The sequence below is a fragment of the Phocoena phocoena genome, chromosome 12 (genome assembly GCF_963924675.1).
Source record: "Phocoena phocoena chromosome 12, mPhoPho1.1, whole genome shotgun sequence".
In the NCBI taxonomy this organism is placed as follows: domain Eukaryota; kingdom Metazoa; phylum Chordata; class Mammalia; order Artiodactyla; family Phocoenidae; genus Phocoena; species Phocoena phocoena.
This window is the reverse complement of record NC_089230.1, coordinates 64033850-64105938: the sequence shown is the minus strand read 5'-3', so window position 1 is coordinate 64105938 and position 72089 is coordinate 64033850. Positions and strand designations below refer to the sequence as shown.

The following is a 72089-nucleotide window of genomic DNA, read 5'->3' as shown; positions in this document are numbered from 1 at the left end:
ACGTGAAATGACCTTACTCTTTTGTTTAAGGTATAACACTGACTCTTAGAAACAACCCCAAACAATCAAAAGCAGTACATTCTTGATGACTGGGCCTACAGCTAAGGTAGAAACAATTTCTGTTTCCTAAATATGTGTGATATAACAGATGAGGAGAGTAGGGCTGGGCTACTAGCATCTTCATTAGCAATAAGTAGTAATGATCCAAGAGGTAGATGACCAAGTGAAAAGACCTGAAGTCACAGGACATGAGGTCACACTATGTCTTTGCTACTTACAAGTTGTTTGATATGAGATAGGCTTCTTAAATTTTCTGAAATATAGTTTCCTCATTCATCACTTAGGGCTTAAAATTATCTATGTCATCTTGGAAAATAACTCTCCATGGGTCTCTCATATTTCTGTACATCTTTTGAGCAAAGGCAGTGGCAACATGTGTTCTGGATTACCTTTTCAGTAATGCTTGTATAGCAAATAGCATTGGAAGTTAAAAAAAATCCTGTCTTTCTCTGGGGAAGAGGGAAGATTTGTTTGCTGTCCAGGATAATAAAGATAATGTCTCTCACTGGGGCCAGTGTTGGACAGTTTTGCCCCCAGCTTTCTTACCAAAGTTTGGTTTTTTTCTGAAACTTGCGGTTCTCCTGTAATGCAACTCACTGTGTGTGAAGATGTCACCTGGCCCTCGTTGCATTGTCCTGTAGGAACTGGGGCTCAAGAAACTGGCACAAGTCATATTACTCTGGCAACTGCTATTGTTTGACAATTACACTGACTTTTGTCTCTGAGCCAGAAACTATGGCCAGTATCCATGAAACTATGGAAGATTAACTTGTTAGCGTGTAAGTGGAGTGAAATCTCAGAACCTTCATAGTTCTTGACATTCATAAAGTTTCTGTGAACAATTAAAAATGAAAATGTTTGGAAAGATTTAAAGAAGTGTCTTGCAAAATAGAAAGTATTCAATTAATCTTGGTTATCATTATTGCTATCAATATGATGATAACAGTGATTTTTATTTTGAATACATTGTTATTACAAGAAACAAATGAAATAACACACATGCACATTTAATCTCTTTAGAAACTTTCTAGAAAAATAGATTGAGTTGTATGTTTATATCAAGAAACATTGAACATCTTTGATACAAGTTACCATATAAAGGCAATGTAAGCAATTTGCAGCCTACAGAATGAAAAAAAATTGCAATCTATCTATCTAATAAGGAGTTAATATTCAAAATATATGTCATACAACCCAATAGCAAAAAAAAATCTGATTTATAAATGAGCAGAGGACTTGAATAGACATATTTCCCAAGAAGACATACAAATAGCCAATAGGTTATATGAAAAGGTCTTCAACATCTAAAAACGTAATAATCAAAAAAAAATGCCAATCAAAACCAAAATGAGCTGTGACTTCATATCTGTTAGTATGACTATTATCAATAAGACAGTAACTAACATGTGTTGGCAAAGTTGCAGAGAAAAGGGAACACTTTTGCACTGTTGGTGAAAATGTAAACTCTGCAGCCACTATGGAAAACAATATTTTTCAAAATATTTTTTAAAAGAATTACCATATGATCCAGTAATCCCACTTCTGGATATATATCTGAAAGAAATGAAATCAGTATCTAGAAGAGATGTCTGCACCTTCATGTTCATTCTAACATTATTCGCAATAAACAAGATATGGAAACAATCTAAGTGTCCACTAATGGATGAATTAATAAAGAAAATGTGTTTGTGTGCATGTGCGTGTGTGTGAAATGGAATATTATTCATCCATACAAAAGAAGGAAATCCTGCCATCTGTGACAACATGGATGAACTCTGAAGCCATTATGATAAGTAAAATGTCAGACAGAAAAACACTGTATGATCCCATTTATATGTGGAATCTAAAAAAACCAAACTTGTAGAAATAGAGGGTAGAATGGTGATTGTCATGGAGTTAGCAGGTGAGGGAAATGGGGAGATGTTGGTCAAAGGATACAAACTTCCAGCCATAAGATGGATAAGTTCTGAGGATCTAATGTATAGCATAGTGACTAATGTATAGCATGGTGACTATATATGTGTATTTATATACATATATATCAAAAAAAGCATTTAAAAATTCTCTGCCCTCAAAGATCCAAGAGGCTAGTTTGAGAAACAAGACCTAAACCTATGAAAAATGATGTAATAATATAAAATTTGACATACAATAAAGAAGAGAGTGGATATCATAAAGTAATTTGCCATTAATTTGCCAAATAAGTGATATACATAGTGTTTTGGAATTTAGACAAAAGACAAATCTGAATGCTTGCTATTCCCAAAGTCTCTCTTCATGGTAAATATTTCCTTATGTCAGGCAATTTATTGATGACCATAGTCTCAGTATCTTGAACATGGATGTTTAAAAACCTATGGTACTTGAGTCAAAGTCTTACAGGTCCTAGACAGTACCCCAAATTACTGTCTTCTTGATTGTGATATATGAACTCAACCAAATCTTCTCTCTCGAGGAGTTTTATTGTGATATTACAGAGAGAGTCAGTATATCAAAGTGTAATTCAAAATAGAAAAGATACATAAATAGAGAAATAAGTAGAAATAATGATTCAGAAAATCCAGAAATCAGAGGCAAGTCAAAAAGAGGGGGGACCTTCAAGATGGGAGAGGAGTAAGACGTGGAGATCACCTTCCTCCCCACAAATACATCAAAAATACATCTACACGTGGAACAACTCCTACAGAACACCTACTGAATGCTGGCAGAAGACCTCAGACTTCCCAAAAGGCAAGGAACTCCCCATGTACCTGGGTAGGGCAAAAGAAAAAAGAAAAAACAGAGACAAAAGAATAGGGATGGGACCTGCATCTCTGGGAAGGAGCTGTGAAGGAGGAAAAGTTTCCACACACTAGGAAGCCCCTTCACTGGTGGAAATGGGGGGTGGGGTGGGAGGGGGTGAAGCTTCGGAGCCATGGAGGAGAGCACAGCAACAGGGATACAGAGGCAGAGCAGAGAGATTCCCGCACAGAGGATCGGTGCCGACCAGCACTCACCAGCCCGAGAGGCTTGTCTGCTCACCCGCCGGGACAGGTGGGGGCTGGGAGCTGAGGCTCGGGCTTCGGAGGTCAGACCCCAGAGAGAGGACTGGGGTTGGCGGCGTGAACACAGCCTGAAGGGGGCTAGTGCACCACAGCTACCCGGGAGGGAGTCCGGTCAGTCTGGAACTGCCTAAGACGCAAGAGACCACTGTTTCGGGGTGTGCAAGGAGACGGGATTCAGAGCACCACCTAAACGAGCTCCAGAGACGGGTGCAATCCACAGCTATCAGCTCAGACACCAGAGACAGGCATGAGACACTAAGGCTGCTGCTGCAGCCACCAAGAAGCCTGTGTGCAAGTACAGGTCACTATCCACACCTCCCCTCCTGGGATCCTGTGCAGCCCCCCACTGCCAGGGTCCCATGATCCAGGGACAGCTTCCCTGGGAGAACACACAGCATGCCTCAGGCTGTTGCAACGTCACATTGGCTGCTGCCACCGCAGGCTCACACCGCATTCGTACCCCTCCCTCCCCCCGGCATGAGTGAGCCAGAGCCCATGAATCAGCCGTTCCTTTAACCCCTACAGACGCCCTCAGGTGACCTACACACAGAGGCCAAAATTTAACTTTGGGGCCACCTCCAAAACTGAACCCCAGGAGCTGTGCGAACAAAGAAGAGAAAGGGAAATTTCTCCCAGCAGCAGCCTCAGGAGCAGCAGATTAAATCTCCACAGTCAACTTGATGTACCCTACATCTCTGGAATACCTAAATACACAACGAATCACCCCAAAATTGAGGCAGCAGACTTTGCAAGAAACTGTAGAGTTGCGGTTTGCTTTCTGCATCTAATTTGTTTCTGGTTTTATGTTTATCTTAGTGTAGTATTTAGAGCTTATGAACATTGGTAGATATGTATATTGATTTGGTTTCGTTCTTCCTTTTTAAAAAAAAATTTTTTTTTTCCTTTTTCTCTTTCTGTGAGTGTGTATGTGTATGCTTCTTTGTGTGATTTTGCCTCTATAGCTTTGCTTTTACCAGTTGTCCTATGGTTCTGTCTGTCTGTTTTCTTTTTTATAGTTTTTAGTGCTTGTCCTTGGTGGATTGCTTTTTTGGTTTGGTTGCGCTCTTCTTTCTTACTTTTCTGTTTTTTTATTACTTTTTTATTTTTAATAATTTTTTTTTTGTTTTAATAACTTTATTTTTTTTCTTTCTTTCTTTCTTCCATTTTTCTCCCTTTTCTTCTGAGGCATGTGGCTGACAGGGTCTTGCTACTCTGGCTGGGTGTCAGGCCTGAGCCTCTGAGGCGGGAGAGCTGAGTTCAGGACATTGGTCCACCAGAGGCCTCCCAGCCCCATATAATATCAAACAGCAAAAGTTCTCCCAGAGATCTCCATCTCAATACTAAGACTCAGCTACAGTCAAAAACTAGCAAGCTACAGTGCTGGACAACCTATGCCAAACTAGCAAGACAGGAACACAACCCCACCCATTAGCAGACAGACTGCCTAAAATCATAATAAGTTCACAGACACCCCAAAACACACCACTGGACTCGGTCCTGCCAACCAGAAAGACAAGATCCAGCCTCATCCACCAGGTACCAGTCTCCTCCACCAGGAAGCCTACACAACCCATGGAAAAACCTTACCCACTGTGGGCACACACCAAAAATAACAGGAACTATGAACCTGCAGCCTGCAAAATGGAGACCCCCAAACACAGTAAGTTAAGCAAAATGAGAAGACAGGGAAATAGACAGCAGTTGAAGGAGCAAGGTAAAAACCCACCAGACTAAACAATTGAAGACAAATAGGCAGTCTACCTGAAAAAGAATTCAGAGTGATGATAGTAAAGATGATCCAAAATCTTGGAAACAGAATGGAGAAAATACAAAAAATGTTTAACAACGAGCTAGAGGTACTAAAGAACAAACAAACAATGATGAGCAACACAATAAATGAAATAAAAAATTCTCTAGAAGGAATCAATAGCAGAATAACTGAGGCAGAAGAACGGATAAGAGACCTGGAAGATAAAATAGGGGTAATAACTAACGAAGAGCAAAATAAAGAAAAAAGAATGAAAAGAATTGAGGACAGTCTCAGAGACCTCTGGGACAACATTAAATGCACCAACGTTTGAATTGTAGGGGTCCCAAAACAAGAAGATGAAAAAAAATGGACTGAGAAGATATTTGAAGAGATTGTAGTTGAGAACTTTCTTAATATGGGAAAGGAAATAGTAACATTCAGGAAGCGCAGAGAGTCCCATACAGGATAAATCCAAGGAGAAACACACCAAGACACATATCAATCAAACTATCAAAAATTAAATACAAAGAAAAAATATTAAAAGCAGCAAGGGAAAAGAAACAAATAACATACAAGGGAATCCCCATAAGGTTAACAGCTGATCTGTCAGCAAAAACTCTACAAGGCAGAAGGGAGTGGCAGGACATATTTAAAGTGAAGAATGGGAAAAACCTACAACCAAGATTAATCTACCCAGCAAGGATCTCATTCAGATACGACTGAGAAATTAAAACATTTACAGACAAGCAAAAGCTAAGAGAATTCAGCACCACCAAACGAGATTTACAAAAAGTGCTAAAGGAACTTCTCTAGGCAGGAAACACAAGAGAAGGGAAAGACCTACAAAAACAAACCAAAAACAATTAGGAAAATGGTAATAGAAACATACATATTGATAACTACCTTAAATGTAAATGGATTAAATGCGTCAACCAAAAGACATAGACTGGCTGAATGGATACAAAAACAAGATCCATATACATGCTGTCTACAAGAGATCCACTTCAGACCTAGGGATACATACAGACTGAAAGTGAGGGGATAGAAAAAGATATTCCATGCAAATGGAAATCAAAAGAAAGCTGGAGTAGCAATTCGCATATCAGACAAAATAGACTTTAAAATAAAGACTATTACAAGAGACAAAGAAGGACACTACATAATGATCAAGAGATCAATCCAAGAAGAAGATATAACAATTGTAAATATTTATGGACCCAACATACGAGCACTTCAATACATAAGGCAAATGCTCACAGCCATAAAGGGGGATATCAACAGTAACACAATAATAGAAGGGGAATTTAAGACCCCACTTCCACCAATGGACAGATCATCCAAAATGAAAATAAATAAGGAAACACAAGCTTTAAATGATACATTAAACAAGATGCGCTTAATTGATATTTATAGGAATTCCATCCAAAAACAACAGAATACACTTTCTTCTCAAGTGCTCATGGAACATTCTCTAGGATAGATGATATTCTGGGTCACAAATCAAGCCTTGGAAATTTAAGGAAATTGAAATCGTATCAAGTATCTTTTCCAACCACAACACTATGAGACTAGATATCAATTACAGGAAAAAAACTTTAAAAATACAAACACATGGAGGCTAAACATTACACTACTTAATAACCAAGAGATAACTGAAGAAATCAAAGAAGAAATCAAAAAATACCTAGAAACAAATGACAATGAAAACACGATGGCCCAAAACCAATGGGATGCAGCAAAAGCAGTTCTAAAAGGGAAGTTTATAGCAAAAGCATCCTACCTCTAGAAACAAGAGACAGCTCAAATAAACAACCTAAACTTACACCTGAAGCAATTAAAGAAAGAAGAACAAAAAAACCCCAAAGATGGCAGAAGGAAAGAAATCATAAAGATCAGATCAGAAATAAATGAAAAAGAAAGGAAGAAAATGATAGCAAAGATCAATAAAACTAAAAGGTGGTTCTTTGAGAAGATAAACAAAACTGATAAACCATTAACCAAATTCATCAAGTAAAAAAAGGGACAATACTCAAATTAACAGAATTAGAAATGAAAAGGAGAAGTAACAACTGACACTGCAGAAATACAAAGGATCATGAGAGATTACTACAAGCAACTCTATGCAAATAAAGTGGACAACCTGGAAGAAATGGACAAATTCTTAGAAAAGCATGACCTTTCAAGACTGAACCAGGGAGAAAAGAAAACATAAACAGAACAATCACAAGCACTGAAATTGAAACTGTGATTAAAAATCTTCCAACAAACGAAAGCCCAGGACTAGATGGCTTCACAGGTGAATTCTATCAAACATTTAGAGAAGACCTAACACCTATCCTTCTCAAACTCTTCCAAAACTCAAACTACCAAACTAATTCTACAAGGACACCATCACCCTGATACCAAAACTAGACAAAGATGTCACAAAAAAAGAAACTACAGGCCAATATCACTGATGAACATAGATGCAAAAATCCTCAACAAAATACTAGCAAACAGAATCCAACAGTATATTAAAAGGATCATACACCATGATCTAGTGGGTTTTATCCTAGGAGTGCAAGGATTCTTCAATATAGGCAAATCAGTCAATGTGATAATCCATATTAACAAACTGAAGGATAAAAACCATATGATCATCTCAATAGATGGACAAAAAACTTTTGACAAAATTCAACACCCATTTATGAAGAAAACCCTTCAGAAAGTGGGCATACAGGGAACTTACCTCAACATAATAAAGGTCATAAATGACAAACCCACAGCCAACATCATCCCCAATGGTGAAAAACTGAAACCATTTCCACTAAGGTCAGGAATAAGACAAGGTTGCCCACTCTCACCACTGTTATTCAACATAGCTTTGGAAGTTACAGCCACAGCAATCAGAGACAAAAAAATAAACAAAAGGAATAAAAATCGGAAAAGAAGAAGTAAAGCTGTCACTGTTTGGAGATGACATGATACTATACATAGAGGAACCTAAAGATGCTACCAGAAAGCTCCTAGAGCTAATCAATGAATTTGATAAAGTAGCAGGTTACCAACTTCATGCACAGAAATCTCCTGCATTCCTATACACTAATGATGAAAAATCTGAAAGAGAAATTAAGGAAACACCCCATTTACCATTGCAACAAAAAGAATAAAATACCTAGGAATAAACCTACTAAAGGAGACAAAAGACATGTATGCAGAAAACTATAAGACACTGATGAAAGAAATTAAAGATGATACAGACAGATGGAGAGATATACCATGTTCTTGGATTGGAAGAATCAACATTGTGAAAATGACTATACTACCCAAAGCAATTTACAGATTCAGTGCAATCCTTATCAAACTACCAATGGCATTTTCCCCAGAACTAGAACAAAAAATTTCACAATTTGTATGGAAACACAAAAGACCCTGAATAGCCAAAGCAATCTTGAGAAAGAAAAACGGAGCTGGAGGAATCAGGCTCCCTGACTTCAGACTATACTAGAAAGTTATAGTCATCAAGAGAGTATGGTACTGGCACAAAAACAGAAATATAGATCAATGAACAGGATAGAAAGCCCAGAGATAAACCCATGCACATACAGTCACCTTATCTTTGATAAAGGAGGCAAGAATATACAATGGAGAAAAGACAGCCTCTTCAATAAGTGCTGCTGAGAAAACTGGACAGCTACATGTTAAAGGATGAAATTAGAACACTCCATAACACCATACACAAAAATAAACTCAAAATGGATTAAAGACCTAAACGTATGGCCAGACACTATAAAACTCTTAGAGGAAAACATTGGCAGAACACTCTATGACATAAATCACAGCAAGATCCTTTTTGACCCACCTCCTAGAGAAATGGAAGTAAAAACAAAAACAAACAATGGGACTTAATGAAACTTAAAAGCTTTTGTACAGCAAAGGAAAACATAAAGAAGATGAAAAGACAGCCCTCACAATGGGAGAAAATATTTGCCAATGAAGCAACTGACAAAGGATTAATCTCCAAAATTTACAAGCAGCTCACACAGCTCAATATCAAAACAACAAACGACCCAATCCAAAAATGGGCAGAAGAGCTAAGTAGACACTTCTCCAAAGAAGATATACAGACTGCCAACAAACACATGAAAGGATGCTCAACATCACTAATCATTAGAGAAATGCAAATCAAAACTACAATGAGGTATCACCTCCCACTGGTCAGAATGGCCATCATCAATATATCTACAAGCAATAAATGCTGAACAGGGTGTGTAGAAAAGGGAACCCTCTTGCACTCTTGGTGGGGATGTAAATTGATACAGCCACTATGGAGAACAGTATGGAGGTTCCTTAAAAAACTAAAAAATAGAACTACCATATGACCCAGCAATCCCACTACTGGGCATATACCCTGAGAAAACCATAATTCAAAAAGAGTCATGTACCACAATGTTCACTGCAGCTCTATTTACAATTGTCAGGACATGGAAGCAACCTAAGTGTCCATTGACAGATGAATGGATAAAGAAGATGTGGCACATATATACAATGGAATATTACTCAGCCATATAAAGAAATGAAATTGAGTTATTTTTAGCAAGGTGGATGGACCTAGAGACTGTCATACAGAGTGAAGAAAGTCAGAAAGAAAAAAACAAACACCGTATGCTATCATATATATATATGGAATCTAAAAAAAAAAATGGTTCTGAAGAACCTAGGTACAGGACAGGAATAAAGATGCAGACGTAGAAAATGGACTTGAGGACACAGGGAGGGGGAAGGGTAAGCTGGGTGAAGTGAGAGAGTGGCATGGACATATATACACTGCCCAATGTACAATAGATAGGTAGTGGGAAGCAGCTGCATGCCACAGGGAGATCACCTCGGTGCTTTGTGTCTACCTAGAGGGATGAGATAGGGAGGGTGGGAGGGAGATGCAAGAGGGGGGAGATATGTGGATATATGTATATGTGTAGCTGATTCACTTTGTTATACAGCAGTAACTAACACACCAATTGTAAAGCAATTATATTCCAATAAACATGTTAAAAAAAAAAAAGAGTCAAGAAGAAATGGAGGCAAGACAATGGTAGGACATTAAATCAGGACACCCCTTTCTCAGGACACAAATCAATAACATTGCTGCTTTGTTATCTGAGATCTTTCCAGGCTGAGTTGCTGCCATTATATCCGGAAATTATCAGTTATCAATGAGCTTTTGTTCTGAATCTGTTGGGATTTCTTTGTGCCTCCAATACCTGTCCATTCGCTCTATAAAGTCATCATTAATGAAAGTAGTCTGAATTACCAGCCTGTAGCAATCTGAAAAACTCTAACACATGGGTTCTGGGAAGAGCAAAGCCCTTAAAAAGACTTCCCTTGCAGGACATAAGCCCCAAATAAGCAAAAACATGCCCAGAGGACAGTGCGGAGACTCATTTGTCTGGAGCAGAGCTTCAGAAGAGATACAACTCTGTACCAAGGTAATGAAGGGCCTTAAGAGCAAGGTTAATGATTCCGAATATTATTCAATTTACAATGAAGAATATGAGATATGTTCTACTTTTTATGCAGAAAAGAAGAAAAGATCAAAGTCTGTTTTTCAGTAGGAGTCATGAGGGCACTAACTTCGTGCAGGTCCATGAGTGAAAGCGATGATGCTGACAAGCTACTCCAAACCCTGAAAAGCAGGGGCGTAGCCCAGGTTCACTCTGCACTAAAAGCAGTGTCTTCTTTCCCTTCTCCTAAGTTTTATATCTATTTGTGTCTTCCTGCCTCTGCATATTCTCACTCGTACATGCTCCCCATTCCCTCCCACCCTCAAATGTAGGAATGAAGGCACTTTCAATTTAAGTTCCCTAGTGTTCATTTATATAACGCTAACAATTTTATATTTCTTTCTTTTAAACTCATTTATATTGAGTTGCTTTTTAATTTTATGTGTCCTAGATCAAAGCTTCTGCTATAAAAGTTTCCATGGCTCCCGCAGGCTTACCTGAGCACTCTAATTATTAAAAGGAACCTCCATACTTCTGTCATTGCTTTGCTTTAATATAATTTTCCCATCTGTCTTGGCTGTTAATCTATAAACTGTTTTAGGTTAAAATTGTTTTTTAATCATCTCTATTTTCTCAGAGACTGGCACAGTGCCTTCCATGTTAAAGGTACTAAATAATTGTTGAATAAATGAAGCAAATCCTTCACCTCTAGTTTAGCGTAAAATTTAAGATATTCACATGTAGAAATCTATAAGAGGCTATGTCATTTGCCAGAATCAATAATCATCATCATTTTTGTTTCTGTCACATTAAATGAGATTGCACTGGCTAGTATTGTTCCTTCTTGATTAATATCTTCCCACACGTCATTGTCTCATAGCAGCTGGAGCAGTACAAGAGATTTATGTCTTTTCCAAAGGCATAAAAATTAATCTGATTTTTAATTATTTTTCCCAATAGTATATAAGCTTCAATTTAGTTTCAATATTAGGATTGAATCCTTCAATATTAGGATTAATATTGATTTAAGTTACTTTTAAGTTACTTTAGTAGTTTAAGTTACTTTATTAAGTTACTATATTTAAGTTACTTTAGTAGTTTCACCTTTTTTAAAAAGAAGCCATGTCACAGCCAACCTCATAAAATTATGGCTTAGTGTTCATTAATATTAATCACAGGCATTAAATTTGATTTTCTCTTTGGGGTTTAGGAAGGTATAGGTTTAAGCAGAGGAAACAAGTCCTTCTTCCCTGAATTAAACTGAGATCACTACCTTGTGGTCAGAATGGCCCACATTCAATCGCGATGTACTTTCTATTCTATTCCTAACAAAAAATTCTATGGGTGCTCAATCTTACTGTTTACCATGGAGTGTAGTTGGATGCCTTATGCAAATCTTTGGAAGGGCTAGAATGGTTTTAGTACAAGAATAAGGACACCTTGCTATCTTTTTATATGGAAAACCAGCCTGACGCTCATTGTTCAACTGGGCAGTAGAAGATGCAGAAGACTTCAATCTTCCATAAGGTGAACAAGGCAATTCCTGGGGATACAAACGGCAAACGTGTAGCATTCATGCCACCAATCCTCTGTTCTGCATCTATGACCAACAAGCTCTTCTTTCCTGCATCTGGACTTAGTTCAAAACCCTCCACAAACAATAACTCCAGGCACTATGACTAGTCACCAGAATTAGAACAAGTACATAAACCTCTTTACATACCTGCCCAACAGCATAATACGTGCAAAATCTCACTCAACAAAGATTAAAACTCTTCCACTTTAACTCTAGGCTATAGGACATTATCACTGGATGTGACCATGTCTCTGATTTGCTCATGCAGTGGTGTACCATCGTAATCACTTACCTTATTTCCTTGATCTCAATATATATGTGTTCAGACTTTAATGTTTCTGAAATTGAGGTTTGTACGTATAACATGATAGTGTTTGTTGTGTATGATTATATTGTATTCTGCTTTTGTTTTGTTTGATGTGATGTGATTTCACTTGAAAATGTGTTATTATGTTGATGATCATTTATATAATAGAATAATATCAAATTTGTGAGTTTTCAATCCTTTTTAGGGTAGATAATTTGTTGTGCTATTTCATCAGAAGTATACATTTTGAAATACATCATGTCAGACATTAACTCACAAGAAAATAAGCTTTATTATAATTAACCAATCAGATTTCAGGAGCATCGTGATGATTTCCAATTTTGTTTGCCTCTGACAGGCATTATAACTTAGCACCTAAACCGAAGTAGAGATTGATGTGGCATAACTCTGTAAACGTAGGCCAGTTGCAAAGTCACAGAGCACATAGTTTAACATATAATGAACTATAATATTATCTCTAGCATAAAAATAACTAATAATAAGAGGGTATGTGACAAAAGTAGAACATATGAAGTAGGTTTTACGAAATAATAGAAGTAAGTAACTTCGGAAGAATACAACTTGTCTCATTTTTACATTTGCCTAAGGCCTTGCTAGCAGGAGAGGTACCTATGTTTGGGGAATATATAGACCTTTTCTGCTTTTATCAATAGGTGTATAGAAATATATACATAAATACATATATATACATATATGTGTCACTTTGCTGAATAAAATATGTATTTTTATAGTATTCTAAACAAAGACTATAAGTTAAATCTCTTGTCCACATAATTATTGTTTAATTTGAAGTGATAGAAACGTTAAGTTTATTCTTTCCCACAGAGGAGTTTACAATCAAATCAGACTGGAATATTTATAGAAAGGGAGAAATCCATATAGCTATAGTACGTCCTCTGGCTACTAAGAATAAATTAGATAATGCATTTGAAAAAATAGAGGGGAAGTATGCAGGCTAGACTAGATATCCTGTAAAATCCTCCTACAACAAAGCACTGAGAAACTCTAAATAAAACATTACAAAATATTATTACAAATGCATATTTGTACTCACAAAACAGAAACTCCATAGGCACCAAAAATATAAAGTGTAAAGCACACTGATAAATAGGCTTTCAAGTCACAGTGACCAAGGAGTGCTTGTTGATATCAAAAATTTAGAGCTTTGGGTTTCATGGCTGGTTGGGTCAGGAGATAAGCCCTTGGATCCCATAATTTAGGGAACTGTGACAGAGACTTCTGTATGAAGTCAGGACCCTTGAAAGTATACACCTTTAGGAAAAGAGGATATTGGATAAAATATCTCTCATGAGCAAAGGGAGATTTATTTTCTCTATCTGAGAAAGCCCCTGAAAATTTATTACCACAGTTTTGCTCTCACACAGATGCTAGCTTTTAATATATTCTACCTGAATGTTGGTCTTAGATATCTCAAGAGAAACATTAAATTAAATTAAATTGATCCTGGATTGGTAAAGTTTCTGAATACATGACAGAAAGAAGTTCACATTCTTCCTGGATGGATATACCCTCACAACAAGCCTTGGTATTCCCAAACATAAACTCAGTCAAACCTGAATTCACAACCCCAAATTGCAAAATACCTAAGAAAACAAGTCAACATAAAGTAGAGGTGGGAAAAATCAATTAAATAAAAGCAGATTTTCACTCCCCATGACTGAAGATATTAGAATTCCTGGATCTTGAATATAAAATCATATGTTTAATATGTTTAATAGAAATAAAATATGTATTTTAAATGAGCAAGAAAGAAGACACCACTGAAAAAATAGGCAGTTTTTCAAAAAACCAAGTAGAAATCCTACAAATTAAAAAATTCAACATAGAAAAATTCAGTGGATCAGATAAACAGCCATTTAGACTAAAGCTAAAGAGAATTTGTGATCTGGAAAAGAGATCTGAGGAAATCAACTAGAATACAACATAGAAAGACTAAGAGGTAAAAGATTTGAAAATATATTAATGAACTAAAGAGACAAAATAAAATATAACAAAAATCAAATAGGAATTAAAAATAATTGAATAGAAAAATAAAGGGGATATATATTCAATGCTATGATGCTTAAAGCCTTATAATACTTGATGTAAGATATGAATACTCAGAGTCAGGACATATGTAAAGTAGAATTAAGTAGAAAAAAGAAAATAGAAAATTATAATAAGACCTGTCACAGTAACACTGTACACCGCCAAAGACAGAAAGAAGAGCTCAAAGCTTCCAAAAAGAAAAAAGGTTCCCTTTAAAGACAATGAAAATTCTTTTCAAGGTGTTAAGAGGAAATAATCATCAACCAGCTACGTTTCATTTTCATTAAAGGATAAGTGCTAAATATATAGAATTTCAAAAAATGGATATTTTTATCACTAATGTATCATTAATAAAAGCTATAATTTAAGAAGGAAAATAATTGTGGAAGGGATGTCTGAGAGTAGAAAGACAAGCAAATAAATTGGGGTATCAAAACTAATATCAACAACATGTAAAACAATGATAATATGTACTTTGCGATGTTAAAACACAGATAAAACTACTATACTAGACAATAATGTAAGATAAATAAGATATTTAATCAAAGAGAAGGCCTTTCATGCCTTTGGATCATTCGAGAGGAAGCTCCAGTAATTGATTTACCTCAAGCATTATTAAAGTAAGATTTGTGTGTTAATATTTTTAGGTAATTACCCTATAAAAATAGTCTGTATAATTCTACACCAGTGCATGAAAAAAATGGAACTAAAAATTCAGTTAATTCATAAAGAGGAAAAACAGGTGAAATGCAAAAGCAGAGAAAAAACAGGACAAATAAAAAGCATAAAATATTATAGTAGAAATGAATTCACACATATCATTGAGCTCAATAAATAGAAGGGTTTAAAATAGACATACTCAAGATAAATTAATATATTATGGTTGAAAGTAAAATAACGAAAGTAGATCTAAAAGGAAAAAAACAAAAGAAAAATTATTTTAGCATATTATTACCATATAAATATACTTTAAGGAAAAATGCATTATTAATCACAAATAGGATAAATATATAATGATAAAATTTGAGTTTAATAGAAAAACAGACATTGTAACATTGAGGCATGAAATAATATAACTGAAGTATGTATAAATAAAAAGTTGACATAATTCTATTTCTAGAAGAAATAGAAAAATTCATCATATATAATTAAAATTCAACTCTTTCAGGTAATTGATAGGCCAAGCAGAAAACAAATTTATAAGGCAATAGAAGATTTAAGTCTCACTGTTAGTAAACTTGACTTAGTGAATATACAACCCCAAATCCAACAATTCTCCCATCTGTAAACACACACGGAACATTTTTTTTAAATGACCAAATATCCTAGACCTACACTTTCCAATATGATAGCTACTAGCCACAGGTGGATATTTAAATTTAAATATAAATTGATTAAAATTATATAAAATAAAAAATTAAGTGCTTCAGGCACAAGAGTCACATTTCAAGGGCTCAATAACCACATGTGGTTATTGGCCACTATATAGGGCAGCAAAGACACAGAATATTGACATCACTGCAGACAGTTCCACTGTACAACACTGCTCTGGAAAAATATTAAAATATTTCTGCAATGCTAACCATAGAGGAAATTACTGCAAGTTCAAATAAATATCAACTTTGAAGAAGCATGTGTCCTGTTATATCCAAGCCAATTAAAAAAAAATAATATCTTTGATGTAGAAGTTATTTCGTGGGTTTCAAATGAAACAGAAAAAATAAATGAGAGAATTGAGAAGAGGATTGCATTATGCATAAAATCCAATAAACAGGGGCTTCCCTGGTGGCGCAGTGGTTGAGAGTCCGCCTGCCGATGCAGGGGACGCTGATGATTCGTGCCCCGGTCCAGGAAGATCCCACATGCCGTGGAGCGGCTGGGCCTGTGAGCCATGGCAGCTGAGCCTGCGCGTCTGGAGCCTGTGCTCCGCAACGGAAGAGGCTAAAGCAGTGAGAGGCCCGCGTACCGCAAAAAAAAAAAAAAAAAAAAAAAAATCCAATAAATAAATGATCAAATGATTAAGTAAGTCACAAAGGATTACAGAGAAATGGTAAAGAGTCACACTCACCAACTAGCATTGCTTAAAGAAGAAAAAGCATGATTTTAACCTGTTGGACTTTGGGAAGTCCAAATAAACAGGAGGCCTGTTCTAGATATTCTTGGCTAAAATATACAGATTAGATCACTTTTCTATTCTTTAACAGTATCCTATACCCAGAAATAAACCCACACATATATGTTCAACTGATCTTCAACATGGATGCCAAGAATATCCCAACGGGGAAAAGATAGTGTCTTCAACAAATAATGTTAGAAAAACTAGATATCCACATGCAAAAGAATGAAATTGGACTATACAGATAAATCAACTCAAAATGGACTAGAGATTTAAACATTAGACCTGAAACTATAAAACTCCTAAAAGGAAACATAGGGGAAAAGCTTCATGACAATGGTTTTGGTGATAATTTCATGACACCAAAATCACAGGCAACAAATGCAAAATGGACTACATCAAACTAGAAAGCTTCTGCAAAGCAAAGCAAACAGTCAAAAGAGGGAGAGGCAAATTAGGGAATAGGAGAAAATATTTGCAAACCATATGTCTGATAAGGGGTAATTTTCCAAAACATATAAGGAACACCTTCAACTCAATAGCAACTCAAAAGCAATACCTCATTTATTAATCAAACTTGATTAATAAATGAGGTAAGTACTTAAATGGACATTTCTCCTAAGAAGACATACGAATTGCCAGAAGGTATATAAAAAGATGTTCAACATCACTAAGCATCAGGGAATACAAATCAAAACTACAAAGAGATATCTCTCATGCCGGTCAGGATAGCCATTATTAGAAAAAAAAAAAAAAAAGAAAAAAAGACAAGTGTTAGTGAGGATGTGGAGAATTTTGAACCTTTGCACACTGTTGGTGGGAATGCAAAATGGTGCAGCCACTATGGAAAACAGTATGCAGCTTCCTCAAAAACTTAAAGATAGAACTCCTATGTAATCCAGCAATCCAACTCCTGGGTATATATTCAAGGGAGTTAAAATCAAGATATTGAAGACACATTAGTACTCCCATATTCACTGAAGCACTATTTACAACACTTAACGTGGAAACAACCTAAATGTCCATCAATGGATAAATGGATTTTAAAAATATAGTATATATGTACAAGGGAATATTATTCAGCCTTTAAAAAGAAGGAGATCCTGCAATATGTGATAAGGACAATATGGATGAACCTTGGGGACAACATGCTAAGTGAAATAAGCCAGTTACAGAAGGACAAATACTGCATTATTTCACTTATGTGAAGTATCTAAAGTGGTCAAATTCATAGAAGCAAAGAATAAAATGATGGTTGCTACAGACTGCGGGGGAAGAGCCAATGGGGAGTTGCTAATCAAGAGGTATAAAACTTCAGTTATGTAAGATGAATAAGTTCTAGAGATCTGCTGTACGGCATCGTGCCTATAGATAACAATGCTGTATTATACACTTAAAAATCTGTTAAGGGGATAGATCTCATATTAAGTGTTTTATGCAATAAACAATAATTAAAAAATACTACAGATGAATCAAATATACAGTGAACCAATGGAGCCTAAACTAAAGCTGATCTCAATTCCATGGTTTGGCCACAGACTGTGGTCCTATTAAAGGCTGAATACACATCTGGATAATATCTCATCTAACTCTTCACCTTATTAACTCCTGAACTCCTCTTTCAGATCTCAGAATAAATAATTTAAAATTTCTCTACATCCCTAGGTCCTAGAACAGGGTCTGCCACATAGTTGGGGCTCGGAGAATAATGGTTGAGTATAGAAAGGGATAGATGAATGGGTAGAAGACTCCAAATCTAACATGATTCCATGTTCTATTTTCAGTGTCAAAGTGTAAGAGGTTATAGGTGGTAGAGGTGACGAATTTCTAGTCAGAACCAATCATACTTTCATGTCTCCTCCTGGGGGAATTCTCATTCCCTTTCCTCTCTAGACACCCAGAGTCCTGGAATTAACCCCTATTGAACTAGAGAAACTTTAGCTGCATATCCAATGCAACCATGATGTTTTTCAACAGAAATCTGCATTCTATTTTTAAACAAGAAAAAGAGTTGCCTATTGAGACTCTCTTCATCACAAGTAAGAGAAATCCAACTAAAACAAACTTAAACCAAAATGCTAATATATTTACAAATATTCAGGTCTTATGAATGGAGAATAGGAGTGCAGATGGTTAACAGGGTTTCCAGTACCACTAGAGTTACCATTCCTTTTGCTTCATTCTCTCTGTCTTGTTTTCCATAGCATGTTTACCTAGGGGAGAATTTGGCCAAGCTTCAGTGATGTGCCCTTGGCCACCTTTGGTGAATTGCCAATGCCTGTGCCAATTAATTGTGGCCAAAAGAGAGTGTGTGTGGTGGAGGGGGGCGGCGGGGAGGGCGGATGATCTGTAAGGAAAAGGAAGCTCCTCTGCATGTTGAATGGGAGGGGGAATTTGCCTGGAAATGGGACAGGACAGAACACTGGGTGGACAAAAGCAATAGGTGCCTAACATCTGCTTGGAGGTGTTGTCTGACTATTCTTCTAAGTGCGTTGATATAGAGACAAACTGAGCCTGGATAAAACAGTCCATATGCATTTTGCACTGTTTCTTCACATTAAAAACAACTAAAACAAGACATTTTGCAATATGCATTGAAAAGTGTCTGGTTCTGACACATGTAGGAATACCTCTTACATTACTCAAATATTCCACATGCCCAGAGTTTCCCTAACTGCTTTGATCTGCTTCAGTATTTTCACTTTTGACAGCTATGCAATGCCATAGAATCAGCTTGGTATTTGTACTGGGTTCCTAAAATCCATTCATCTAGCATTGATATTATGAGCCCCAGCCTTCAACATTGTGGTGATCTACCAAAATTCCTGCTTCAAATTTCCATAAAGCTATAAGAAAGGGAGTTGGAGTTACATAACTGCCACAAAGACTATTGCGACAGCCACAGGGTTCATATCAAGTGCCCCAGGGCATAAATAATGAAATAAAAGCAGATAAGATGAAAAAATAACAAATTCAATAAATAAAGTATGGATGGGCCAGAACAATACTAAGGACAATCTGTAATATGCTTTTAACAACCATGACTCTTGGATGCAAACAGAATCTGATTTGTCTGAAAGATTTTTTTCCCTGTAATGATAAAGCAACACTCAGTAAATCCTCGTTTACTCACTCAATATGTTTTGTATAAGTAGGACATTTAAAGAACATTGCTTCCCAGATATAATATGCAAGGAAATGCTTGCATCATAGGAGCACGTCCTTAGTGACCTGGGGATATTTATTCACTTCAAAAATAAATTTACTACAGCAAGGAATAGGTCCCAAATTATTCAATAAAAAGGAAATTATCTTCACTAAATTTTTTGATCAATATATACCCTTTGCTTATTCCTCATTATAATGCTGTCAATATTCAGAGGGAAAAGATGAACACAAAACAAACTGCAGGACCTGCAGCTTCAGGAGGATGTTTGCCATTTGGAGACAATGCATCGCTCATAGTAGATTGGTATGTTTCCCTCTAGTGGTTAAAAGGCATTTAACTCTATCAACCAAGTCACCTTTTGAGAAACAAATCGGGAATCAAGAACAAGGCAGCATTTTGCGAGGCAAAAATTAACATGGGTCTTAAATTAAATGATCTGCAAGTAGAATCAAGTCTGGTTATTACGAAAAAAACTAATTCATAGTTTAAATACCTGATCAGTTTCCACAGGATGAACAAGGACTCGGGCTGATGAGAGAGGTTGAATGAAAAATCAGAAGGGGAAACAATTGAAGTACTTAGTACAACCAATTCATTTCAGTGTGGCACGAGATTAGTAAGGAAGCAAGATTAGCAATTTTTAATAACATGTTGCATTACTTATTTAAAAATCCCTATTAAAATAATTTCATTTTTGAAAATCAGAATTCATAAACTGGCTTCATTCCAATGACTGACTGCATTTCTCTTGGGACCCTGTCGCCTTAGGGTGGGCAGGGTTATACTTCACAAGGAAGAGAAGCGGTGACGCTCTAATCACAGCGATCATTTGCCGAAATACATCACCAGGCCTAAAATATTCCACTAGGTGAGACAAAGGAGTAGTTTGTGACACTGGTTGCATTTAACTCTTTAAAATGCAAGACAATTACACAAAATACTGTATCTCCCTTCTTCTAAATACTATGAGCCTGTTAGGATATTGACAATCAACTCAACAGCAAATGCCACACCAGCTCCAAATATGCACGCTAGGGTTTCCTGAGCAATCAAACTTGCTGAAATTAAGGGTCAAAAGATCAGCAGTGTAACTTTAGGCAACCCAGGGGAAGACAACAATCTTCCACCTTTGTGGTATTCTGTGAACTGGCCATGATCACAGAATGTGAAAAACAGCTATCAGATCACAGGATCATTTCTGCACCAGAAAGCACCTGCAGTTATTATGTACAAAAGAGGCTCACAATGCCAGGCTTTCAGAAGCATATAAAGCAAGCTGGCCTTCCAATTTCTCCTACGAAATACGTGCACGATATAGAGCAAAGAAAATGCCCATGATACAGACACACGCCTACAAATCCTTCCCGATTCAACTATTCAGAGTTTGGTTTACACTGTGAATTATTGAAGGGAGCATGAAAAAGAGAAGCTAAAAACAGAAGCTTGAAATTATCAGCTCATCACCCATAAGGAGGCTAGAGATCCCAAGGAGGAAGGCTGAACAAAACAGAAACAATTATTCTACAAATCCTCTTTGTGTTTAACAGGTTATAAACAACACAGCCAATAAATTTATCTTGCCTTTCTAAGACAAATTAACGAGGGAAATAGAACTGCATTAAATTATTGATCATTTACTTCATATATTTAGTCACTGTCCACAATGAGCTGTAGAAAAAATACAAGGGGTCCCAGCCTTCTAGAAAATGGAATCAATAAAGCAGATACACAAATATGCTATTTTAATTTATATTTTGTTTCTCTTTAGCAGCAACTGTACAAAGCTACAGGAGATTAAACAGAGATTTCTTGGTTCTTTTAGAAACCTTAGAGAAGGTTATCAGTTGCGAAACCCAAGCTATGAAAATTCAAAATACACCTCTTTTTCCATATTGTGGTCAGCTAAAATAGATTAGTCACAAAATACGTTAATTACTGAGTCATGTCAGAACAAGGCAAAGGTGTGTATAAAATCTTAATCCAATCTTGCGCAAAAGGTAATGCGTAAAAGGCTTCGGCCAATAATATAGCACCTTAAAAAGTTGAAGTTATTTTGACCTTATTTTATTTCTGATTTTCCATCAGGTTTAGGGAAATTTATAAAATCTGAAACTTTTTTTTTGAATTCTTTAGCATAGGTGAGGTTACAGGATGGGAAGAAATTCATGTAATGCATACTGATATCTATTTAATAAGCGATTTCGGTGATCTGAAATGTCATCTGGCCTTTCTAGTTGACGTGACATTAAAAATGAAGCTTGTGTTTTGCATGCAGTATGCTTAATTTAGTCATTGCCATTGCATAGAATTTGATAGGTATATATAAACAGAAGTCATCAGTGTGTACGTCATAATCATCCTGGGAGAAATCCTATACTATGCTTGAAAAATGGAGCTTTTAATCTCTATTTTGATTGTAATATTGAGCCAAGCCAGATCTGGAGCTTAAGTTTCTTGACATAGTCCTGTTAAAATGAAAAAAAATAATAATAATAAGGAGATCTTGGTAAAATGCTATCTCACTGGAAGACAGAAGATGGGTGATGAGAAAGGAGGAAGCTGTGGGAAAGGGAAGGTACAGATGAAAGAAATAAAAAGCCAGCAAATGAAAAATGGAAAATGGATGGCAGGCTCACAGCACTTCTAGAATATCCTCCATGAAAAGAAAAGACCAATTGTCAAGAATACATATTAGAACTGTATCATGTTTTTTTCTCCCACAGTATACTAATTTCATTTTTTGAAGGATGTGGGAGGATTTGCTCTCTCTTCACGTCCTAGAAATTATTCTATACTGAGAGCTGCCTTACGGACAAACAAAGGCATGCAAAGAAGCAGGGGCATTAGTATTTCCCAGGATGTACACAGGGTGATGCCTCACAGAGGTAAGGAGTGTCCTGGCCAGGAGCCAGGATGACAAGCTCCAGCCACCAAGCAGGGAGTCAAGTGCAAGACAACCACACAGACAAATGCGTAAGTCAACCAATTAGTTTTGCTAAACAGAAATATTTATGCCACAGTAACCAGCTAGCTTATTTTCCCCGTGCTAGATGGCTATTTCCTGGGCAATTCCCTGGGTGGGGTGGGGGCACTGAAATGTCTTCTATCATAGAATGGACCTCTAATATGTGTTCTAATATGTATTCTTGACAATTGGTCTTTTCTTTTCATGGAGGATATTCTAGAAGTGCTGAGAGGCCAGAACGGGCCTCTCACCGTTGTGGCCTCTCCCGTTGGCTCCGGACGCGCAGGCTCAGCGGCCGTGGCTCAGCCGCTCCGCGGCATGTGGGATCTTCCTGGACCAGGGCACAAACCCGTGTCCCTTGCATCTGCAGGCGGACTCTCAACCACTGCGCCACCAGGGAAGCCCTCTCTCCCTCTCTTCTTTCTCTCCTCTCCCTCCTCCTTCTTCTCTTTCTCCTTCTTTCTCTCTCTCTCATTCCCTCCCTTTTTCTCTTTCTACCTTTCTCCCTCTCCCTTTCCCTCTCCCTCTCTTATACAGCAGCACAGGTAAAGAATCAAAATGTCATCCCAACTAAGTAGATGACATACCAGTGAACCATACACCAGACACAAGAGATGGGCATGCTCCTGCTTTATCTACACTTTCATCATCAAAACTGAAGAATTCAATAAACTGGAACAAATGCTTTTGAAAGTTTATAAAGGAAAGCTATTCCTCACATTTTACAGGCTTGGCTTAAAATAGCTACATTCAGTGCCCATATTAAGTACATAGTCCACCTAATTAACAATGCACACCTCAACTATCCTAAATATAATTTAGAGAAATTCATTTATCCAAGGTTTTACTAGTGAATTCAGAAACCTCCCCATAAGTTGCTTCTAACACAAGTTTGGGAAGCACTGTGGCCTTTACCTACAAACCCAATACAGTGTTGCAATGTTTTCTACAAGTCTGAGAAGGCAGCTCTAATTGATGAAGTACAGTTCCTAGACTATGTCATCGGGCCAAAGATCAATTTTCTGTCCAAAAGATAACAGGACATAAAGAACACACAAAAACAAGATGGCTCTTTCCGAGGAAAGGGATCAATACTACAGTCTACTTCCTCCCACCCCATCTTATTTCTGAACCACTGCAGAAGAATAGAAATTCCTAATGATTTTCCTGCCTATAGCATCCTCACGGCTTGGGTATAAGGTGCACTAGAGCAGGCTACATTTAGAGCAGAGAGGGTTTCCCAGGCTGTGAGGAGATCACAGATGAGCATTACCTGGGAGGCAGAAGCAGCATTATTAGCTCAGTGGGGTAAAGAGGGGTGGCATTTCAATTCAAGAAAAACGAAAAGGGAAATCCCAGCCTCCTTCAAGATTCTACATGGGCAGTTAACATTACGGAAGGGTCAAGGATGCTAAACCGAAAGTCTCCTATATCCACGCAGGAAAAAGAACAAAGCATTAAGAGCCATAAGAGAAGTCAATAGGCCAGCCTGACCACAGTTGTCAGGGAGTTCTCGGTGTCCCTACACAATCTGCATACCCAATGTTGGATTATACGTGCTATCTATTTTCTGTGAATTAAACCTCTTAGTATAACTTTCTGGCAGAACTATAGGTCCTACAATTCACATATTTCCCAGAGCGCTGCAAGGTAGCAAGAGTTGAATATGTCACCCAGCAATATTGCTGTAAACTAATGACCCGGGGGAATTCATGAAAGATTGCATAGATTACTATACCTCAACAATAAAGTGATGAGACCGGTCTCTACAAAGCATACATAAAAATCCCATCTATCTGGATCTATCTGGTGTGTATTGACTTATGCACACATTTTAGAAGATGCGTGCAAATCTTACCTGGCTCAATTCTTTCCCCTTTGCAAAGCCTTCCCTTACAACAGAGCTGAACGTCATGTTTCTGTCCTCTGGATTTTGCATGCCACTCATTTAGAAGCTAGGATTTATGCAGCTACTAGCTGTTATCTTGTTATGTACATATGTATTACCCATTCACAACCGCCTTCCCATTGTTAATCTATTATTGCGTAACAAATTACCCCAAAACCTAGCAGCTTAAAACAATATTTATTTCACCCAGTTTTTGAGAGTCAGGCATCTGGTCATGGCTTAGCTGGGTGGCTAACTCAGTGTGGCTCATGGGGGTCCAGCAGAGCTGGCAGTCAAGGATCTAGTCATCGGAAGTCATTACCTGGGCTGGTTTAGTTCCTCACTAGCTGGAGTCCTCAATTCTTCAGCATGTGGACCACTGCATATGGTGGCTCATGACAAAAGGAGCTTCATCTAGAGCAAGCTGCTGAAAGAGAGAGAGAGGGGGGTAAAACCAAGCGGGAAGCCATGGTTTGTTTTATAACGCAATCTCAGAAAAGACAGGATCATCACTTCTACCATGGTCTATTATTCACATAAACCATGTGGGAAGAGATTTACACAACTGTGTGAATCCAGGCGGCAGGGATTATTGTTGGGAACCATTTAGCAATCAGCTACCACAAAAACGGTTTCTTTCTACCACTCCCCCTGTCAGAGATTCTAACATGAGACCTTGCTTGGAATGAGTCAATGAATATTTGTTATATATATGATTATCTCCCATATCCTCAAACTATATTATTCATTTACTCTTTCACTCTTCACCAAGTGTCACTGCATTTAAACACATTGATAATATAACATAATAATATTCACAATCTGTTTATTAACAATTACAGTAATTTGACTAGAACTGAAATGATAGAGGTACATTTTTACCATGAACAAATGACTTTTAGTTAAATTATTCAGTCTCATCTTGTCTTTATTTCTAAATATTTATTCCTACAAGCAATATTTATTGACCATCTACCAGCTGCCAGGGACATGAAACTACTATACACTTAGATGAATATTATGGTAAGGAAAATAAAGAGTCATGTGGACTCATGAATCAGAGAATACTTTTCTCTATAATATTGAGCAAAATTGAAAAATATGAAATGTAAGATAAAAAACAAGCCTATAAACATGCTATCATTTTGAAGAAAATTAAGTTATGTTTCTACAAGCTTGCGATAGTGTTGATTGTACTAAAATTTGTGACAATTGGATCTCCTAGTAGAAACACAGATACGAGTTCCCACATATACTATTATTAAAAGGGATAAAAATGAGCATAGAGTAACATGAAGAAGCTGTACTAGCAGATCTGTTCATAATCCTCCAACTATTCATCTCATTTTCTTTCATAAGAGATCTCAATACTGCTCAGATTTCTACCTTTCTCCACACAATTCAGAGCCTTAAGGATTGTACTGATAAGTTTTATTTGAGTGCTTAGTTCAAATTATCAGTTTTCCATTTAGCCTGAAAATTTCATGGATGCAGTGGCAAGGTTGGCCTTAGGAAAAATTTGGAATTAAGTGTGACACTTACCCTCTGTAGTGGATTAAACAGAGGTCTCCAGAAGGTATGTTTATGTCCTCCTCCCTGGCATCAGTAAATGTGACATTATTTGGAAAAAGACCTTGCAGATGTAATAATTAGGTTTAAGATGTCGAGATGAGATCCTCCTGGATAATTGGGCCCAAAATCCAATGACAGTTTCCTTATAAGAGACACAAAGGAGAGACACAGAGAAAAAAGGAGAAGTTATGTGAAGATAGTGGCAGAGACTGAAGTTATGAAGCCATGGAAGTTAAGAAACTCCTGGAGCCACCAGAAGCTGGAAGAGGGAAGAAAAGTTTCTCTCCTGGAGACTTCAGCAGAGAACAAAGCTCTGTGATAACAGAACACAAATCTACCAGTTTCAGACTTCTGGCCTCCAAAATGGTGAGAAAACAAATTTCAGTTGTTTTAAGCCAAGCAGTTTGTGGTATTTGTTACAGCAGCCCTAGGAAATTAATACACCTTCCAACCTAAATAGTGTCCCAAAATTAATTTACATGGTTTTTTTGCGGTAAGCTCAGCCTTTCCTAAAGCCAACACCAATAAATGCCAACACCTGCACTAACCTGTCTCCATGCCAACAACTGCACGAACCCTTCCAACACCAACACCTGTACCACTCAGGATTCTCTTCTCCAACAGGGGTGAGCCAGCCCATCAGCAAACTAATTCAAGCAATTGGTTAATGGGTATAGCTACATCGATTGATTCATTACTGTGCTACCTTTTTCAGATGACATAATTAGAAATGAGACCTTTCTAACGGTCCCATTTTCACTGTATTAACAGACTCAGAGCAGGTCAGTGTTTAATGAACTCAGCTCTCACCACTTTGCAGAAGATGAATGAAAGAAAATATTTCAGTAACAGAAACATATTGTCTGGACTTCCCTGGTGGCACAGTGGTTAAGAATCCACCTGCCAATGCAGGGGACACGGGTTCGAGCCCTGGTCCGAGAAGATCCCACATGCCGTGGAGCAAATAAGCCCGTGTGCCACAACTACTGAGGCTGTGCTCTAGAACCTGTGAGCCACAACTACTGAGCCCACGTGCCACAACTACAGAAGCCCAGGTGCCTGGAGCCTGTACTCCGCAACAAAAGAAGCCACTGCAATGAGAAGCCTGCGCACCTCAACGAAGAGTAGCCCCTGCTCGCCGCAACTAGAGAAAGCCCGCACGCAGCAGTGAAGACCAAACACAGCCAAAAGTAAATAAATAAATAAAAATTTATTTAAAAAATAAACATATTGTCTGAAAGGAAGTTGCGACAAGGGTAGAGAATGAGAAAAACAAGGCGGATACTGATTGAAAGCTTGCAAAGTAATGTTTTCTAGAGTGTAGTTCAAAGAACAATAGTTTTAGAAAAAGTTCTCCAGGAAAAGTGGTTGTCTGGTCAATTAAGTTAATCTGTAATACTCTACTTTGAAAGTAAAAATATATAATGATTTCAAAATGTTATGTTGTTTAAAAATAAGAGGAAAAATAGAGAGAGAGACAGAGAGACAGAGAGAGACAGAGAGAGACAGAGAGAGACAGAGACTCAGCTTGATCATCCCAGTACGTATAGTGGTTACTAGTTTGGGTTATTGTATCAAAGTAGAAAAACTTTGGAGTAACATAGACAAATCTGTTTCTAATCCACTACTTAACTAGTTAAGTAATCTTCAGCAAATTACTGAGTAGTTTTAGTTTCCTCACACATAAAATAAGGAAATGATGCCTATTAAGTTATCTTGTGATCATTTGTTATAATTCATGTGAAACACCTGTACTTCTTAAATGAGATGTTTCCTATAGCCATAAATCCTCAGTAAATGGTTACTATTATGTTTTGTTATTTTTGTGGTTATTATGGTGGTCAGTACCACCATATGGTAGCCAGCATCCCTACTGCCACCCATTACATGCACGGAAATGCAATTATCTGTGAGAATATTGCTTCAAAATAAAAATAATATAAATAATCCCAGCAGAGATAGCAAAGTAGAGAGGGCTATTGTTTCAGCAGTAGAAAACTCCTCAGAAAACTGAAGGAATTTATTAACATATCTAAAGAAAGCATCAATCTATCAAATAGGGCACTGCGCAGCCTGGAAAGCAGGAAAAGGAGTAAGATTAAGTTTGGCACTGATGTCCAAAGGTCCTCAAGTATTCTGGTGCTTGAGGCAAAGTCAACCTGACTGTTGAAATGACTGTGGAGTCATAGCCTTAAAATTGTCCTAAAATGACTTAAAATGTCTTTGTCCTTTTGACAAAATGGTCCTTAGTTGTAAATGTTTGTATCAAGCTACCAACCTACCTTATCCTGGTACCATTAAATACTGGATTTATCTAGCTTCCTGTACTGAGTTGAATGGTGTGCCCCCAAATTTCATATCCACTTGGAGTCTGTGAAGGTGATCTTATGTGAAAATAGGGTCTTTGCTGAAGTAATCAAGTTAAAATTAGGTTATCTGGATTAGGCTGGGCCCCAACTCCAACAGGATTGGTTTCCTTTAAGAAAAGGGAAATTTAGACACAGAAACACACAGGGAGAACTCCATATGACAATGGGGCAGATGTCAGCGATGCATCTACAAGCCAAGGAACAGCAATAATTGCCAAACCCGAGAAACGAGGAAGAGGCAAAAACAAACAAACAAACAACAACAACAAAAAACCCAACTTTTCCTGGAGCCTACAGGGTGTATGGCCCTGCCTACACCTTGATTTCAAATTTCTAGACTACAAAACTAACTAGACTAAACTTGTGATAATCTGTTACAGGCGCCCTGAGAAAGCACATCCTGTTCATCAAGTAGTTCTCTGGACAAATTTCCCAAGTAAGTAAGCATATACATGGAAATATTAATACTTAAGTACACATAAATTTTTCCAGTTCCTGTCTCTATGATAACTATTTTGTATTTGCAAATTTGTATTATAGCTTTTTTCCATCAACCTTATGAATTTTTTTTTTTTTTTTTTTTTGCGGTACGCGGGCCTCTCACTATTGTGGCCTCTCCCGTTGCGGAGCACAGGCTCCGGACGCGCAGGCTCGGCGGCCATGGCTCACGGGCCCAGCCGCTCCGCGGCATGTGGGATCTTCCCGGACCGGGTCGCGAACCCGTGTCCCCTGCATCGGCAGGCGGACTCCCAACCACTGCGCCACCAGGGAAGCCCTACCTTATGAACTTTTTAAACACAATCTGCCACTGAAAGATAAACCTGCTCTTACAGGATGTGGACAATAACAGGTTTCTGAAGGTACTATCCTATGGCAGGAGATAATGTATGAAGCCCCTCTTTAGAGCCTCTAGGGCTTGTGGTCTTGCTCTTGCTGATCCCAGTTCTCTGCTTGACACCATATGCCCCTCCTGATACCTTTGTTGGCAGAGCAGCAAAGAATTTTTCTTTAATAATATTTTATTGCTACTTTCCCACTCAGAACTCCGAGATGGGTTTAATTACCACTGATGTACTGAAAAAGTGCTAAGTGACAAAGAATTCACAAAAATAGTAACACAAACAAATAAATGTTAACATTGGTCAACTTAATCAGACATTTGAGAATATAAGATTTCTTTTTCTAAAAGCCTATGCTTTATAGCTCCAAGAAATAATGTACATTTTGATATTTTGGACATAGCTGAGATGATGAAATTAAGAAACAGTTATACCAACATTTCAGTGGACAACTTTCAGATGAAACACACCAAAATAATACAAATATATTCGAATTTTGCCATAAATTTCCCAAAGAATCACTCTCACAGTATTATTATATGGAAAATATTTTTCATTCATTAATGTATTCATTCAATCAATTAAGAGACATTTCTTGAGCACTTATGATGGGCCAAGAAATATGCTAAGTGCTGGAAATACAAAATAAATAGGATATATGATCCATGCCTTCAAAGAACTTATTCTCATAGGGGAGACAGACACAAACAGATAATTACAGTAGATTGATTTGAGTGCTCTTATAAAGGTATAAACAAAGTCCTGTTATTTCCCTGAAAAAGAGAGCTAATAACTTCTTGAGGGAGGCAGGAACTGCTCATTTAGTTTCCTGGAAACATTAGGCTAAACAGCAAGTATAATAGGGCCTATTGGCCAACATATCTATACATTCTAACTGATTTATTTAAATCAATATTAGTCATAGCCTTTCAAATGAATCAAGTTCTGAGCATTTGTTTTTTAATTAAAAAGTAAATACCAGTAAAATTCGCATCAATTAAACCAAACTTCAGGGCTTCCCTCATGGTGCAGTGGTTAAGAATCCACCTGCCAATGCAGGGCACACGGGTTCGATCCCTGGTCTGGGAAGATCACGCATGCCACAGAGCAACTAAGCCCATGCGTCACAACTACAGAACCTGTGCTCTCTAGCTGGCAAGCCACTACTACTGAAGCCTGCACGCCTAGAGCCTGTGGTCCGCAAGAAGAGAAACCACTGCAGTAAGAAGCCTGCTCTCTGCAATGAAGAGTAACCCCCACTTGCCACAACTAAAAAAACCAGAAAGCCCACATGCAGCAACGAAGACCCAACACGGCCAAAAATAAATAAATAAATAAATTCATTTATTTAAAAAAAATAAATAAACTTCATTTCCATGCTCATCATCTTCTAAGAAAATCTCTGATAACTCAGTTGATTTATCTCATCAATAAATATTTTGCCCTGTACGCACATAGATTTCCTTTACCAAATAAGTTAGAAAGTGAAGCAAGGGACGTCCAGTTTCAGTCCTGATGTGTAAAAAGCTTAAAAGTTATAACTGCCATTCTCATAGCAAGTAAAATCTGAAAAAAACAAAAATCAACAACTCTTCTTGAAGCTATAAAGGAACTGAGACTGTAAGGCAAACCACCATCTACCCCAAAATCTGGAGAGACAGGTGAATAATAGCCAAGATCTGTTTACTTGGAACAGAAACTCTAAACTGGTAGGAATACTTAAAGGTAATTTTGACAAATTGCTGAGATTAAGTGTCAAACTGAGAAACTACTGAGGGCCACTCACAGGAAGGAAACATATGTGTGTGTGGGTTTTACCTTCAGGAATCTCACCAGGTTCTCATGGTGAAGAGCCAAGAAAAATCCAAATCTCTGGACCTGCTCTGAAAGACATGTCAAAAGAAGTTCTTCAGGGAGAAGAAAAATGATAGAGTTCAGGAACTCATATCTACACAAACAAAAAGGAGTATTAGAGAAGGAATGAATGAAGATAAAATATAATTTAAAATAATTTTCTTCCACAGCTACTGGTCTGCAGCTGTTTTTATGGTAGCAGTTGTGGCATTCCTCTGTGGGAAAGAAACTGTTACACAACTAAACACCTCTTTCTCAGCAAAATAGAAAGTGGGCATATGTGTGACGAACACAAGGTGAAAAAAAAAATGAAAAAATAAAATAAAATAAAATAACTTTCCTTCTTACTTGCTCTAAAAGATAGCCATTTGTTTGAAGTATAATAATAACAATATTGGTGATTATAGCATGTGCAAAAGTGAAATGGATGTCAGGAATTTCTTAAGGTATGTGGGGCTGGGGATTGGGCATATTCTATTATGAGGTATTTGTCTTACCTAAGAAGTGATATAGCATTATTTCAATGTGGATTGAATCAGTTGTAAATGTATATTTCAAACACCAGGGCAAAGACTAAAATATCTTTAAAAGAAGTGTAATCGATATGCTAAGAGAAGAGATAAAATGAATCACATAAAATGCTCAATTAGAACAAGAGAAGGAAGGAAAAGAGAATAAAGAAGAAGCAAAGAATAACTGCAGCAAATAGAAAACAATTACAAACATTAGATATTAATCAAGCTATATCATAATCACATTAAATGTGAATGTTTGAACTACACCAATCACAAGGCAGAAACCGTCAGAATGGATAAAAGAAAAAGACCCAACTATATACTATCTATAAAATCCCACTTTAAATATAAAGATTTGGATAGGTTAAAAAGTAAATGGCTAGATTAAGTTATATTATATTAACACTAATCAAAAAAAGGTGGAGTAACTACATTAATTTGTGACAAAACAAACTTCAGAGCAAGGAAAATTATCAGGGATAAAGAGAGATATTATGTAATGATAAAGATGGCAATTCTCCAAGAAAATATTATTAATCCATAAGGTGTATGTACCTAGAAACAAAGCATCAAAATATATGAGGCAAAACTGATAAAACTGCAAGGAGAAATAGACAAATCTACTATTTTAAAAGACTTCAATACCCCTCTTACCAGTAATTGATAGATTAGACAGGCAGAAAATCAGTAAAGACATAGTAGATCTAAAAAAACACTCAGTTAACTTGATCTAATAGACACTTATAGAATACTCCATCCCACAAGAGCAGAATACATATTTGTCTCCACCTCACATGGAACATTCACCAATATAGACCACAGGCTTGGCCACAAAACAGACCTTAACAATTTAAAAGAAAAGAAATCATAAAAATTGTGTTTTCAGCCACTTGAAATTAAAAGAGAAGTCAAGAGCAGAAAAATAGCTTACAAAATCTCAAAATATTTGGAGATTAAACAACAACACACTTCTAAATAATGTAAGGGTCAAAGAAGTCTCAAGAGAAATTTTTAAATATTTTAATTAAATCAAAATGAAAGTAATACTTATCAAAATTTGTGAAATGCAGCATAAGCAGAATTTAGAGTGAAATAAATGGTAGTAAATGCATATACTAGAAAGCAAGAAAAATATAAAAGTATTAAACCTTAGGAAACTAGAAATAGAAGAGCAACTTAAGCCTTCTTAAAGCAAGCAGAAGAAAAGAAGAAAAATAAAAACTGTGCAGAAATCAATAAAATTGAAAATGAGAAAACAATAAAAAAAATTAACAAACCCAAAGTGTGGTTCTTTGAAAAGTTCAATAAAATTGGTAAACATCTGTTATGGGTTGAACTCTCTGTCCTCCAACCTCCACCCCCTGCCAAAATTCATATGTCGCAGTCCTAACTCCCAGTGCCTCAGAATGTAAACTAATGTGGAAATAGGGTCATTGCAGATGTAATTAGTTAAGATGAGGTCATACTGGTGTAGGGTGAGCTCCAATATAATAAGACTGATGTCCTTATAAACAGGCACACATACATTGCACACATACATTTATACAGAGAAAACGACCCAGGAAGTTATGCTGCCACATGCCAAGGAACTACCAGAGGCTAAGAGAGAGGCCAGGAGCAAACCCTTCCCTAGCACCTTTAGAGAGAGCATGGCTCTACAGCATATCAGTTTCAGATTTGGGGCTCCAGAACTGTGAGACAATACATTTAAATTGCTCTAAGTCATGCCAAGTTTGTGGTACTTTGTTACAGGGAAACTAATACAACCTCTAGCAAGGCTAACAAAGAAAAAAAGAAGACAAAAATTGTCAATATCAGAAATGAAAGAGCAGTGATCACTACTGACCCCATTAACATTAAAAGGATAGTAAAGGAATACTATGAACAACTCGATGCCTGCAAACGTAATTTAAATATAATAGATCAATGATTTGCACATTGGCACAATCAACCAATACATCCACAAGGAGAAAGAGATAAACTAAATAGGCCTACATCTATTAAGGAAATTGGATTGATAATTAATAACCTTCCATAAAAGAAAGCAACACACCAGATGGTTTCAGTAGCAGATTCTACCATACATTTAAGGAAGAAGTTGTCAATTCCCCACAATTTCATCTAGAAAATAGGAACTGAGGGAACACTTCCTAATTCATTCTAAGACCAGCATTACCCTAATACAAAAACCAGATAAAGACATGACAAGAAAAGAAAACTACAAGTCAATATCTCTTATGAACATAGACGCAAAAATCTTTAACAAAATATTAACAAAAATAATCCCCCAATGAATAAAAGCAATTATACACCACAACCAAGAAGGAATTATTCCAGGTATATGAGGCTGATTCACCCCTTGGAAATCAAATAATGCAATCCACTACATCAACATGCTAAAAAAAATCATATGGACATATCAGTTGATAAAGACAAAGCATTTGACAGCATCCAACACCTAATCATGATGAAAACTCTCAGCAAAGTAGGAATAGAAGGAATACACTGAAACTTCCTTAACTTGATGAAGAACATTTATTAAAAAAAACAAACAAACAAAATCCAGCTAACATCATCATACTTAATGGTGAGAGACTGGAAGTTTTTCCTCTAAAGTTGGGAACAAGGTAAGGATGTCCCTTCTTTTGAATTCTATTCAAAATCATACTAGAAGCCCCAGCAAGTGCATTAAGACAAGAAATTGAAATAACAATCTATACAAATTGGATAGGAAGAAATAAAATGGTCTCTGTGCACAGACGACATGATTGTCTATATAGAAAATTCCAAGGAGTGAACAAAACAAAACTTGGAACTAATAAGCTTACAGAATACAAGATTAATATACAAAATACTGGGAAAAATATTTGCAAAACAACACATATCTGATAAAGGACTTATATCCGAACTATACAAAGAATTCTAAAACTCTACAATAAAAAAATACAAACTAATTTTAAAATGGGCAATAAATCTGAATAGATATCTCACCAAAGAAGATCTACAGATGGCAAATAAGCATATGAAAGCTGTTCAACATTATTTGTCATAACCTTCTGAAAAAGAATCAGGCAGTTGCAAATTAAATTAAGCAATTGCAAATTAAAACAATAAGCTATCACTACACACTTACCAGAATGGCTACAATTTAAAAAACTGACAATACCAATTGCTGACTCGGCTATGGAACAGGAACTTTCATTCTTTGCTAGTGGGGATGCAAAATGCTATAGCTACTATGGGAGATAGTTTGGAAGTTTCTTACAAAACAACACATTGTCTTACCACATGTTCTAGTAGTCACACTCCTAGATATTTACTTAACTGATCTGAAAACGAATGTCCACAAAAAAACGTGTATGTGAAGGTTTATAGTAGCTTTATTCATAATTTCAAAAGTTGGAGGCAACCAATGTCTCCTTCAGCAGGTCAACGGGTAAACAAACTATGTACATCTATATTATTCAACAATTAAATATTGTTATCAACAAATTAACAAATTAATTAATTTAACAAATTAAATATAGAGTTATCAAGCCATGAAAATACGCAGAGGAAACTTAAATGTATATTGCTAAGTGAAAGAAGCCAGTCTGAAAAAATTTCACATTGATGATTCCAATTCTATGACATTCTGGAAAAAGCAAAATTATAGATGGTGAGATCGATGATTGCCAGGAGTTTGGTGGAGAGGTGTTGAATAAATAAAGCACAGAGGATTTTTTAGGGTGGTGAAAGTATTCTCTGTGATTTGTCAAGTTCCGTAGAACTTTATAGACAAAAAGTGAACTTTAACATGTCAAAAATCCTTTAGGAGATTCGGGGATCTTAGAAAGGACTGCAGACTGTTATCAGATAAACTTACATTTTTACAAAATATGAACAAATCACACTAAGGGAGTTGGGGGCAGGGGAAGGTGATGACCTACATAACTGGAAATGAGTGGATTCTTTGACCGAAGGCAAAAGGAACAATAACACTGTCTTCCATCTGATAAAGTTGTTTTCCATGGAGGTGCAAGTTAACAATTATGATGCTGCTATACATGTATCCTGGAATTGAACAATTATGTCAATGAATGGTGGATGATGAGAGTCAGATTTCTCACTGTTCAAGTAGGAGTTTACATACAAGCAAGGAAGGAGGTTAGAATGATCCATGTTGTAACAGACAGGAGACATCAGGATGAACTCATAGTTAGCTTAATATAGATACAGATGTTTACATATAGAAATATTTACAGATATATGTATATACACAGGTTAGTATACACACATATATTTCTTTTTTCTGTCAACTAAGACGGCCTAAAGCAATCACATCACAATAGCAATGAGCATACTTAACATACGGATCTTGGTTTCAAAAACCTTTCTCCAGCCAAAGGAACCAGCAAAACTTGCATAAATAGCAGATTCCAGGACTGGGGCAGGAAATATACAAGACGAGTTTGGAATATCTTGTAGAGCCCAAAAGTAAGTCCTCAGAAAAACTTCACCATGATGGAGGCATGTCAAAGGGATATAGGAATCGACTGAAAGAGCTCCCAGTAGCCCCAGAAGGAACAATTTGATAAACAAAATATTTAAAGTAGTATAAAATACATTTCCATGAGGCTATATTGATATTAATAAGTAATTGAATAAGTAAATGGAAGGGAAAGAAGAAACAAATTTTCCATGCAGAAGAATTACAGATAATTTATGAGATACTCTGCCCTAGAGGAAGGGCACATAACTTTCTGCCCCTTCAGTGTGGACTGGGCATAATGACTTCCTTTCAATGAGTACACTAGGGAAAGAGGGGTTACTAACTTCATAGTGGAGAAACCTGACAAACACTACCTCAGCCAGGTGATCAAGGTCAACATCAATAGCGATAAATCGTGTTGATAGTATGTATTATTGATATAATATGATGAAAATGGCACTTTACCTCTGTGGTCTTCCTCCTAAAAGCCCATAACTCCAATCTCATCATTAGAAAAACATCAGACAAATTCCAGTAGAAGGGCATTCTACAAAATGCCTGACTAATACTCCACAAAACTGTCAAGGTCATCAAAGCTAGCAAATTCTGAGGAACTGTCACAGCCAAAAGGAGTCTAAAGAGACATGACAACTAAATGCACTGTAGTATCCTGGATGGTGCCCTGGAACAGAAAAAGAACCTTAGGTAAAACTAAGGGACTCCAAATGATATGGACTTTAGTTAACAATAAGGTCAAGATTGGTTCATTAGGTGTAATAAATGTATCATGATAACATAAGATGGTAATAATATGTGAAACTGGATATGGGGTGCATGGGAATTCTCTGTACTATCTTCTCAATTTTTCTTTAAATCTAAAGTGTTGTAAAAAATAAAGTCTACTAAAAAAAAAAGAAAGAAATCCACTCCTAATCATAAGAAAAGACACTACAATTATTCTAATTTTTAAAAAGTGAAACAAGGATTATACCACATGCTTTTGAGTTCTCAATGCTTTTCTACTTTGGGGAGTTCCCCCCCTCCAAATATTCCAGCAATACAGGAACATTCTCAACTGTTCCAGTCAAAAATAGTAACTTTCAAAAATGGTGAAAATCAGTCACTTCCAGTCGGCTTGACTGTCAACATAACAAGAAAACACAGCAGGTTAGAATTAGAATCTCTCTTTCTCCACCTTGAGTGTGTGAAAAATATACCCGTCTTTATTTTCCATAGTAATCTTGGGTGTTTTTATCTAGACATGTTTTAGCTGTGTAAGATAAACGAAGGGTGGCAGAAAATAAAGGCTTTAAGTTTAGTTGCACATCAAATAGTCCCCAGACATAGTCATTAATAACAAGATGCTTGAAGTTTAATCAACCGTAAGTTGCACTTCTATTTTTTTTTCACTGTAAGGATATGTTTTACAAAATCTACTTAGAATAAGAAGAAATGGTTAAAAAATAAAATCAGTTTAAAACATTTAAGAGAAAAAGACTTAAAAAATAATATGTGGCTTCACACTTAACATCAATTGTTAAGTTAAAAACAATGTTAATAAGTTATTAATTATCAGTAACTGATAGAGTGATAAAATAAGCTATTAAAGAAATTTACTGCATATTAATCTTTAGATAAAATACAACATATTTTCAGCGATCCATTTTCTTATTATTCTAATAACATACAAGCTAAGAGGCTTTTCAGGAGCCATAACTGTATAGATATTCAATTACATTATTTTAAAGAGGAAGCTGAGGTAAATTGCTCCTTATGTCTCCTTTCTCTGACTGCATCCAAAGTCTATGCATTTTGAGGCCCAATTCTCCATCCACTTAATCCACAATTATTTGTTTAAATGCTCTAGCATTAATTGAATTCCTAAGCTCTTACAGCTTGTAGCAGTCATCCTGGAAATTGCTATGCCTTATTAGGTATTATATCGTATAGCACTATTTTAATTTTTAGAAATTATATCACTTTTTAGCCAATTGTAAATTCTCGGAAGATCAGAACCATGTGAAATACTTCTTTGATCTAGCTTCTATTACCTAATAAAGTGCCAAACACATACTGGGCATTATAGAAATACTTTCTGATTAATGAAATGATGTGATCTAATCTACTCATTGAAGGAAGAATTTGTAAACATCAGTGTTTAGTAATATATTGGTTTTATCTAAAAATAAATCATGTTTGAAAATGTTTTGCTAAGTTCCTTAATGGAATATCTTCTCTTTTTATTTTAGCAAAACTCAAATCATGTTTGAATATTTTCTTATCATTTTAACATAGAAAAGTTTATCATATAAATAAGATGTTGCATTTAAAGAACATACTTCTTTTTGATGAACAAGTTAAATATTAACAAAAACAACTATGTAACAGACAATAAATAAAGCCTTTATATAGACTATGTTCTCTGAAAATTATGCAATAAAATTAGAAATCAATAGTAAAAGGAGTAAAAATATTCATGTCTCTGATCACCACTTTCCAGTAAAGGTAGATTATTTTTACCAAACCTCCTACTAGAAACAACTAAAAATAAAGGATAAAGTAAAAGAATAATCTTTATAAAGGCAGCACAAATCTGATGAAATATTAAGGAATTCCCAGCCTGCAATCTAAGAACAGGAGGGGAAAGGAAGATTCTAATCCACCCTGCCATAAGGCATTTGCTCTGGCTAAACCTAGCTATGGCCTGGAAGGACCCCGAAAAGCCTAGGGACACCCATGGTGAGGACTTTGATTCGTGAGCCTACGATGTTGATTTGTGACACTAAAGGCTACACGGTTAGAGTAGGGTGAACCTAAAGTAAACCCTCTGTCACTTTGCAAGGGAGTAGGGAAGGACTCCATCCTTGAGTGCCTGTAAACACATGTAACCGTCATAGTGTTATAGAGCTCCACTTGTCTTTGTTGGGAATGTCCCCAAATAATCACAAACTGTAATTTAGTTTAACATGATCCTGAACTGTTAGTGCCAGTGAGCTCTGGGAAGGAATGAATGTACTCCTTCTGGAGGACACCATCTCTATTTTGCCCTTTCTTGTGAGAATGCTCCCAAGAAAAATTTTATGATAAACTGAAAAATAACCAAGCTGGCAAGATAATAAGGCAACATATATAAAGTTTATCAGAAACAACAGAAAACAGAAGCAGAACAAAAAACTTCAGAAAATTAACTTAGATGCAGAGCATTAAAAAAAAAAAAAGGAAGAGAAACAGAAAAAAAAGAAAAATAGGCTTACTTCATTATTAGAATAAAAATAAGCTTGGCAGAATCAGCATGTAATAGGAAATTATTTTTTAAATTAATGCATACAGTATTGAGAGATCATTACAGTAACTGGGGTGAAAAATATAACAACTGAAATTTGAAACTCAGTGAATGAGTGGGGCAGCAGATTAGCCACAAAAAGAGAGAATTAGTAAAATGGAAGTGGAGGCAAAAGAATTCTGAAAGTAGTGCAGAGAGAAAAAAAATGGTAGGAAACATAAGAAAGAGTTTAAGAGGTACAGATGAAAAGTTAGAAGGTCTAAAATACATTTAATTTGCATTCCAAGGTATGGGGGTACAAGTTCAGGGTACAAGAGTAGAGAGGACCAAGGGCACAGAGAGAAAAGCTCTGAGCCAAGGAGCAAGGCTTTGTATTTACTCCCAGTATCAGAGGGCACGACAGTGACTTGTGGCTCAATGAAACAAACTCCTGATGTTTTCACCTCATCCAAAGCCTTATCTAGGGTAGCAAGGTCATTATTACTGACCCCATCAATTTTGAGGTCTCCTATCTCAGCAGTCACATTGCTTTCTGGATTGGCTCATGAGGTCTGTATGACTGATTTGGGCTTCCACAGTGGCAACTATTTTTAGGAGTCCATCTTTTTTTTTTTAATTGAAGTGTAGTTAATTTACAATGTTGTGTTAGTTTTAAGTGTACTGCAAAGTTATTCAGTTTTATATATATATATAAATATATATATATAATATATAATATATATTTTCTATAAATACATATAATATATATATACGTATAATATATATACATATATTCTTTTTCAGATTTAGGAATCCATCTTAACTCTTGGCATCTGCTGTTATTACAAGAAAATAGCTCAAGTTTTCTCCGTAGGAAGAGTGACTTCGCTATTTTTCCCTTCATATAAAAGTTTTTAATCCCAGGAAAGTCTAGCCTTGCAATATTCACATGATTTTTTTTGTTTTTCTAGTACCATTTTAACACTCTCTCTCTGTTACTCTTGCCCACTAAGCTTTAAGTTGGGCTGTCTCTACTCTAGGAAGTTTTCCAGGTTTGCAAGGCTGATTGAATTAGTTTATCTACATTCCTTTGAGTCAGTTTCTTATTTTCTGATGGGTCACCTTCATCAGCATTATTAACTCAATCTTCACCGTAAGAGGCCAAACACCAGCCAATGCTCCATCTATAATTTCCCATGGGAACTGATCTCTCTCATGGATTTCTTCTGAAAGTGCCAAAGCTCTCTTACAGCAGCCAAGATCCACTGCAAAGAAAAACACCCTGATGCCAAATGAATTTGTTTGGCATCATAGACTGTAGGAGGGGCTGAGCTGTAAGAAGGCTAGGCTGTCACCATCCTTCTTAACAAGCCTTATGTGCCTGGTCCCCTCATCTCCCAAGCAAACCAGCCAAGATTCAAATGATTTGCTCGGTTTTGCAACAGAGGTCATGAATATCCCTTGTTTCACCTGTGTGGGTGCACATCTCTATAACTGTTTTCTTAGAGGGTCAGAAACATCTGCCCTCTGCCACCCTCAAACAAATCTTAGTCTCAGTTGTTACAATGGGAAAGACCTGAGGCTGACTGCCAGATTGGTAAGGAAGTCCTCCCCCAACCCCAGCTGAGAAGACAGTGGGCAACACCCAGACAGTGTCTGGGCATCTATCTGTATTTGAACCTTCTTCCTGGTACTCTTCTTGCAACCACCTCTCCAGTTCTTCCTCATCAACAGGCAATAAAGCAGAGGACCATTTATTGCCCAGTTGACCATACGATTTTGTTCACTATTGAGTCCCATGACCATACGATTTTGTCAACATGTCACTACCGAGTCCCATGAATTTTATTCAAATCCCATTAGTTAGCCCACAAGGTCCATGTCTTTCCTCTTCCAAAAGGCCAGATCCCTGTAAGCATATCATAAGTTGCCAAAAACCATCAACAAATCGCTGAGAGGTCAGCTAGTCTGCCAGGCTTCATGGATGCTGGCAGATGACACAAGGCAGAGATCAAAGGTGAGTTTATTGCAAATGCAGTACCAAAGTATCAGCATTTATACCATTTTTCTGAGCTCCAGTTCTTACAAGGTGACATGAATTTGGGCCATATGGTGACATGAATTGGGCCTTGTATGACAGGAGAAGGGCTCTGAGCTTCCGGAACCTAAATATTTTACACTGGACAGTGAGCACAGATGCCCTTTTTTCTAGAAAGAAATGACCATCTCTATCTTCCAGGGCTGTAAGCACACCTGTTACTTGCTTCAGAGGGAGACATTAACTCTACCATCCAAGTCTATTCTCTATAAAAATATCATTTAAAAGATCATCTGGGGAGGGCTTCCCTGGTGGCACAGTGGTTGAGAATCTGCCTGCCAATGCAGGGGACACGGGTTCAAACCCTGGTCCGGCAAGATCCCACATGCCGCACAGCACCTAAGCCCATGGGCCACAACTACTGAGCCTGAGCTCTAGAGACCATGAGCCACAACTACTGAGCCAGCATGCCTAAAGCCCGTGTTCTGCAACAAGAGAAGCCACCACAATGAGAAGCCCGCGCACCGCAACAAAGAGTAGTCCCCGCTGGCCGCAGCTAGAGAAAGCCCACGCGCAGCAATGAAGACCCAACACAGCCAAAAAATAAATAAATAGATAAAAGATCATCTGGAACAAAGGGCAGTCAGTGCCCCTGCTTGCAAGATGTACAGAAAAAAAAAAAAAGAGAAACCCATGTAGAATTATCTCCCAATATATCACAAGTTAAAGAAGAAAATTTCAGGAATAAATTGTTTTACTCCATTAATTTTTACCACCAGAGAGCTGTTGTACCACTCTTTCTGTTAGAATTATTTGGTGGTACCCTGAATTACATGCACTTAACTATAACATGCAATGTGCAAATATGTTTTTTCATATTTTTTTCAAAAAAAAAAAAAAGCTTGAAGCCCCTTTTGGAATGAAGGTTCTTCAGAGGTGGCTAAATAGTATCCATTATCTAAATCAAATATTTTAAAAAGGGAAGGGAAGGAGGAAGTAGAAGAATAGTATAATGAGGTGGGGGTGGGGCGGGCCCTGCACTGTGGCGGGAAAGTGGCGGGAAAGCTCCTCCCGGAGCCTGGGGAGCTGGAGGCGCCGCCGCGGACGCCGCTGACGCAGTTTCTGGCCGAGAAGCTGGTCACCATTATCCCGAACTTCAGTCCGGACAAGATCTTCTAACTGGGGGCGACCTGGGGCTCTTCCACCCTGACTCACCAGTAGAGGTGGCCCTGTGGCTGGCGATCGACCCGACACCAAGATGGATGCATTGGCTGCTTCCTCGCGAGTGGAGGGAGGTGGGAAAGTTGGAGAAGATGAGGGATCAGGAAGGAAAAGGTAGAAACGTTTCCCTCTACGCCTAGCCCTTAGTCCAGGGAACTTACCAAACTCCTGTTAAATCAGGCTTCGGACAACATCCCCAAGGCGCATGAGATCCGGACCCCGATGGAAGACGCGCAGGACAGTAGCGTAGCCAAGCTCCCGTGTGTGCTGACGCCTTCGTGACACAACAGGCGGCCCGCGCCAGGCTGGATAACTTGACCTCGATGCAGGTCAACACCCGTGGGGCTTTCCTCCCACCAGCGCTCGATCCTGTGGACAAACTCCGCACAGACCTGCAGCCTTCACACAGCGCCCAGTCTCGAGTCTTCCAGGCAGAGACAGGTTTGTGGAGGCCAGTGTCTGGGGCAGGAGGCCCGCCAGCGGTGTGTGAGCGCTCAGGACGCGATCGAGGGACGCCCATCCGCTTTTGAACGTCTGAAAAAAAGTGCTGTGGAGCAAGGAATGGATTTATAACATTGTTAGACAAGCAACGGGCTTGTGGTGACTTTCTGTAATTCCACATCTGTATCTTGGAGCCAGCTGTCCTTTTACAAAGGAAAGAAAAAAACTTTGGCAAAACAAGCGGTTTTCCCCGGCGGAACCTCCGGTCTCCTGATCAGAACTGCCATGCGCAGGTGAGTGTTCGGTGACTTCACGTGTTGCTTTTAAAAGATGGAGGTATAGCAGGAGTGCGGAAGTGGCTAGGCCTTTTTTTTTTCTTTCCTTTTTTGTTTCCTTCTTGAACCTGATCCCTTGGGCTAAATTTAGAGTCTCCTACAAAGGTGGTTCATCCAGAGAAAGAGAGCCATTGAGTGGGTAGTGACGGTGAACCATGTTTATCGTCTAAGCCCTGATACACAATAAAGATGGAATCAAGCCAAATCTCTGTTGGGTTTTCCTGCCCAACCGCCACGTGAAAGGAGCAAGCCAGGGGGCTAGAATGACTTGTTAGACCAAACTGAGAGGTTTAGCAGGCAGCTGGAAACTTTAGACCAACACTCTGGATGTCTCTTGTTCTCTTTGCTACTTTGGGGTAAGGTCTAAAGGGTTGCTTAGCACCAAGAGGAAAGTCCGGGAAAAATTAATTCCATGTTATCAAGTGTGTGAGTGAAGACATGATGCCGGGGGAAAAGTGGGACCTGTGACATGGTTCTTGATGGACTGAGGCAAAAGACTGTTATAGGCAGCAGAGGCTCAGTTAAGGGCAATTTCTTTTTTTTTTTTTTTTTTTTTTGCCCTAGGAGGAAAAGTTTCATCTGTAGCATTTTGGAATTGCTAAGTTCCTTACAGAAAGTATATTACTGAGAGAGGAAATGCTTGTCTAGTCATGCAATGAGTAGGTTCAGTAACCAGCTGGTTTTGGACGGTAGCACCATTGGTGAAAAGCAGAAGCATGCCATCTCGAGGGTTTTTTAAAGAGCCTATGTGCATGTCAGCTGAGCCTAAAGAATATCTACTGGGATTTTCCCTTCAGTGTTTAAAGTCCAAACTTACTCAAGCTACACGAGCACTATTTCTCCGTTCCACATTGGTACCCAGATGTTCCTCTAACAAACAGCTGATGGTTATTCTTTGAACACTGAAGGGCCAGACATGAAGGGATTAGGACCTAGAAGACCTGGTCTCCACCGTTTAAGAGATGACAGGACTTGCCTTTTCATCTCACCCTTATGTGGAATCCTTCAGATTTAACCTGGGGAATCTTCTAGAGTGAAACCACAAGTTTTTGTGGAGGTTGAGGAGACCTGCATGTCTCAGATCTCACCCTGAAACACTTTTTTTACAATCTGTCTGAGGTACAATCGAATCTGTCTTTACACTTTACCTGTAAATCTCTGTAATTGTTGAGCTTTTATTTTTATTTTTGACTTCATTATAACATAAAAAATGATTTTTCTCTTAATAGTATTATGAAATGACTGCAAGTAAAAACGTTAAACAATACAGAGATATGAATGATGGAAGAAAGTGAACACTCAGTTAGATTGGCACAATGGAGTGAGAACCAGAAATCACAGAGCAAGAATACGTTTTGGCTTTGCAGCTAAAGTAGATTTTGGCAGAATTCGATTTATTACTCTGAAGTGTTCCTGTCTTTTGAAAATAAATATTGAGGATGATTCTGTAGTGTGGACTGATACAAAGAAAGTCAAATAAATTGGGAAAAAAGTAGAGATATCTCAATTTTAAGTTTAAGAGAGGTAGTATCAAAATAGTACAAACAAACAAAGGGACAATGTGCATATTGTAAGGCTAGTCTTCTTTGGGGAAAAGAATACGTGAAAAGAAAGGTGAAAAAAAAACCTCTCTTTTTACTACTGGACATTTTAAAAACTAAATAACTTTATGTGACTAAAATAACCTTAACAAAGAAACTCATATACTTAAAATTTGCATGAATTTAGATTAACCTGACAACTTTAGATTCAGAAAAGTATTAAGGGCCATCACTCTGGTTGTATTCTTTTCTTCCCTTTATTTATTTATTTTTTAATTGAAGTATAGTTGATTTACAATGTTGTATTAGTTTCAGGTGAACAGCAAAGTGATTCAGTTATATACATATATATATATAAAAATCTATTATTTTCAGATTCTTTTCCATTATAGGTTATTACAAGATATTGAATATAGTTCCCTGTGCTATACAGTACGTCCTTGTTGTTTACCTATTTTATATATAGTAGTGTGTATATGTCAATCCCAAACTCCTAATTTATCCCTTCCCCTTTCCCTTTCCCCTTTGGTAACCATAAGTTTGTCTTCTATGTCTGAGTGTCTGTTTCTGTTTTTTAAATAAGTTCATTTGTATCATTTTTATAGATTCCACATATAAGTGTATAATATGATATTTGTCTTTGTTTGACTTAACTTCACTTGGTTTATCTTTGTATCTGAGCTCTGAGTAATATGAAATGACAGAGTGACAGAGACAAAAAAAAAAGATGGAGGAAGAAGAGGAGGGGGAAGTGGAAGAGGGGGAGGAAGGAAGGGAAAAAGAAGACAAACAGAATAAAGGAATAAAAGAAGGACGGAAGGGAAGGGGAGAGAGAGCGAGAGCCCTCGTTTAGTGTCAAAACAAATGACCTATAATGGTGTTGCAGTTAATAAAGTTGGATCAAAAAAATTAAGTTTATTGGTAGAGTTTATAATCTTCAGAACACTAATATATGATCTGTTTGGTTGCTTTGACTATTAAAAAATAAAAACAGGGGCTTCCCTGGTGGCGCAGTGGTTGAGAGTCCGCCTGCCGATGCAGGGGACACGGGTTCATGCCCCGGTTCGGGAAGATCCCACATGCCGCAGAGCGGCTGGGCCTGTGAGCCATGGCCGCTGAGCCTGCGCGTCCGGAGCCTGTGCTCCGCAACGGGAGAGGCCACAACAGTGAGAGGCCCGCGTACCGCAAAAAATAAATAAATAAATAATAAAAAACTAAAAAATAAATAAAAAGTCTGTAATTGTACATCAGTAACACAAAAATGGAGGCATGTTCAAAGCCAGCTATGATTACAGTCAACGCCTAAGTCCACTCACTCCCAGCTCCTCTCTATCCAGCCTCAACATCTACTCCTCAGACTAGAACAGCAGGGAAAAGTCAATATTTGTATTGAATCGTTTTTACACTTCTAAAAAGATAAATATTAACAGGTTGGAATCAAGTGAATTATTCAATTACATACCAACAGTTTCCAAAGCATACTCATTACGTTCTAGAATTGTAGTAGATTTATTTTTTTCAAGGATATTTGGCTCAATAATTTAAAACTAAGTTGTTTTTACTCTTGCACTCTCTTTTGGGGAGGAAGGCTGTAAAAGTGTCCTGAATGTCAGTCACTTCCATAAAAATAATTTTAGAAAGTAGCTTTTTCATCAGTGTTATTAGAACATTAAAAGATTTATTTACAGAGCTAAAGTTTACTCCAATGTTCATCTTCCCTTTGTCTATCCTCTATATCTATTCGCAGTGTCCTCTCCAAAAGGCTGTGTTACTATTACTATCAGAAGCAGTGGATTGAAAGTTGGACTGTTACATTTGATATTCCTTTACTGACTACACCTTTGAATTTTGCAGTGCTAGTCAAATGATATACTATATAAACTGTTAGACATAACAGTCTAATAACTGTTAATAAATAGTCTTTAATAACTTGAGAGTCTGTCAGAATTCAGACATTTTGTGTTATTGCCTCCTATTCAAAGGAAAATTATTTGCACCATTTTGGTGTATTGATTTGTCTTTTTTGTTGTTTCCTGGAGAAGGTCTATTACTGAACTGAAAGAAATATTCAACAGTCACTTTGCTCTGACTCTCAGCAAGAAGGAATTGTTTTAATATGATTACAAATTGAAGAGTAACATTAAATCTGCCATCCCTTCCTTGGTCAGCTCCAGTTATGCTTTTTAATTTGAAACTATCTTCTAAGAAGTTACAAACAAAACATCAAATACCTGGGAAGTTGCAAGGACCTTCACTTTCCATTTTAAAACTAACAATTTTCATAAAATATTTCATGACAAACGACAACAACTCAAATATCATGTTGCTTCTCATAAGATTTTCTTTTGCATTATTGAGTATTGGGTAAATAAGCCTGAAAATGTTAGCAAATTTGAACACATTTGTTTGAGTCTACGTGCTGCTCTACAGTGGCTCCCCTGAGAATAGAAACAATTACTCCACATTCTCCTTCAATTAGGGCAAATCTCGGCTTGGCCATACTTCATAGAAACATCGCATTTTATTTTCTACCTACTAAAAGCTGACTATTGCAGGCTCTCCACACTAAACTAAAGGTGATAGTTTTAAGATTGTCTCTTTTGTATCCCACTAAATGTTTCCAACTGTTCCCTTCACTAATATTTAAACAGCCTAGTATAAAAACAGAAAGAAGAAATAGAAATGTCCTTTCCAGGGTCATGAAGCTCTAGTCACCTTTGAAATACATTGGCAGGAAGTAGGCAACTCTGTCCCCTCATCTTTCTATCAATCTACCAAACAGCATGGCAGCAGTCACTTACACCCTAGGAAGAAATCAAGGCCCTGAATAACTGCCTGGTCGTTGTGTTATTTAGCTTTGCCAATGTCAGTTCAAAGTGTTTTCATCCTTCAGTGTTTTCTCAACCTGGCAGAAAAATGGATAATGGATGATGATGTGGAGGACAAAGTGGGTGGATTCTGCAACTGATGAAGAGGAGAGAGAATTTGATAAGGAAAGCACTTCTGAGTCCACAGCATTATGTATATAATCTCAAATAAACACACACACAACACACACACACCCGGGGAGCCCCTTTGTTGCTGCATTGCTCTCTTAATGGTCATGCCATCTTAGCTTTCTGCTTACGCAAGATGGTAAGACACGCAGACACACAAAGTGTGTTAATAATAAGGATTATTGCTATTTCCCCAGTAAATGTTTAAGGTAGACTGACAAATCCTTGCATTTTCAATTTCCAATTTATTTGAATCTCTTAGATCACTATGAGAAATTATTACTATTAGTAATAATTCCTATTCTGTATATAAAGAACAAAACTGGATAAGAAGTAATTTAAATGTATGTCCACTAACCATCTGGTGTGTTATCATGATAGGATGTATTACACATTTACCTACAAATGAGAATAACATCTCAGATTGTGAGTTGTGTATTATGACAAACCCACGAGAAGTAATCAGAAGAAAAAGAAAAGGGTGAGAGCAGGAGAATAAATGGAACCGAATGTGTTTAGTTGATGAAGTAAATATATTTTGTTCATCTCTCACTTGCTCTGTATTCTTTCCCTCTAATTCTTCCCCATCACCACATTTTCCTTTACCTTTTCTTTCTCTATTGTTTGCGTCACTGTTATTTTCATGGTTTTCCCAAATATCACTGACCTGAAGTAGGTATTTGTTGATAGTATTTTTATTTTTGGAATGGGTGATTTGTTTCCTTGCCTCTAACCTGCATTTATCCATTTTTCTTTGAACTTTTTTATTGAACACCTGTGATGTACCCAGTCCAGTGCTAAGAGGACAAGACAATACAATACAGTCCCATGTACCTTATAACAGGACATGTGCCCTATTAGGTGGACACTCAAGACTCACTTTGCTTATTTCCTCCTTTGGTTTCCACTCAAACAAGTCCTATTGTCTTTCTCAATTTTGCCTGGTAAATGTTTGTTACTGTTTCAACTCTCCGTTTAAACATCACTTTCTCCAAGAGGACTTTCTTAAACCTCTAGAGTAGATTAGATATGTTAGCTATTTGCTCCCATGCAAACTTGTCTGTACAAGGTTTGTCTCTAAAAGCTGTCTTGCTGTTCAATATATTTTTGTTGTTTTAACGTAACTCAAGAAATATGAACTGAAAATAGTAAAGGTCATATTGTTTTTCATCATAGTTTTATTTTCATCTTTCAAAGAATGCATCAAACATATTTTAAAGCTAAGAAGGATAAGTATATATGTACAAAGGACGTCAAGATCCTATTAAATATAGTATATTAAACCCTCATCTCCCACACCCCTCTCTCTCATTTTTTGGCTCATCAAATATACAACCACAGTGCAGAAATTTTAAAGAAGATAAAAATCATGAAAATCCATTATGGTGTTTTTTTCACTTTTTGTTGGAACATATAAATGAAAATGATCACAACTGCTGAGGCTAAAAAGTAGATATGCAACAAAGTTGAGCAACGCATGCATTGATTTTACTTAACATGTTGGAAAATCAGCTTTCTCCAACCTGAGAGTTATGGAATTATTGCAAAAGTTCCATAAATCTCACGTGTACCAATCTCTGTGTTTAACCCAGGTAAACATCGTGGTCTTTGCCAGCCATCCAACACAAAGCAGATTCCAACCTTTGTCTAACTCATACCACGGGGTCAAAGGCCATGCTGGTGATCTGAACCTTGAACAAGAGATGTGGCTTCTGTGTTCAATGGTTATTGATACGCTAAATAAGTGTAAATTTGGTGCTAGTGGGAATATTATCTCAAGCTATTTCTGATTATTATTCCTGCTTATTCTGCCCCCCAAAATAGTGATGTGTGCCTCCAATTTGGAATAGATTTTCTGTCTGTCCTTCCTACCTTCAAAGAATTCTTAGACCCTATTGATAGTCATTTTTCTCCTTAGATCATGTTTCTAAGGAGAATGAAGGGAAAAGGCAAATAACCCCCTGTGTCATTTGCTGCATAATTGCTAGTATGATAGGTAAGGAGAAGAAAATGCTAATTTAATTTTTTATTCTTCTTCTATCTTCTGGGATAAAAAATGATTTATAAAATAAAGCACTAATAATATAACAGTATCACTCCTCCAATTACTAGCAATAATACACTGTGAGATTGAATCATTTTCATTTTTCTGCAAGTCAGATAAAAGATGCATAGTGCTCATGTGAAGCAACATAAAGCTTCATCTGTGTTTGAAGCCATAACGCTTTGTAAAAATGACTACTTTACTGTTAAAGTGAGAAATAGCCTTTTAGCTATGTATGATAAGCAGGCATTACTTAGAGAAAGAAAATAATTTCTAATTTTGAATAAATATTTTGTGTATTATACTCATTTCCCAGCAATACATAGAAGTATTACCCTGGATTAGAATATGAAGAAAAAGATTAGTTTTCCTATGTGAGTCACTAAAATAACCAAATTATTCTGTAATTATAGTTTCTCTATGCTTTAGTGCACATAGGTTTTTGTTTTTTTTTTTGTTTTTTTTTTTTTTTTTTGCGGTACGCGGGCCTCTAGCTGCTGTGGCCCCTCCCCCTGCGGAGCACAGGCTCCAGACGCGCAGGCCCAGCGGCCATGGCTCACGGGCCCAGACGCTCCGCGGCACGTGGGATCCTCCCAGACCGGGGAACAAACCCGCGTCCCCTGCATCGGCAGGCAGACTCTCAACCACTGCGCCACCAGGGAAGCCCCACATAGGTTTTTAATTAAATCAACACTTAAGACAATTTTCTAGTACATAAATTTCGTGGTTTTCAAAAATATCTAATGAGAATTTCAGTCTAAACAAAATAAAGATTGCGGGAGGTGATGTATGTTCATCTTCAACTAAATTTTTCAGTTCTTTCTCGTGAGGCCTCTTAATTTTTCATATTTGCTAAAGGAGGTTTTAGTAGTAACCCATCATTCGCAACTTAAATTTCTTTAGACATTGTTTTATACTTTAGTATAAGGTGTAGTTAGTGAGGAAATTCTATCTCCTTTGTCAAAAGTTTTTCTTAGATTTTTTTCTGTGAGAGTCTTCTACTTATTATAGATATTTTAAGTTTTGGAATAAAATGTTGACCCTTAAAAAAATTGGCATATAAATTCAATATCCTCCTATAGTTCATGAACTTATGACTCATTTCCTGATAAATATGATACTTCATAATTAAGGCAGTGTTTACCTCACAAAAAGTACTCCAAATCTTGATCACTGGGGAAAAACAGTCATCCAATAAGTGATTCCAAAAAATTTTTATTTTTATGTTTCAGGCAGATGTATGTTTCACAATTACAATACTTGTCATAGATGGTACTTCAGATAAATAAAAGCCAGTAAATACAGGGTCACAGATTAAAGGAATACTGACAGAGGGTTGGCATTCTTATGTTTCTGTCCTGCCAAGATGTTCAATCAGAAAAGGACATGGGAGGTCATTTCCTTATCATACAGAATCAGGAACAAGCCTCTTGTAGCAGCAGTGCAAAACTTTTATGGAAATGTTACTTGTGCATATCAATGCATAGCTGACATTATTTCTGTTGTCAGAGACTAAGCAAAACCCTGTTGTTGCCCTATAACCATAAAATGTTAAAAGAAAAAGTAAGGGCTTTGTTTCATAGTTTGTTAGTGTTGGCAAAAATAAAGTGTTACTTCCACAGCATAAAATTGACAGTTCTTCCCCTTCTAAAAGTGCAGACTCTTATTAACATTTTGTGTGTAAAACGTGTAAAATTTAAGAGTGCTTTGAAAATGTACATCTGTAGATAGGCTAAGTATATAAATAATTGCAAACTGCGCAAATTGCATAATAGACAATACAGCTTCAGGTGGGCTTTGTCATTTATATCTGTGATGTGACCATCCCAAAAGTGAGTGACATACATATTTCCTTTGTCTAACTTTTCCATTTCTCTCCCATGTCCTCATCTAGGATTATAATCTTCCCTACTCAGAATGGCAGATGCCAATTTCAGGTGATTTTGTCTACTTTTCTAATGGAAAAGTAGAAGAAATTATGATTAATCTTGGAACCAGATTATAGATTTTGTTGCATTTCTGACATTTTTCTAGCAACTGATTTGGCCCAAATCTTCAGGGTTATTCTGGTTTTACCCAAACCTGATCTGGGCTCTTTCAAGTGGGAGAACCTCCAAGTGGGGGAACTCTGATACTATACTAGACACACATCCTTCTTGGATAAGCCATTGGAGGATGGCATCCAGGAAAAAAATCCTTTCAAATCATACTTACATGAGGACATTTGTTTTCTGAGGCTTAAAATGGGAAATAAAAACTCTAAAGCTTAGCATTTTCTTAGTGGATAACATATTGAAAAATATGGTTAACAGAATAGGCCACTTTAAAGGAAAATGCTATCACTATAGATGTAAGATAGTAGTCTTATATTCTTAAATTATATATTAATCTCAAAGAATTCTCACTGTTGTGGCCTCTCCCGTTGCAGAGCAACAGGCTCTGGATGCGCAGGCTCAGCGGCCATGGCTCACGGGCCCAGCCGCTCCGCGGCATGTGGGATCTTCCTGGACCGGGGCACGAACCAGCGTCCCCTACATCGGCAGGCAGACTCTCAACCACAGCGCCACCAGGGAAGCCCACAATCTTCTCTTTTTATGCTTTCTTTCCTCTCCTTTGACTCTCACATACTAAAAAGACCCGGTAAGGAGCTGGGAATCCTTTAGGATTATAACATGCCATTAGAAACTGTCTCAATACACATACTTTAGTAAATATGTAGAATCACAGCATGCGACTCTTCAATTTTATATCTATAAATAAGTCACCATTCTGATTGCAGCCAAGAGTAAAGAAAAAGAAAAAAAGTTTAGTTTTTCAAACAACTTTTCTTTTTCATTACAAGGCCAATAGATGTAGGTGGGAAGCTAATTTGGCTTTTCAGTTTCTTGATTGCTCTAGATCTATCAACTATTCACCTTCATGTTAGTGACTTCGTTAAATTCTGATTTAGAAGCTAATTTGAAAGAAGCCTGACCTTTGAAATACTGAGTGTGACAAGAGGGCTAAGGAAGGGGGTGGAGGGGATACTGCTGAGCAGATCTCAAATCATATTTATGTTTTAAAAGCTACCTAACGAGCTATTCACCACTCACAATTTAGCATTTTAATCCAAATTTTCACTTGAAAGTAGCCCCTGCTGACTCAAAAGTGTTATAACATGCAGTGGCCAGGTGGGGGAGAAATGCAGCCTTATCCCTTTGAAGCCTGGCTGCCCAAGATCAATAGGAGCTCACAGGTGGCCAGACTTCAAAGAGGAGGTACGGGGTTGCTGTTTCTGTCCAGTCCCTGTAGCATTTATTTCCACACACCCCCGACAGTGGCTTGGAATTGGCTTTCATGTTAGACTTTCACTTAAGAGAGTAAATGAAGAGCATTAGAGGCAGATCTTGATTAAAAGAATTGTAAAAGAAGCTAACATCTTGAGAGGACCGGCCACCTTTTAAAAGCACCTATTAATGCAATTGCTGGGTAGAAGGGAAGGTAAGCCTGCGGGGGAGATTTTTAAAAGCAGCTCACTTACGGGGTTGCATCTGACATTTTAGCAACTAAGCTACATCCCTTCAATGAGCTACAATGGTTGTAAGTAAATTTTTATTCAACATTTTGTAGCTGGGTGTCTATTCAGCAGTGGAGTTAGAGTGAAAAAATGCCCACAGCTGCCAAGTCCAAGTGGAAAGAACACAGTGAGGTTAGTTGAAAAATAGCAATGATCAACTTTTTAGTCATTAAACATATTTCTGTACAAACAACACACAAGAATGTAGTTGAGAGCATGAACATTTGCTGAAATATACATTTTTGCTTTATTTTAATTTTTGTTTTTATAGAAAAATAAAAGTATAAAGGTACAGTTTATATAAAATAGGTATAACAGGATATATAAGTATATCTTATATAATTCATTTTGTAATAACAAGATTCTGAAATAACGAGTAATGTTTCTCTTGTCACAAATAGATCATGTACATCACAAAAACTGTATAAATAATATAAAAACTGGAGGAATTCTTTTTACTCCAGAAAAAGTGGTTCTTAGTCTTGGCCACATATTGAAATCATCAAGATCATCTGGCATGCTTTAAGGAAAAAAAGATGTCAGGGGGCCCATCTGGAGATTTTAATTTAATCAGTCTAGAGTGGGCCTGGGCATAGGAATTTGGAAAGTTCCCCAGGTGATTCTCTTGTGCACTAACAGTGAGAAATGCTGGCCTAGAACAGAGCCTCTCAAATTCTTATGTGTGTATAACCACCTGGGAATCTTGTTAAATTAAATATTCTATTTCAATTGGTCTGGGGTGGGGTCTAAGATTCTGCAACAAGCTCCCAGGTGATGCCAAGCTGCTGGACTGGTCCCCAGACCACTCTTCGTGGAGAAAGAATTGAGATATTCTCAACTCAAGAGAAGGACATGAGTTGAAATCATTAAAGCATTTGGGTTGAAACTCCCTCTATTTTCATAACCCCCAATCTAACCAGACACCCACTCCCCACCTGCCCCCAGTTGCCTCAATTCCATGTGCCAGTATTTTCTCAGTTTTCAGGGTAGACTTGTTACTGAAGATCATTAAAGCTGGTTTCTGGAGTAATTTCTAGAAGGCTGTGCTAAGATTTTAAAATGTAGTCCCTAATAGAAATTGCATACTGGGATATTTCAAATGAAGAAACTGCTTGCTACAGGCAACGAAAGAAACAATTCTGCATTATTAAACTTATACTGTCGGTATGCTGAGCTTGATGCCAGCAAGAATGCTAAGTGAGGCTGTTGCTCTGGACCATATTCATGACTTTTATTCAAGGAAAGGATAAGCTGAGTGAAGAGCCATCTGAACCTAGGAAGAGGACTGGTTATCCATACTGGCAGGGAGGTCAAGCAGTTCTATATTCACAGCAGGGGACGTTTCACCCTGAGTGACCTGCATGGGTCCCAGGCTACTGGCTGTGCAGGTGCTCTAGCCCTGCTATGGAAGTTTCAAGTTCCCGACACAGAGCATCAAACGCACCTTTGAACTTATCTTCCTTTACCCATAGATCTTTTAAATAAACTACGGTATTTGAAAAGTATAAGCAAGAATTCTATACACTGTTCCTGAAGCCTTCTTGTATTCTCTGACAATGCGATGTTTTAGAAAGATCCTGGGCTTTTAAATATGAAAAAGTTAAGTTTGGATGTGAGCGCCAACAGAATTTATGACTCTTGGGAGTATTAGTACAACATCTTTAAGGCTCTTAGTTATCTACTGAGAATCCTCATTTCCTGCAATGCCCTGGCTACCCAGGAGCCTCAATCTTGAGTTCTGAAGTTGTAGCTTTTGTAATTAGTAAAGTCACAGTTTTCCAAGCTCAAACAGTGCACTAGAGTAAGTGAGTTTAGGAAAGCTTTCAATGCCTGCCACAAATCATGATAGGACACAAACACTTAGATCCTTTCATCAAGGGATGCTCAATAGATTAGATTTATTTCAGGTACCTCTTCCACCCTGCCATTTAGCCTTGCTTTTGACAACCTTGTCTGTTCCGCAAATGTCTTCCTTACTCTGAATCCTGGTGATAAGAATTGGAGTTTATTCCTTCCCGAGAGAACTTGAGAAATCTTATGCAAATTTACCCACCTGCCCTCTAAATCCTAATAAGAAAAATTAGGAGAGCTATTGCTAAGATACACAAAGAAACAAGGTTTGGTATGTTTTGCCCCTAGGCAGCATCTCACTGGGCATTCATTCATCATTTAATCACTTACTCAGCTAACATGTGGTAGACAATCTTCCAGGAACTGAAGATTTAGAATTTAAAAATATAGACAAAACCGTTGTCCTTTAATTACAGATTCTCTAGATTTGGGGAAAAAAACCTATCATATTATAAGAATAACAGCTGCATTTTGTTGCCAATTTACCATTAATGAGGTATCATGTTAAGCGTCTTCATAGATCTACTTAATCCTCCCAGCAGTCTTTTGAGAAGTGCATGGATGACAGCAAACGTAAGCAAGCACCAGACTCACCTGCAGTGCTTGTTAAACTACAGCTTGCTTACCCCTCATTCCCAGAGTTTCTGACTCAGTGTTGGGGGCAGGGTAGTAGAATTTTCGTTTTCAAGAAATTCCGAAATGATATTGATGCTGCTAGTCTGGAAACGACACTCTCAGAATTGCTGGATTAGAGGAAAATTTATAACAAATAAATATAGTTATCATTAATGGTTACATAGTGCATGCAAAGCACTGTTTTAACCTTTTTAAAAATAAATTTATTTATTTATTTTTGGCTGCGTTGGGTCTTCGTTGCTGCACGCGGGCTTTCTCTAGTTGCAGTGAGCGAGGGCTACGCTTCGTTGTGGTGCATGGGCTTCTCACTGTGGTGGCTTCTCTTGGTTGCAGAGCACGGGCTCTAGAGCGCAGGCTCAGTAGTTGTGGCGCACGGGCTTAGTTGCTCCGCGGCATGTGGGATCTTCCTGGATCAGGGCTCAAACCTGTGTCTCCTGCATTGGCAGGCGGATTCTTAAACACTGTGCCACCAGGGAAGTCCCTGTTTTAAACATTTTGTGTAAATTATCTCATTTAATTCTTACAACAACCCTGTAAGATAAAAATTATTAATATCAGCCCAATTTCACAGATGAGGAAACTGAGGAACAGGCCAGTTAAGTGACTTTCCCAAAATCACATGCTTTGCAAGTCTGTTACTCTGTTGGAATATAAACCCAGCATGAACTCTAAACTCTCCCCACTGTGCTCATGGTTGGGTGCCTCCATGTGCTAGTTATACTTAAGGTATGGATTCAGTGATGAACAAGACTGACAAAATCTCTGATTCCATGGAAAGAAGGACTGGACTTGCTTTACTTTGGAATGTGAAATATCAATTGAAGCATGAAGAATGAGAAGGAGATGCCCACCCAAAAAGCCACGGGAAGGACTGCATAGGCAGAGAGAACAAAAGCAAAGGGTCTGGGCTGACACACAGTGGCATCTGAATACTGGAAAGCCATTGTGTGTAGGAAGAGTGGTACAGAATGGGGTCAGAGAGAGATGCATGGGCCGGATGACATAGAGCCTTGCAGGTCATTGTAAAAAGGTTAAACTTATCTTGAGGGCTGTGAGAAGTTGCTGAAGGGTTTTAAGAAGTAGCATGATCTGAATTTTGCCTTTAAAAAGATCATGTTTGTGACTGCAATGAGAAGAATAAGCTACTGGAAGGCAAGTTTAGAACAGGAAGATCAGTCAGGAGACTATTGGAAGAGTCAGGATGAAAGGTGATAGAGCTTGGATGATATATCAGAGGAATCACAGAACACATCACACAAAGTACATGCTTAATAAATGGCAGCAATGATTATCATAATTAGTCCAAGGAGGATCTGTTTGTCCCCTCTGTAATGTTCTTGTCAAGCCATCGTTAGGGACCACAGCTACCATTGCTCCCTTACCTGACGCGCTTGGGTTGGTCCTTACTTTCCCAAAGAGCAGGAAGCTTTTCTCCAACTAAAACCAGATTGTCCAGAATTATAATAACTTTTCTGAAAAAGCATTTTAGACACCGCATTACTCAATCTCATTATTTGATACTAACTACAGCATTTTAAAGATTCTGCTATTAGCATAAATTAGTAAGTATAATTAGATGAAATCATTTTTTCCTGATCTTTGCTCTCAGACATAAAGTTAGTGGTATTTGTGAATAAAAGTGGTAATGGATTTAAGTTACTCTATTTCCTAAATTCCAAGAGGTTCCTACTTCTTTTAATAACATTTTAAAGTGTTTGGGATTGGGAACCTTTCACAGTTGATGTGCACAATGAATGGGATAGCATTTTATTGTTTCCTGAAAAATTGTTATGAAATAGACAGCTAACACATTCTTACAATCATGAAATAATGGTGATTTTAAATAATACATACATAAATAAGAAAAAACCCTCATAATCCCAGACCATTATTGATTAGTAAATGACGGCTTTCTCAGCAACAGCGAAGCAGTTTGAACATGACTTTTTACTTTGCAACATACAATGAAGATAACAGATACAAGTTATATATTGTAGAAATTGATAATATTGAAACATATCTCTAAATGAAAGTCCTCCAATACTATGAAAAATTTGCGTCTCATGTAATTTATGAAGAAAAACTTCAGGTTTTTAATTTAAACTGTGGTCTCAATAAAGACTTCACTGAGAGAGGCTGTTGTCCAAATTTGCTAAGAGAATGAGTACAACAGAATGTTGAAATAATGTGATTAACTTCTGGCTTAGAGAGAGACCCTCAGAAGGACTGTATCAATGTCCAGATTTTTCTCAATGTAAGGCTCATGGGCAGGTACCTCATGGAAACCATTATCATATCCTTTAGGGATTAAGAGCTAAGAAGGTCAGGAAAATTAAATAACACATATTATTCTGTATTATAGTGGAGAACTGTTGTGTAGTATAATAAAGCTATGGGAAAGAACACAGGTAACATGATGCCCTGTTTTTAATAAAATCTATATGGAGGAGTACTGCCAACCTACAAATGATTAGCATAACAATACCAAACAATTGTCATAGAAGTACAAGTACATCATGTTTTCCCATTAAATGTATTTTTAAAAATTTTATTGGGGTATAATTTACAATGTTGTGTTAGTTTCAGGTGTACAGCAAAGTGAAACTGTTATACATATGCATATACCACTCTTTTTTAGCTTCTTTTCCCAGATAGGCCATTGCAGAGTACTGAGTAGAGTTCTCTGGGCTATACAGTAGGTTCTTACTAGTTATCTATTTTATATATAGTAGTGTGTACATGTGTCGAGTTATCCCTCCCCCCCATTAAATGTTTTTAAAAATTGACATGTGAAAAGGTCTTTGAAAAAGGTAGAAATTTCCACATTGATTTCCATTATAATATCAGATATCGTTTTTTTTCCTATCACTTTAGTTATCTTCTGTCACTTTAGCTTACTTTCTTTGCTATCTAGTTTCTTTTAAACAATCAAGTGTATAAATACTTTACATGGAATACTTATCATAAATTATTTTTAATGCAGATGGGTGCCACTAATTAAATTTCTCTAGTCACCTCTAATATTCAAAGACACTCTGAAATGAGCTAGCTAATAAATGTGATATCTGAAGGCAGAAAGCCTCTAACAAAATGACTTAAGTTGTATGTGGTAAAAGAGAGCAGTTCTTGCCTCTCATATTCAATGTTCTAGCCATGAGCAGGAATCATGAAAATTACTCCATTAGTGTCAATGGTTGAAAAATAATGTCACCTCTTTATGCTTATACGAAGCACTGAATATTATTCAGAAATCTTGCCTGTAAACTCATTCTTTCTACCTGAGAGATATTGCACATGGTTGCTCTTTATTTCCCTTTCCAATTCTATAGTTTAACATAAACGATCAATTCATTACACAGTATGTTTCATAAAATATATACAGCATTTACATTTGTTTCCCATTTTGTCCACAATGTATTTTGTAATATACCATAGTGAGCAAAAATGACCTTTTCTGCTATTCTCTTTATCCTAGGTTTGAGTTTTTCCTTTTATTTCCCCTAGAGATAACTAAAAGGGAGAAATTCAGGAGGTATAGATTAAAATGCTGTTTCCTAGGATAATGGCCTTCCTGTTTTAATTCAGTCAATAAATCAGTGCTTTCCCTCCAAAATAGTGTGTTTCCTTAGAGAACTAAATGAGCTTATTCCCTATGCAGAGCTCAGTAGGAACATAATAGAGAACGTTTTGACAGGGTATATAGCCATAGTTCAAATGTCAACAAGCATTACAAGGTTAAGTTCAGAAAGAAAAATAGAGTAAGTGAATAGATGAAGTGAACATATTTATGAGCTATAACAGAAATGGTGTGACCCACAAAAGCTGTTTGTAGAGAGCATGGAAAATCATATAGTTTAAGACACAGCTTAGCTTTCTTTGGTTCCTCTTGACCTCACTCCACTCATTCAATCAATGAGGAAGGTCAAGACTGGTACTCATCTCCAAATCGTATCCCAAATCCCACTCTTCAATTCCTTCCTCTAAAAGATCTATGTGTAAATCACCATCATCTCCTAGCTGCTCACCTTTCTTCCACTCTGGCTTCCTGAAGTAGCCCACACCCCACACCATCCCCAAACCCACACCCGAGAGCCAATTATCTTCATATAACAGGCTTTTCTAGTTCCCCCTGCATTAAACCCTTTCTTGGTAACAGTGGTCATTAGAATAATGAATTTTTTTTACCAATCGTTCAATCCCAGTATAAGCTATGCCCATGTTCCTCTGTCTTCATCTCACACCCCTATGCCCTTGTCTCTTAAACCCCAGGCATTTCTGTTCTTGGAATATGAAAAGCTTGTTTCTACCCTGGGGTATATTTACTAGTTGTTGTTTTTTTTCCCTGAGATACTCTACATCCTGATTTTTGCATCCCCTGAATGCCCTTTCTTCAGCCTCTTCTTTTCATTAGATCTCAGCTTAATCTTCATTTCCTTGTAAAGAATTTCCCTGACCCCTTGATCTTAAGTAGGCCTCTTTTTCAATCCAGTTCATCACCTTATTTTATTTCTCTGTATAACACTCATCGATAAAATATATTTTCTTCTTTACGTCCTGGTTTTGGTCTAATTATCACCTGCTTCCCTTCCTCCACTAATTAGAGTGTAAGCTCCACAAGGACAGGAACCTGGTACACTGCTCTACCTCCAGGCCTAGAATAGTGCTTAACATATACAAAGGGCTCAATGACTGTTTTTTTTGTTTGTTTTTTGTTTTTCCCCCCCCGGTACGTGGGCCTCTCACTGTTGCGGCCTCTTCCCGTTGTGGAGCACAGGCTCCGGACGCACAGGCTCAGTGGCCATGGCTCACGGGCCCAGCCGCTCCGCGGCACGTGGGATCTTCCCGGACCAGGGCACGAACCCGTGTCCCCTGCATCGGCAGGCGGACTCTCAACCACTGCGCCACCAGGGAAGCCCCAATGACTGTTACTGAATAAATGAAGAGTACCTTCTTATTTCTGCTCTTTACCCATTAAATTAGGATCCTCAGTGATGTGCCAAGGTTAGTTATATCCTTTGGAAGGTTATCATTTCATCATATCTAGATAGAGATGCTAGGTGGGCTCATAGAGCATTTACAATTTATAAATTGACCGTTTTTATTTGTCTTAATTTATTGCAATTAGCATTTACTAAATACAAGCATACTGAACATATAATATCAGTTGGCCAAAACGTTTGTTCGGGTTTTTCTGTACGATGCTACAGAAAACCCGAATGAACTTTTGGCCAATCCAGTATGAACAAAAAACAACCTCAAACTCATGTATAATTTGAAAAGTCCCAACCAAATTGAATAAATATTTAGTCCACGTGCTCAGTAATCATGCTGATGTTTGCTAAATAATATTCTTATCTTCTCCTTTATTCTTTGTTAATTTACCACTAACACTTATTCTAGTTCTATCCACCTCTGTATATTTGTTGTTTATTATATAAAACCTAAAACATTAAATATTTTAATGATGTGCATAGTTAATGTTGTAACTAAATATTACCAAAAAAAGTTTCCTTTTGTTTACTTTTGTGTGTGTGTGTAGATATTGCAGACAAGTCCATTTTGGATAAGACTGACGATTTGGAATTCTTCCTGTTACGTTTTCAACACCTGACCTTGGAAATCTGACAAGCTACAATTTAATCTCCTATAGAGGATATAGTTAGAGACAGACTGACACATAAGAATCTAATGTCTCTCCAAATGCACACCAAATGTTTATATTCTACTGCCCACAATCTCACCAAAGATTGCTACAATCAATCCTTTAAAAGGGAGATTTTATATATTTCAAGCAAACCTGACACCTGAAAAACATAAAATTACACACAATATAAATAAGGGCATCGTTATACAGTGAATAGTTCTAAACAGAATAGAACTACAGAATTTTTACCTGAAAATTTCCCTTAGAAACTGTCTAGTTTAACTATCTCATTGCGTCGTGCAGGAACCAGAAACCCCAAAAGAAAAAAGTAGATCTGAAGTAGATTTGGGAAAAGTAATAGGATAGTATCTAAAAACTAGGTTACTTCTTGTTCATTCCCCAAATCCAGGAAGTATTTAATTCTTGGTACATAGTATGTATGCAATAACTATTTGTTGAGTTATTGTTCAAGGATAATGTTGTCTTTATTCTATGTTAAAAAAATCACAAGTACATGTCACATAAAGAAACCTCTGTTTATAGCATTGCATGACTGACATGCATTTAAAAAAACATTTCTAAGTTAAGCATGCCTGAGTTCTAATCTTGATCTGCCAGTGTCAGTCTCGAACATGCCAAGACTCTGTAACTGTGGGTTTAGTCCCCAATATTAACAGTTAACAATTCCCTTTTTAAAAGAATTGATCATAGGTATGCTTGAGGCCTGGCTGAAGGATCCAGTGGTCCATTCCATGTAGTGCACAGGGAAATATTATCCTTGGGTTCAGAGCCATAGCTACTCTCTGAGGAACCTGGCACAGTCTGCATCTCTGCATTTTTGAATCATGGTCAATGCCTTTGCTCATAAAGAACCACTCATTTCTGGTTGCTCAATGCCAGATTGTTCCTGCTGCTATTGTCTCTCAGCAGGCCAAAGCCATGTAGCATCCTATAACATGAGGGGTTTCTCGACATTGTCAGTCCTCCGTATTTATGAAGCACTGCATTTGTGGGGATGAAATATAGCCAAATCTATGTTGTTTCCAGCCTGCCTTTTCCATAACTGTCATTTCCTTGGCCTGAAGTGAGTAATGCTTACTTTCCAGGGAGCAAATCTTGCCTTCTTTCCGAGTGTTGTTTGGAAAGGGATTTACATTCTAACACTAAACAGATTTCTTGTTCCAAGGGTATCAAAAATCATCAAGAAGAGCAAGAAAGAAAAAGAGGGAAAAAAGATGCTTATAAGTCCAGAAACATTTCTGAGTCTCAAAACACAGTGGGACTGAAAGCTTTAGCCACAGCAAATATATATGACATTTGCTATATTTGAGATCAATTAAAAAAATAATACCTGCTTTTGTGCATAAATATGTCGCCAATTCACCTCTGCAAAATGTTATGACATTCAGAAACGTATATGGTTTTGCATAACATGGGATTCAAGAACTACCTGCAATGTGATAGAGGAATGAACAAAATTATAAGTAATACAATAAAAAATATATAAATTCAGTAGCCTACAACAGGCACATTAGAGGTCTTAGAACCTACTTCACCCATTATTAATTCCTGACAGTAAATTCTAAGTAAGTAACTGTCACAGAGAAAATTTGTAACTTGAGTTAACTTTCCAAGAATGCTAGATCACAATAAACTCCTGAACAGTTGTAGGGACAAAACAGACCATTGACAGCTTTCTGTTGGGGCTGATCAGGAGTTTAAAAAAAAAAAAAGTCAGCTCACACCTGTAGCTTAATGAATCAAACTCCTATTTGTGATTGTTTCAAAAAGTTCCTTTTTTATTTTTAATAATACAATACAGTTAAGAAGATATAATTAGTTTTTAAATTAAGGATACCATTATTAGTAATATTTAATGAACTATTTCATTAGTATTAGTATAACATAGTATTACTGGTTATATTTGAAATAAGTCCAGTTACTTAGTGAAAGAAAATATAAAGTGAGTTTCTGTTATTCCAAAGAAAGAAAATTCCACCACTATTAACAGTGTCACTGGACCTAAATTAAGTTAGAATTAAAATATTTTAGGAGTGATATGCTTGTTACGTAGGCAATACTCAGATACTGTTTTATTATTCCAGCGTAATTGTTCTTTGCAATACTTTGCTTTTCATTTTACAATATCAAAGTTGTCTTGTTCAGAAAAAAAATAAAACTAAAAACATACAGATGATATATGACAATGAGAATGCAAACATTATAAGAGCATTAATCATGTAAATAGTTCAGCAAATATTATCCATACCGTCTCAGCCCATTTGTTCTTTTTCGTTGTGTTTTATATCACTGTATTATGATAAACTATGGTTTCACATCATTCATCAGCAATTGGATTATGGCTGTATTGCAATTTGCTTAATTGGTATCAAAGCAAAAATTATGCTGTACTGGACAGGTTGTTAACAGAATGTAACAAAGGGGGAAAAATGTCGTCTCTGAACATCACAATATAATGCTACCCCTATCAACTGCAAGTGGATTGGTTTTAAATGTCACCATGAATAATTAGGAACTGTGAGCATGATCTGAGATCATTCAGAAAGTATTTTATTAAAATACTGTACACTTCTGGCCAGAAACTTTGAAGTTTCAAATCATCTATTAAGAAAAAATACTAAAGAAAAGAGATAATATAGTGCCATCAAAAGTAGAAAGTTAAGTTTTCCTTCCTTTGGAGCAAAAGGGCAACTGAAGCACTCAAAATCAATGTGCTTACCCCAGGATGAACAAGAGCTGCATTTTTCATAAGCAGAATTCAAATTTCTCTCCACTTTGAAAAGTAATTTGAAAAGCTAGTAGCTGATTTAAACATGGCCATATTCTAGTTGGATTCTTGACCTCTTTATGCATTAAAGAATTGTGAGAAGAATTCTTAGAATTCATTAACTGGAAAAAGTCACAGACTTTCAAAGGTCTATTTTATTTACAAACAGACGCACGTGCATACACCTATACCTATATCTCTCTACTTAAGTTCATGTAAAAATAAAGCCTAAAGCCAACTTTCTAAAATCTACTTGAAAATGAAATATCAGACCTAACAATAAAATAGTAGATTTGTCATACATAAATATAATTATTTATAAGTTTTACCTGTCTAATTATATTTTCAAAACCTTCTTTTACAAGAAAATGCATTCCTTCATCATATACTGATAGCACTGAAAGAAGATGTATAGCAATTAACCTAGTGGTGACTAAAGATCAATTTGCATTTAAGAAATGCAAAAGGTGATTTATAAAATAATTTTCATGTAAAACCAGTATAATTGTGAGGTGTATTGTATGCCTTATGACATATGATTTTACATACACATTCTGCTCCAGCATATATCTGTGTACAATCAGACAAATATAAGTATGTGAAAGCAAGAGTAACCACCCCATTCCTTCAATAAGTAATTGTTGAGGATTACTCGTGTGGGTCTATGCTATTCCATCTGACAAATTCAAAAAGGGCATCAGAGATTCCTTGAATATTATTGCCAAAAGGTAATTTTGAGCTCTTTCAGTACAAATTCATCATGCAGTTCAAAATGTCAATCAAAATATATTTAAATACGTTATAGATGAATATTTTCATCAAGCAGTCTTATGATAATGTACATACACATTGAGACAGACATTAGCCATTCTCAATCTTGGCTGCACGTTAGAATCACCTGAGATGTTTTTTAAAACTACCCATACCTAGGCTACCCATCCCCAGACAGTTTATTTAATTCGGTGAAGTCTGGTCATCAGCACGCACTAATGTGCAGCCATCGTGGAGAACCACTGACCCACATGAATCACATAAGTATTCACTGTTAGGAGGAGATATCAAAATGCAAATACAAAATGTCAGAAATGAGCAAAGTCTATTTCCAAGTTAAAACAAATTGTTAATATTGCAATCCAGATTCATACATGTAAATTCATATAAACAGTTCTTTCTGTGTTTATTAAATGAATCATTATGCATACATATTTTAAAATTTTAAATTAAGGCTATTTTACATTTTTATGACACTGAAGTTGCTAAAAAGCACTTTACAAACATTAATTGTGCTTCACAATATCCCTATAAGCTACGTATTATTATTTCTGTTTTACAAATGGCAAGACACGGGCGTGAAGAGGCTAAACTAATTGCCCACAGTCATGCAATTAATGAACGTGGCAGCTGGGAAAATAAGGGGGGGAGTCTAATTCTTAACTACCTTATCTAGTAAAGTTTTCCACAGGGTTGGAGAAGGGACAAAACCCCACAAAAAATATTTTAAATTTGGTGCCTTTTTTAAAAAAAAAAGTACTCTGTCATCATCTATGAACATGTACCATGTAGCTTCTATGGATAGGGACCACTCGAGACACAGGGAACATGAAATAGCATATGCTAATGAACCTCTATTTCATGTGCCGAATCAAGAAGGTTCATTCCAAGTGTAGGACCAAGAACCTCCATTCTAAAAATAGGACTAAGAAATTCCATCTGAGGTGAGCACATCCAAAGTAAAGGACCACACAAATATCATATATGCTAAGGGCCAAATTTATGCTGAAGAAAGAACTATAAGGATTCAGAGGTAATTTGTGGAGAAGTTTGAAATCAAACCGCTGTAAAAATATTTAAAAGCTCAAGGCATAAACACCTACAAAATATTTGGGAACAATTAATTTCTTCATTTCACTTGCGCTCAGTATCCATGGAGAAGAGTGTAGGTGACAAAGTTCAGAAACCGGTAAGAGCCAAACGTTGAACAGAATTGAATAGCAGTCTAAGAATTTTGCATGTTAACCTACAGGCAAAAGGCAAAACCAAGGATGATTCTTAAGGATGTAGAGGGGTTTCAAAAGCAAAGTACTACATAGGAAAATTAGACTAAAACATAATTTGTAGGAGAGATTCAAATGGGAGACATCAGAGGCAAGGAAACTGATTAGAATAGAAACTGTTGGGTGAGGTGGAGAAACACCTGGTAAATAAGATCAAGTGTGGAGGTAGAAAGAAACGGATGTGCAAGAACTTTGAAGAGAATCATTAAAAGACTTGGTAAATAACTGACTATAGGAAGAGATGGAGAAGAATTTGAAGGTGATATAGATCTGTCAGCATATGAATACTCTACACCTCATCTAGCTGAGTCTTAAATACATTTTGTTATGTAAAACTCCCTTTTATATGTGGCAGCTCATTTCATATTAAGGTGGCCCTAATTACTAGAAAGCTTGTTTTATTTGGCAAAAATTTCACCTTAAGATATTTTTCATCCATTTGTTCTAGGTTTACACTTAAATCTCTCTAGCTCACAGATGATTTTTTTTCCCCTCTAAAGGGTCAGATAGTAAATATTTTAGGCCTTGCAGTAAGTCCCCTACATATGAACGCGTTCCATTCTGAGAGCACGTTCATTAAGTCCAAATTGTTCGTAAGTCCAACAAAGTTAGCCTAGGTACCCAACTAACGCAATCGGCTGTATAGTACTGTACTCTAATAGGAGTTCAGTGAAGTCCTCCTCTTGCAGATCTACCTCCAGCTTTTCACTGAGGGTCACTAAGTTCCTGAAGACCTCTTTGGACTCCTCATCCACCTTCTCAAATCCACAAAAATCGTGAACAAACTGTGGGCAAAGGTTCTTCCAAACTCCATTCATGGTGACAGCTGTAACCTCACACCAAGCAAAGTCAACGTTTTTTATGGCCTCGTAGATGGTATACTCCTTCTAAAGTTGTCGAAAGGTTGTTCCTGATTCATCACTTGCCTTTACTACCTGACGAACGGTGTGACATAAATAATATTTCTTGAAAGTCGCTGTAACTCCCTGGTCCCTGGATGAGTGACTTGGTATTCAGTGGCAGATGCACTACTTTGATGTTGGGATGAAAGTCATCCATGGATGGCGGGTGGCCCAGAGCATTGTTGAGCAGCAAAAGAATGTTGAATGGGATGTCCTTCTTGAAGCAATATTTCTCTATCTCCGGGATAAAGTGGTGGAAAACCCTGTCTTGGAAAGTGGCCTGTGTAACCCAGGCTTTGGGGTTACTCTTTCATACAACAGGAAGAGAGCCATTGGCTATGTTTTTGAGAGCTCTTGGGTTCTCTGAATGATGAACTAAGAGAGGTTTCAGCTTCACCTCGCCAGAAGCATTGCCACCAAACAACAGAGTTAGCCTATCCTTGGTTGCGTTATAGCCTGGCATCTTTTCTTCCTTACTGATGTAACTTCGGTCTGCCATCCTCTTCCAGTACAGTCCTGTCTCATCCACATTAAAAACCTGCTTGGGTAAAATACGCACCTTCATCAGTAATTTCTCGAAGCGTTTCAGGAAATTCCCGGGCAGCTACTGTATCTGCACTCACTGGCTCGCCACTTACTTTTTACGTTGTGAAGGTTGTTGGCTCTAGCCTTGAACCGATGAAACCAGCCATGGCTGGCATTAAACGATGCGCCCTCTGATTCTTTGCCGTGTTTCTTCTTCAAGCTTTCATAAAGCCTCTTAGCTTTCTCTTGAATCAGCATTAAACTGAGCACCTCGACACATGCTGCTCCTGCATCCAGACACTGAGAAGTTTCTCTCTCCATTTCCTCCATCACTTTTCCACACTTCTTCAATATTATTGTCGAATCGTCGGCACAACAGACTTCACGTTCCATGATCTTGACCTTATTCTTTAGAATCATGCCAGTGGTTGAACGATTCATGTTATAAGAACAAGCAACGCCTACCATCTTTTGCCTCGCTCTGCTCTCTCAATTATTTTCACTTGTTTCCATTGGTATCACTTGGTGCTTCTTAGCAGTACCAGCTACATCACCGCTGCTTTTACACTTGCTTCCAGACATTCTGGTCTTGAAATAAAGGTACTGTACTACCGTACTTTACATAGTACTGTACGGTAAAGTACACAAAAGCACAATCACTTGTAGAGAAGGCATGCACGTGACAATGTACTTCAGACACGTGAACCAACTTACGTGATTGGACACGCGAATGCATGTTCGAATCCTTGAAAGTTTGCAACTTGAAGGTTTGTATGTAGGGGACTAACTCTGCTGTTAGTCTACATACTAACTCTGTATGTAGGGGACTAACTCTGCAGTACTCAACTCTGCTGTTATAGGGCAGAAGTAGCCATAGACAATACACAACGTGAATGAATGTGGCTTTGTTCCAATAAAACTTTATATACACAAACATGGCAGGCCAGTTTTGGCCCAAGGGCCATAGTTTGCTGACCCCTGCCATAGCTCATAAGTATATTTAACTTATTTTAAGGCACATTTTTATCCTTCAAACTTTCTCCAAAATCCTCTTCTGAACGTCTAAACATGACCAGGTCTTTGACTACTCTTGATATGACAGTATTTTGAAGCATACTTCTCTGATGTTCAGCAAAGTATCCATATATTTGTTAGACTGTGGCCCTCATAGTTTAATAAACCCTTCTCAGGATGGTCAGACAAGCCATAAAGTGGGTTTATTGACTCCACTTTTTTCTGACACGGCAGTTTACTCACAAATTCTGTGACTGAATTAACTATTCATGACAGCCACATTCCTCTGTCGATTCACGCTTCAGATTAAGCCTCCTCTTTGCACCTTGAGTAGATGGACTGCTGTGGCGGCTGCTACCCCTCCTCTCTGTGAATCTGACTTTTGCCAGTTGCGCCCTGTACAAGATGAGTAAAGGCTGTGTGTGCTCGAAGTTCTAGAAAAACAGATGCGACTGCTCAGTGCCTCATGGACTAGCTCCTTACCACCAAATGTCTAGTCCAGGCTGTGCCTTCTCCGCTTCAAATTTTATTTATTTTTAAAAATAAATTTATTTGTTTGTTTATTTTTGGCTGGGCTGGGTCCTTGTTGCTGCGTGTGGGCTTTCTCTGGTTACAGCGAGTAGGGCCTACTCTCTGTTGCAGTGCGCGGGCTTCTCATTGCAGTGGCTTCTCTTGTTGCAGAGCACGGGGTCTAAGCACACAGGCTTCAGAAGTTGTGGCTCGCGGGCTCTAGAGCACAGGCTCAGTAGTTGTGGCACAGGGGCTTAGTTGCTCCACGGCGTGTGGGATCTTCCTGGACTAGGGCGCAAACCCGTGTCCCCTGCATTGGCAGGCAGATTCTTAATCACTGCGCCACCAAGGAAGCCCCTCTGCTTCAAATTTTAGATGATTCCTAGTTTTGGTGGTTTCCTCATTTTCCTGTGAGCTGGAAAGGATATGTGGAGTAAGTCAGAGCTGAGATTAATCTACAGTGGGCTGTGTTCAAACTGACCATAGGGACAGGAGGGATTTGCTGAAATAGAAGGAGTGCCATTCCCATCCTCTGGAAATCATGAACTCCCTGGAGATTTAGCTCAAAGATATCTGCTATTGTTCTGTGGCTATTAGTCCAAGGGTAGAATTAATAACTATCAGTGATCTTTCCTTACACATACTTTTCTTTTTTATTTAATTTGAGCTTTAGAGAAGACGAACCAGTGATGTTAATACAACCAGCCATTCTTCATCAAGTCAACATTTGTAATTGCTTTCATGGCACTTATCATTAGGTAGATCTCCCTCCCTTTCTTCCTCCCTTCCTCCCTTCCTCCCTTCTTCCCTTCCTCCCTTCCTTCCTTCTTTCCTTCCTTCCTCTCTCCCTCCCTCCTTTCTTTTTTTTTCATTCTTTCATTCTTTCTTTTGTTCTTTCTCTCACAGTAGAATGTAAGTAAGCTCTTGAAAGTAGAGTTCTTTGGTCTAAGATGCAGCTGTGATGTTCTAGGAATGATTTGGTGTCAGAGGATCTGTGGTGAATAAGACCATAGCTATGCCCTCAAGGATCTAACCTTTGGAGAAGCAAGAAAACTGTGAATAAGATTACAGTACATAATTATTCCTAATGTGCTTGGCACTAATGTAATGCCCATATGTTTTTTTACATGAACTACTATATAAAGACTTCTTTATATTTTACTATTAAACTTAACTTTTCATGTCTTTTGTAGTTATCTGATGCTATGTTTACAAACATCCTAAAACTTTGATTGAAACAGCATATATTTTGTTCCTGAATCTGTAATTTGGATAAGCCTCTGCCTCTGCCCTTTTTGATGGCAGCTGGAACAGCTGGAAGACTGGAGTCAAATGAAGGCCTATGCAGTCACAAGTCTGGGGATCGTCTGGCTGTCGTCGGGGTCTTTGGCTGGGACTGTTGGGCAGAATGCCTAAGTGTGACCTCTCCATGTGGTCTCACCTGTCCCATGACACATGACACAGAGACTGATTTCAAGGACAAGCATCTCAAGAGAGAGCTTGAGAGAAACTGTGGTCCTTTTCTAACTGAGCTTCATAGTCATGAGGTGTCAATGGTGCCATCTTCCATTCTTTGGAAGAAAGTAACAGCCCATATTCCAGGGGAGAGGAAACAATCTCCCTCTTTTTAGTGAGAGGAGTGTGGACATGTTTAAAACTACCATAGTCCTTTCTGTGTGAGCCACAAATTACTTACATGTCTTCAACACGAAAAATACCTCGTCTCCTCATAAGACCTCCCTAAAAGCCCTACAGCACTGGGCTCAAGGTTGAGGTCCAGGATTTCCTCATTTATATCAGGTCAAGGTGACATGAGACTCTTGGGTGTGTCACTCGACTACAGCTCCTTGAGTAGTTTCTCTCAATTTAAAGACCTTGAATTAAATAAAAGTTATCTGATACCCAGACAGATGGCACCTCATACAATGGTGGCACAGACATAGAATAATCATTAAAGACAAACCCATTCAAAAAAAATAGAAGAACAGGAGGTATAAAGCAGTCACTGACCCATAGCAATGCCTAATTCTAGCCAGGCACACACTGCTAGTCCTAATTTCTTGGAATAGTTCTCAAAGGTCTTAGAGCTGCCCTCTTGGTTCCTGGCTCCGCCCTTTAAGTCTTCCTTCCTTTTACATGAAACATGGCTGGCTGTTTGTAGCTGATTATTTTCCTTAGTCTTCTTACTGCCCATAATAGTTCTGGAGCCCAAAGGACGCTTTTAACTTTGTAATGTCTTTTTCTTTTTTAGTTCAAGCTGATACAATTAAAAAAAAAATTCCTAGACAAAAGCCACCCACCCCCTCAAAAAATCTCTTCAAGATGAGTTCTGCTCTACTTTAGGGTTCCCTGGAATGCTACTGTGGAGACAGTTCTCTCAAGATTCTTAAAGGGCCTTTTGTCTATTTGAAAGCATCTATATGACACCACCTTAAATCTTTCTGAGGTCTTAACAAAGGGTTTTACAGTTACATCTTTGGTTTTATCTTTAGACCATGTTTTTCTGAGAGTGCCCTAGATTTGATCTTTCCCTGGAAGCTGTTATTTAATTATAGCATCTTTTGCAATCTGGAGAGTCTGGGAATAAGAATCCATTTTATTTTTGAACCCAGCAAGCCCAGGCCCCTTTATATTTAACAATGCTTTCTTTAACTTTTCTCTCCCTTGCACATATTTTACTATTAAG

The 72089-nt window shown here is 37.4% G+C and overlaps 1 non-coding gene and 1 pseudogene across 1 annotated transcript; both read left to right on the top strand.

The window, feature by feature from the left end:
• Positions 1-26222: 26222 nt before the first annotated feature.
• On the top strand, positions 26223-43096 carry LOC136131886 (DNA replication complex GINS protein PSF2 pseudogene; annotated as a pseudogene).
• LOC136132399 (small nucleolar RNA SNORA41) lies at positions 31222-31354 on the top strand. The gene has a single exon (XR_010656475.1). It is a non-coding gene; the product is annotated as a small nucleolar RNA SNORA41 (small nucleolar RNA).
• Positions 43097-72089: the final 28993 nt, after the last annotated feature.